This window comes from Elgaria multicarinata, chromosome 11 (assembly GCF_023053635.1).
Source record: "Elgaria multicarinata webbii isolate HBS135686 ecotype San Diego chromosome 11, rElgMul1.1.pri, whole genome shotgun sequence".
Lineage (NCBI taxonomy): Eukaryota > Metazoa > Chordata > Lepidosauria > Squamata > Anguidae > Elgaria > Elgaria multicarinata.
This window is the reverse complement of record NC_086181.1, coordinates 22,049,200-22,121,288: the sequence shown is the minus strand read 5'-3', so window position 1 is coordinate 22,121,288 and position 72,089 is coordinate 22,049,200. Positions and strand designations below refer to the sequence as shown.

The 72,089-nt window shown below is 41.1% G+C and overlaps 4 protein-coding genes and 1 pseudogene across 4 annotated transcripts; 4 read left to right on the top strand and 1 right to left on the bottom strand.

The window, feature by feature from the left end:
* Positions 1–8,902: 8,902 nt before the first annotated feature.
* Positions 8,903–9,902, bottom strand: LOC134405428 (olfactory receptor 14C36-like; annotated as a pseudogene).
* Positions 9,903–29,392: 19,490 nt separating this feature from the next.
* On the top strand, positions 29,393–30,343 carry LOC134405427 (olfactory receptor 14I1-like). The gene has a single exon (XM_063136672.1). It carries the CDS (start codon positions 29,393–29,395, stop codon positions 30,341–30,343), a length of 951 nt encoding a protein of 316 aa, XP_062992742.1.
* A 6,004-nt stretch (positions 30,344–36,347) lies between these two features.
* LOC134405426 (olfactory receptor 14I1-like) lies at positions 36,348–37,298 on the top strand. Its single transcript, XM_063136671.1, has one exon. It carries the CDS (start codon positions 36,348–36,350, stop codon positions 37,296–37,298), a length of 951 nt encoding a protein of 316 aa, XP_062992741.1.
* Positions 37,299–43,766: 6,468 nt separating this feature from the next.
* LOC134405425 (olfactory receptor 14I1-like) lies at positions 43,767–44,798 on the top strand. Its single transcript, XM_063136670.1, has one exon. It carries the CDS (start codon positions 43,767–43,769, stop codon positions 44,796–44,798), a length of 1,032 nt encoding a protein of 343 aa, XP_062992740.1.
* Positions 44,799–68,034: 23,236 nt separating this feature from the next.
* On the top strand, positions 68,035–68,628 carry LOC134405424 (olfactory receptor 14L1-like). Its single transcript, XM_063136669.1, has one exon. It carries the CDS (start codon positions 68,035–68,037, stop codon positions 68,626–68,628), a length of 594 nt encoding a protein of 197 aa, XP_062992739.1.
* The last annotated feature ends 3,461 nt before the right edge of the window (positions 68,629–72,089 follow it).

Sequence of the window (72,089 nt, the reverse complement as noted above, 5' to 3'; positions counted from 1 at the left end):
TATTTTTTTAAGGATGCATTTAAAATACCTTTGATGTAGACAACTGCAAAACAACAACAACAAGAACCCAACAAAACAAACAAACCCATAGATACAATCCTATACACTCTTGCAGTGCCATTCTAGACCTGTCTTTCCATAAATAGGTCAAATTATATTTAAAGGAACCTATTCACAGTCAAAGTAAGTGTGCAATATTTCAGGGTAAGTCCAATGAACACAGAGGGACTGATGTCTGTGTAAAGTGGTATAGCATTGCTCTCTGGGATGTAAGTCCCATTGAATTCACTTCCATTTTTAAAAGAGGAAAGGAAATAGAAGTTTGGGCTTCAGATATGTCTACTGGATATCCTGTTTATTGTATTTAGTAGTAAAACACATAGACACATAGAATAAACATTATGACATCTCAACTTCTAGAGAAAAGAAAAATCCTGAGAGATATGATATTATTTGACAACTGATTATAATAGGATTACTATTATAGCCTTTGTAGCTTTTCTCTGTAATACTTAAGAATCTGGATTCATTCAAGTGAAATTTGATCGCATTGTTGACTACAATTTGTTTTCATATCGATTAATATCATGCAATTATTTAATGGCCAAACAGTCCTGTGAAAGTGACATGTAAACAATGAATAATCTAGTTTAGGTTTGATCACAATGGCACGCTAAATCACATTTTCATCATGCCAATTTCCCAATCAGAAGCAGCTGGAAATAAAGCTGTATCAAGGTGCAAGAAATATTGATAACCTAGCCAATTTCACAATAACCTCATTATTATTATTATTATTATTATTATTATTATTATTATTATTGGGGAAAGATCTTCTTTGTTAAAAACTGCTCTGCTACTAAATGCATGAAAACAATATTCTCATCCCAGTTGGTCTCCTACAACTTATTCAACAGTCTCTAAAGTGTCTTCCATGTCTGTTGAGTTGCTCAGAGGCAACATTCTTATCTTTGAGGAACTGTATATCAAATTTCATCCATATTCAAATATCAGTATCTTGATATTCAAGTTTACAGTTCATAAATAAGTTTCACTCCCTGGGATAAGTTGTTAGGAAAGAAACTATCTACACACAATAGACTGCATGTCAAAGTGCTTGTGAAATTGCAGGAGGTTCAAAAGCAGTTTGTGATATAGCATGACAGCCAGATGTGTGAGGGAGAAGAATAAGGAAAAAACACAGGAATGAGCTGCGATGAACTCCTTGCATGGGTCTAAGTAGATCCCTGACAAGAAGTATAGTAGTTTGAACTGCACAGATGACCACTCAAACTATAATGCAAGGGCCCTGTGAATTAGACCGTTTATTCTTGTTTTTACCAATTTAAAAATTGACACAACTTTCAATTAAGAGAGTGAACAATCAATCAGTGTCAATACAGCCCTCCTCCCCATAGGCTTATTTCTGAGAACATGCAACAAGAGCAAATGTATCTCAGATCTATAGAGATTTAATTCCATCTAACTACTTCTGTCAGACTTTAAATGTTTATTTTGTGCTGTCCCTTCAATAGAATTATACAATGAATTAATTAATTTGTGGATACAGTTCTTCTGATTAACAAATCTGTTTTCTCATTCCTACCTTTTTTAAAAGAAGATCTGAAATATGTCACTTGATCAGAATTTAACAAAATGTTTGCATCTAATTGGTTATCTCTTTCTTCACTCTGTGTTTCCAGGTTAAGCAGAAGGTCTGTATTTGTTGCAATGCCATTTCAACTGCTAATATTCCATTTGCTTATCTTTCACTACAACTTTGCAGTGTCACTGAAAAGTAAAACAATTATCAAAACCTCACTTGGCAGAGAACAAGGTACTCACGGCTCTTGCTGTCGTCAGATGAGCTGTTCCTGGCAATAAGGAGGTGGTGATGCATGGAAGAGATTCTCTTGTTGGTCTTCTTTTTGATATTTCAGATCTTTCTCTCCAGAGACTTTGCATGTCAGTCCTAACAGGGGAAATCCAGAGAGAGAAATTAAAATATATCACTGTAACTTAAGCCTTAGACTAAATTATTTTGGTGATTCAATTTGATCCATTAAGCTTAACTAGCAAATAACTAGCATTGGAACTTCTTGCACATGTAGAATTGGTCACCTACATCTTTTGTTAACTGGCCAAAATTGTAACTTCTATTTCTTTATTTGATTGCAGCCTTCTCTAGGCAAAAAACTCCACAGAGGGTACACAGGGAGCTCTGAAGAGGAGTTTTATTCATGTTCATTTGAATGCAAATTCTGTGCAACTGACATTAATCTAAAATGGGTTGGGCCCATTCAGATGGCACAGAGTGCTCTGTGGTTAGCTTAACTATGTTGCTCTGTTGTTAGCACTAACTACAAGCCATTTGCTCACACATGACATCATTAACCTTGTTCTGTTCCCAGTTTCCTTAACCACACACAAGCAAGATATTCCACTATGGAAACAGTATGAAAGTGGTATATTAAAGGCAGGAGCCACACCACTGCTTTATAGTAGTACTGAAGTACACTGACAACTGTTGGGGTCCATGTCACATCTACACAAAGCAGGATATTCCACTATGGAAGTGGTATGAAAGTGGTATATGGTATGTGTCACGGGCCCCAACAATTGTCAGTGCACTTCAATACCGCTACAAAACAGTAGCGGGACTCCTGCCTTTAATATATCAGTTTCATACTGCTTTCAGAGTGGAATATCTTGCTTGGTGTAGATGTGCCCATAGTTAGTTGAGCACCTGAGTTCTCTGAATACTCCACCCTGTATTCCACCAGCCCTTGTGCTAAGAGAGCTGGCAGCTGTGTGATTTAGGTGATTTAGAACACTCTATACTGCTAGCTCTATGATTTCAGGCCCATCACTACAGGTCTGTGTCAGACGAAACCTTAAGCCAAAGTTAGTGCTACTATGGCCATAGCTAGACCTAAGGTTTATCCCTGGATCATCCAGGGGTCAAACCTGTTCACCTAGGTGACACACAGGGGATCCAGTGCTCAGGCAGGGGCGAACCCTGGATGATCCCAGGATAAACCTTAGGTCTAGCTGTGGCCTAACCCTGCTGCATAACAGGTTTGGGGAAGCTGACCACAATGTGGTTAGTGAAGGCACCTGGTTAAGGAGAATGCATGTCAGACAACACTGTTAACCCTGCTGCTTATCCAAAAATCCTTAACCAGCCCAATTCAATGTGCTGGTTTTGGCCTCTAAAGCCTTACACAGCTTGGGGCCACAATACATGATGGAATGCCTCTCCCAACATGAACCTACCTGTACACTATGCCCTACATCTAAGGTCCTACTCCAAGTGCCAACTCTGAGGGAAGCTCGGAGAATGGTAACAAGGGAGAGTGCCTTCTCAGTGTTGGCCCCCAATTATGGAATTATCTCCCCAATGAGGCTCGCCTGGCACCAGCATTGTTATTTTTTTCGGCACCAGCTTTAGACCTTTTTCTTCTCCCAGGTATTTAGCTGCATTTAACAACATGTGCTGACTTTATTTGTTTTTAACGGACCCCAGAATAGCTGTTTTTATAAGGATACTGTGTTTTTATGCTTTTAAACCTTGTATATTTAACGTTTACTGGTTTAAACTTTTGTAAACCAGCCAGAGAGTTTTGGCTATGGGGCAGTATATAAATGCAATAAATAAATAAATATAATGGTGTTGTCTGAATGGGGCCATGATTAAACATTGACAATGGAGAATGTGTGCAAAGAAGGCAACACAAAATGACACACCACACTTCAGAAAAAAAACCTTAGGGTATTTATTGATTACAAACTTAAAGTCGACAGGTTGATCTGGGGAAAAATGTACCTGGAATAGCAATTGCAAGTCAAATAGAAGAATAATTAACCATTAATCTTTCAATGAAAACAGATATTTTGGGAGAATTAACTGAGTTCTCCTGGACAGTTACTCTGGAGGCCAAAGTAGCCCATGGGCCTAGGAATGGTCTGTTGGGGAGAGAAGTTGCAAGGAGGGAGTACGGAGAATGGGATTCCTGAACTCTTTTGTGAAGGTGAAAGAAAGAGTTGCAGCTGAGTGTTGAGAGAGAAGATAAAGGGGGCAAGAAGGGGATTTAGGCTGAGGTGTAGTGACACAAATTGGACTGCAGTTCAGCAGAACGCTCAGAAAGGAAAAAGGCTCCAGAAAATATTTAAAATATAAGAAGAAGGTTTTCAGTGTCAGCTCCTGAGGAAGGATTATTTCAAATCCGAAATGTCGAGCATTCCAGAAACAGATAAGAATGATTAAAGATTTTAATAATTTTTATCGGCACCATTATTATTATTATTATTATTATTATTATTATTATTATTATTATTTATTTATTTATTTATATAGCACCATCAATGTACATGGTGCTGTACAGCGTAAAACAGTAAATAGCAAGACCCTGCCGCATAGGCTTACATTCTACTAAAATCATAGTAAAGCAATAAGGAGGGGAAGGGAATGCAAACAGGCACTGGGTAGGGTAAACAGGCACAGGGTAGGGTAAAACTAACAGTATAAAGTCCGAGCAACATCAAGTTTTAAAAGCTTTAGGAAAAAGAAAAGTTTTTAGTTGAGCTTTAAAAGCTGCGATTGAGCTTGTAGATCTCAAATGTTCTGGAAGAGCGTTCCAGGTGTAAGGGGCAGCAGAAGAGAAGGGACGAAGCTGAGCAAGGGAAGTAGAGACCCTTGGGCAGGCGAGAAACATGGCATCAGAGGAGCGAAGAGCACGAGCGGGGCAATAGTGTGAGATGAGAGAGGAGAGATAGGAAGGAGCTAGACCGTGAAAAGCTTTGAAGGTCAACAGGAGAAGTTTATATTGGATTCTGAAGTGGATTGGAAGCCAATGAAGAGATTTCAGAAGTGGAGTGACATGGTCAGAGCGGCGAGCCAAGAAGATGATCTTAGCGGCAGAGTGGTGGACAGAGACCAACGGACTGATGTGAGAAGAAGGAAGGCCAGTGAGAAGAAGGTTGCAGTAGTCCAACCGAGAAATAACCAGTGCATGAACAAGCGTCTTGGCAGAAGAGCTAGTCTCTCAATCTGCGCCTGCACAGTGGTGCCTTCTTACCCTGTAAACTACGCACTCTTATCTGAATGGGAAGTTAACTTCAAAAGACTCAAGGAGGGGAGATTTGCACTTCAAAAGACACAGACATTAGGGAAGGCACAGTGTGTGCTGATTCTTGATTAGATAAGACACCTTCTGAAATTGCTCTTTGTGGGTGGCTGCTTGATTCCTAAAAAAATCACATTTTTAAAATTCCTTGTGAGAAATTCACTGTACATAAATGTATGAAAATTTACACATATGAGTAGTTCGATGACGTCTGTTACCTCAAGAACTTTCATGTTTCTATCTTAAAAATAAAAATAAAAGATATAGGTGTTTATTCCTCCCAATGCAAGGCTATGGGTAAAATCACAATTTAAAAATTCCTTGCGAAAAATCTGCTGAACATAAGTGTATGAAAAGTTTCACTTATGAGTAGGTCGATGACATCTATATGGACACGTAGTTTCATGTTTCTCTCTTGAAAAATAAAAAAGTTATAGGCATTTATTTAGCCCAATGCAAGGCTATACAGAAAATCATCAGAATGATTCGGAGGTCTGAATCTCACTTCGGATATGGGTCCAATGGAAGGTCAGGGGGGCGGATCAGTCTGAGGCAGATTGGGTCCAGCCGTAATTACAACAATGTAGACTAATGCTATAATGATGAGAAGAGTTGTTTTGTTAGTAATCCACATTTATGATTGATCACTCTCTGAAGTTGGCAGCAATGCCAGTCCAGTTAGTCTCTAACTGAACTTGTGCCCAGAGGGTGGTCAACTAGATTTCGCTCAAGGGTCTTCTGTGCAGGAAGCTTTCGCAGCGTAGTCCACTTTTATGTAGGATATGCCTGTAAGGTGCTAAAATATTCTAGTAAAGATTGTGTCATTGTAATCAAACCCTGAGTCTGAAATACTTTAGCGCCCTGGCATCCCTGAAAGAACATGGAAGCTCACAGCTGGAGCTTGGATAGGGGAAACTTGGCCTCTCAAAGAAGCTATCAAGTGATGCATCTTCACAGCCAGTCTGAGTGTATTTTCACACTTTAATAAAAATCCTAAAAATCAGGGGTATAACCAATGTGCTTCAAACTTGGCATGCCTAAAGCCCTACTTAAGTGCTATTATGTTGCCAAATTTCATGTCTTTACCTTTAAAAATAATGGAGACGAATGCATTTTCATAAATTCCCATAAGTAGTCCTTGAAAAAAATGTCCAAATTTCTGAATCTATTCAGACCTCCCCCGATCTGCCTCAGAGAGGTCTGAATCACCCCAATCAGCTTTGGATTCAGGATTTGGATCCGGAGCAGTGCACAGCCCTACTTTTTATTGATACAGGAGGATACATCCTTTAAACAAATTAGTACCAAAGTTGTGGAGTAACTTCCAGAAAAGGATATCAATAATGGAAGAAAATAGCTTCTTTCTGCATTCCTTATACATATTACAATGCAAAGTGAAATGTTCAACTTAGGCCACAGCTAGACCTAAGGTTTATCCTGGGATCATCCAGGGTTCGCCCCTGTCTAAGCACTGGATCCCCTGTGTGTCACCTATACAAATAGGTTTGATCACTGGACGATCGAGGGATAAACCTTAGGTCTAGCTATGGCCACACTCTATTTTTTCAGCACCACAGGATCTTACTAAATCATCCTCTTATAATGCTGATGGCAACCCATTAAAGAGAGAAAGTGTAAATGCTCTTCTGGAGTTGGAAAGGTTGCCATATGCAGATATGAAGCTGCAGTTAATGTGTAGTTATCAAAGTTATTATAGAGTAATGGAGAACAAGGTTTGTTAGGAGTAGTTCTTAAATGCTGTAAATCTAGGTCGATTACAAGAAATTGGGCCTTCTGAAGCCCATAGTTGACCAGAGTTTCCACAGAGAAGCCTAGCCTAAGTAACTTCTTCTCCATCTTTCTCATCAAATTAGTGACATAGGAATCTGAGAGCAGTAAGAAGTGATAACTACCAGGAACTGCTAGGAAGTGTAACTGCAGCCACCATTCAAAGGCATCAACCCAAGCCTTATATTTGACTGAACAAATACCCACTTCCAGATAAATAGCTGCATTCCCTAGACAGGAAGAAAGGCCATTATCTCCCTAAAAAGTACAGACTGGACTCTTTCAATTTGGGCATTAAATCCCAATATCCAAATAGGAATACTGTAAGTGAGTTGGGCCAGAGTTTTAGCTTTGAATATTTGAATTGCAGAAGGGATAAACTTACTTACTTTCTTTATTGCGATCTATAGATCCATAAAAAGAAAACAAACAAACAACAAACAACCAAACACAAGAATCAGACATGAAATCATACAATTAGAGCTATTATCAACTTTAGTCTAATACACAAAGAGCTCTAATCTTGGCCGCCACTGTAAGAAATTTAGCAACAGCCAAAGTTACACTTGAAGACTTATCTTCCAACAGAAACTTAACATAAAATTTGCCTGAGGTTCTGGACAGTTTGCTCAACAATGGGGTAATCATAAGATGGCGGGCCTGATTATAAAAGCTACAGGACAGAAGGATATGCTCCATCGTCTCCACTTCCGTATTCCTACAGGGGCACCGTCGTTCCTGATAAGGGATACCAGCATATCTGCCCTGAAGTAATTCAATAGAGTAAACATTGCATCTGGCCTTGGAGAAGGCAATACAATATTTAGCGACCGACAAGTTCTTTAGATAGTCAGCCAGCTGAAGAGGCCCAACGTAATGAACGTGCAATGCACTGGGAGAGCAAGAGACATGAGAGCGAGCACGTAAGTCGCAGAAGGCTATATCCCACAGTCTTTGTTTGATAGCTTTAAAAGCAAAATTCAAGCCCAGATTAAGGAGGAGGGAAGAGGAGAGACCTATTGAAGCTGCCTTCCTGGCAAGAAGCTTGGACCAGCAGAAGGGATAAACTGTCCACGTTGCATAAAAAAACAATCTTAGGATCAGCAACACATAATGAATCATTTGCCTGCCTTTGTTTTTCAGACCAAAGTCCAGCGCTCTGCATTTTTATGCCTAGATATTTCATATGGACAACTTGTTTAATAATATTACCATTTAAAGCAAATTTATATTTTTTCCCGACCTTTAGAAAACACAAAAACATTAGACTTGCTATAATTAATAATCAAGATATTCTCAGAGCAATAGGTCCCAAATGCAAGCAGTAAAAGTACTATTACTAGTAGTAATCAGCTTAAGCCAATTCTAGAGAGTGATGAGAATATATCAGCAGCAGCATGCAAAAGTAAATGTATCTTATTATTGGACAATTCGAGAGAATGGGAATTGACACTGCAGAGATAAGAAGCCGGATGATTTACAAATAAATTCAAAAAGAAAAAAAATGCAGATATAATTGAAGACAGGCAGAGGACAGGCACTGCATTTTCTGAAGAGCACAAACAAGTCTGCAATGCATAGACTGCATGTTGGCTGAAACACACTGGGACATGTTGGCCAATGCTCAATTCCCTCCTTATGGAGAGAATAAATTCAAAATAGGGCTTTTTTGGTTTATCAGATATCAAAGGAAACATTATGTTACCATCTTTTGAACTTATACTTTCTTACCACTTACAAAAAGGGGGGAGGAAAATTAAAAACAACGAACTACTACTACTACTACAACCAGTCCCTGCATCAGACATCAGCTTTAGAGTGTGGCCTCTACTTTGCTTAAAGCAAGGTGTAATATTGGTAAGTGGGGATGCATTAAAACTTATGAATAGATTTATAGCCAGGCTATGCATTCAGCAAAGAAACATGTGCTGAAGAAAACACATTCATTTGTGATGGCAGACCTCAACCACTCACTATATCCAGATCAACTATTTTCTCTTCACTGAAAGCTTAAAATCTTTGAGAAAGGTGCATGAAATCATGCTGTTAAATCCAAACCACTTCTTTGACAATTTTGACATAGCCCCACAGATTTCTTTGTTTCTCAGGCTATAAATGATGGGATTCATTAGGGGTGGCAAAATTGTATACAAGACAGCAGCAAAGAGATCCACAGGGGGTGAAGACCATGCTTTTGGTCTGAAGTAAGAAAACACAGCAGTTGTAAAAAAACAAAGACAAGACAGTCAAGTGAGGAGTGCAGGTGGAGAAGACTTTACGTCTACTTTGAGATGACTGAAACTGGAGTACAGTTGAGAAAATGAACCCATAAGAAACCAATATAAACAGAAGGCAAAACAAGCCTACAGTCAATGTGGCAGCAATGAAAAGTGACTGACTGACCACTGGATCTGTGCAAGAAATCATCCATAATTGGGGGATGTCACAAAAAAATTGTTTAATATTAGACTCACAAAATTGTAACCTGAATGTGCTTACAGTGTGCAGTGTTGCATTGATTAAACTGCTAATCCAAGAAGCAGCTGCCAATTGGAAGCAGGCCTTCCAGTTCATGATCATGCTATATTGTAAAGGATGGCAGATTGCCATGTAGCGGTCATATGCCATGACAGTGAGAAAAAACAGCTCACCTCCCACAAAGGTGATAACCAAGAAAACTTGGGAACCACATTCAGTGAAGGAAATCAGTCTGTAATTTGTTGATGAAGAGGCTATGGATTTGGGGACAGTGGTGGAGATGTAGCAAGTATCTGACAATGAGAGGTTGGCAAGGAAGAAATACATGGGACTATGAAGCTGGTGATCGTGGGCTACAATTAGGATGATGAGAAGGTTTCCCATCACGGCTGCCAAGTATATGGAGAGAAACACCCAAAAATGTAGAATCTGAAGCTCCCGGATGTCAGAAAATCCCAGCAGAATGAATTCTTTCACTGCTGATTCTGTTACTGAAGATTGGTTTTCCATTACTTTCCTGGCAGGCGGTGAAGGGATTCTGCGTAAGGGAAAACAGATGACGTTGCATGAAATAAAGTATAATGTAATAAGTAATAGAAGAAGAAGAAAAATGCCTTCCCAGTCAAATTTTAAGATGTATCGCTGTTATTTTAATAATGTATTAGTTTTATATGTTTTTAATCAGTTTTATGTATTTTGTAAAATAATAATAATTCTACATTGTTATCGCCTCGATCTACAATTTGTTTTCAAATTGATTAATATCTTCCAATTATTTAATGACCAAACAGTCCTGTGAAAGTGACATGCAAACAATGAACAATCTAGATTAGGTTTGATCACAATGACATGATAGAGCACATTTTCATCATGCCAATTTCCCAATCAGAAGCAACTGGAAATAAAGCTGCATCAAAGTGCCAGAAGTATTGATAACCTAGCCAATTTCACAATAACCCCATGTATTTTTTTTGCGGGGATGGGGAAAGATCCTCCTTGTGAAAAACTACTCTGCTACTAAAAGCACAAATAAAAGGAAGTACTTATTCACACAGCACATAGTTAAAGTATGGAACTCACTACCACAAGACGTAGTGATGGCCACCAATCTGGATGGCTTCAAAAGGGGGTTGGATAAATTCCTGGAGGCAAAGGCTACCAATGGCTTCTATCCCTGATGGTTGTGTGTTATCTCCAATATTCAAGGAAGTAAGCCTGTGTGCACCAGTTGCTGGGGAACATGGGTGAAAGGGTGCTGTTGCACCATGTCCTGCTTGTTCATCCCTGGCCACTGGTTGGTTGGCCCCTGCGTGAGCAGAGTGCTGGACTGGATGGACCCCTGGTCTGATCCAGCAGGGCACTTCTTATGTTCTTATGTATGAAAACAATATTCTCATTCCATGTCAAAGTGCTTGTGAAATTGCAGGGAGTTTCAAAAGCAGTTTGTGATATTGCACGACAGTCAGATGTGTGAGGGAGAAGAAGAAAACCCCAAAGAGCTGCAATGAACATGAGCTGCATGGGTCTAAACGGATCCCTGACAAGAAGTATAGTAGTTTGCCTGGTAATCGGAAATGCACAGGCGACCACCAAACTATAATGCAAGAGCCCTGTGAATCAGACCATTTATCCTTGTCTTTACCAATTTAAAAATTGGCACAACTTTCAATTAAGAGAGTTAACAATCAATCACTGCCAATATGGTCCTCCTCCCCGTAGACTTATTTCTGAGAACGTGCAACAAGAGCAAATGTATCTCAGATCTATAGAGATTTAATTCCTTCTAACTACTTCTGTCAGATTTTAAATGTATATTTTGAGCTGCCCCTTCAATAGAATTATACAATGAATTAATTATTTTGGGGATGCAGTTCTTTTGATTAGCAAATCTGTTTTCTCATTCCTACCATTTCTAAAAGAAAATCCAAAATATGTCACTTGATGAGAATTTAACAAAATATATGCTCCTAATCTGGATATCTCTTTCTTCACTCTGTGTTTCCAGGTTAAGCAGGAGGTCTGTATTTCATTTCACCTGCTAATATTCCATTTGCTTATCTGTCACTACAACTTTACTGTGTCACTGAAAAAATAAACATTTATCAAAACCTCACTTGGCAGGAACAAGGTTGCAACAGTACTCACGTCTCTTGCTGTCATCAGATGAGCTGTTCCTGGCAATAAGGAGGTGGTGATGCATGGAAGAGATTCTCCTGTTGGTCTTCTTTTTGATATTTCAGATCTTTCTCTCCAGAGACTTTGCATGTCATTCCTAACAAGGGAAATCCAGAGAGAGAAATTAAAATACATCACTGTAACTTAAGTCTTTGACTAAATTATTTTGGTGATTCAATTTGATCTGTTAAGGTTAACTAGCAAATAACTAGCATTGCAATTTCTTGCACATGTAGAATTGGTCACCTATATCTTTTGATAACTGGCCAAAATTGTAACTTCTATTTCTTTATTTGATTGCAGCCTTCTCTAGGCAAAAAACTCTGCAGAGGGTACACAGGGAGCTCTGCAGAGGAGTTTTATTCATGTTCATTTAAATGCAAATTCTATGCAAGTCACATTAATCTAAAACGGATTGGGCCCATTCAGATGGCACTGAATACTCTGTGGTTAGCTTAACAATGTTGCTCTGTTGTTAGCACTAACTACAAGTCATTTGCTCACACATGACGCCATTAAACCTGTTCTGTTCCCAGTTTTCTTAACCAAACACAAGAAGATATTCCACTATGATAGCAGTATGAAAGCGATATATAAAAGGCGGGAGCCACACTACTGCTTTGTAGTGGTACTGAAGTGCACTGACAACTGTTGGGGCCCATTGACACATCTACACCAAGCAGGATATTCCACTATGAAAGTGGTATATGGTATGTGTCTCGGGCCCAAACAGTTGTCAATACCACTATAAAGCAGCAGTGTGGCTCCTGGCTTTTATGTACAGCTTTCATACCACTTTCATAGTGGAATATCCTGCTTGGTGTACATGAGCCCATAGTTAGTTGAGCACCTGAGTCCTCTGAATACTCCACCCTGTATCCCATCAGCCTTTGTGCTAAGAGAGCCAACCGCTGTGTGTTTTAGTTGATTTGGGCCACTCTATACTCTTATCTCTATGATTTCAGCCCCATCACTAGAGGTCTGTGTCACCTTAAGCCAAAGTTAGTGCTACTAACCCTGCTGTGAAGCTGACCACAATGTGGTTAGTAAAGGCACCTGGTTAAGGAGAATGCATGTCAGATAACACTGTTAACACTGCTGCTTATCCAAAACCCCATAACCAGCATGGTTAATGGTGTCTTCTGAATGGGGCCTTAATTAAACATTGGTGATGGAGAATGTGTGGAAAAGTAGGCAACACAAAATGAAACACTACACTTCAAAAAACAAAACAGAGTATTTATTGATTACAAATTTAAAGTGGACAGGTTGATTTGGGGAAAATGTACCTGGAATTACAATTGCAAGTCAAATAGAAGAATAATTAACCTTTAATATTTCAATGAAAACAGATATTTTTGGGGAAATTAATTGAGTTTTCATGAACAGTCACTCTGGAGGCCAAAGTAGCCCATTGGCCTAGGAATGGTCTGTTGGAGAGAGAGGTTGCAAGGTGGGGTTACGGAGATTGGGATTCCCAAACTCTTGGTGAAGGTGAAAGAAAGAGTTGGAGCTGAGTGTAGGGAGAGAGAAGATAAAGGGGGCAGGAAGGGGATTTAGGCTGAGGTGCAGTGCCACAAACTATCAATGACACAGGCAAAAGATTTCCTGGAGCTTCTTGTTCCTTCACACTAAATTAAAGAATTTGTGTGTGCTTTATTCCTTCTTATGACTCCATTTAGCTGTGGAACTCTATAGTAGCGTTGCTATGCACCCTGTTTTCCCTGGATTTTTCTGGGTTTCTGCCTCCTCATGAGAAGTCCAGGAGGTGATGTTTTATTATTCTTTAGAAAAATATCCAGGGAAATCCTGACATACCAGCTGCACCAGAAATCTTCCTGGATGACAGTCTAACATCTAGCAAGACATCTGACCACTCTGCCGAGAAGTCTCACAAGACTGAAGCTGTCGCTCAGTTGCTGACTTCCCTGGCTCTCTTGGAAGACATTGAGCAATGCATCTTCCTAGCACTCTGACCTGCTGCTTCCTGAACTGGCTTCCCTGCCTCTCTCAGAAGTTCCCCATCTGACAAAACTTCTGGGAGAGGTGGGGATGCTGCCACTTGATGAGTGACTTCCTCCCCTCTCCCAGATGTCCCTCATCTTGCAAGACTACCAGGAGCAGTGGGGAAACTGGCACTCACTGACTGGCTTCCTGGCCTCTCCCAGAAGCCATCAAGTGATGCATCTTCATAGCACTCTGGACCACTGCCTTCTGAGCTGGCTCAGGAGACAGAGGGACACAGTGCTAGTCAGATGTGTCACTTGGTGGCTTTCCCACCTCTCCCAGTAGTCCCCATCCCGCAAGACTCCATGAGGGATGGGGAAGTCGGCACTCACTGGCTGGCTTCCCTGCCTCTCTTGGAAGTCACTGAGTGATGTGTCTTCATAGCATTCCAACCTTCTGCCTCTGGAGCTGGCAGACATGCCACTCGGTGGCTTTCCCACCTCTCCCAGAAGTTCCCCATCTTACAAGACTTCCAGTATAAAATGAATGATGTGAGACGTCAGAAACCTCATTCCAGAAATCCCACAAGATGTGAGACTGAAAGAATCAAAGTGTCTTGTCTTGTATGCGGAAGCTGCCTTACCCAGCTTCCTATACTCAACCCAGCCTCCTTCTCTCCCACTCTGAAGCACCAAGTCCGGACAGGCAAAATCACCTGTCTAGCAAAAATGCAGGATGGACAGAACACAGAGGCAAAGATCACCTCCATGGTCTTGCTGCCCTGCATTAGGTTGCTCAGCAGCCTCCAACTTCAGACTGCCAAACATACGATTCCACCCTAATATGAATTAATTCCTGCATGTGTGTTTTTCCACCCCAATCAAACCTCTTAACACCACAATATATTACTAGCACATGCATGCTATGGAAGATTAAGATTTATATTGTATGTTTTTATCTGTACGCTGCTCTGAGATCTTAGTGATATAGGGCGGGATATAAATATTTTAAATAAATAAATAAATTATTGACATGGTGCGCCATAGTGTCATGCTGCCAAATCAAGCACTGGATCACAGGCAATTCTATGCTATCTCATAAAGGATATTCTTCTGGAGTGGTAAGTATATGATTTGGGGCAAGCCAATTTTAGGTGTAGATCCCCAGTTCTTTATCCATGTATCAATATATTAGCTATTATCGGTATGGGGGCAGTACACTTGACAGAGTCCAGCACCAAAATGAAATGTCCAGTTGAATGTCAAGCTGAGGCATTTTGTAGAAGCTACTCCCTTGGAGGTCTGTGTGTATTATTTGTGGTGGCCCAAAGCTTATTGTGTGTGTGCATCCCAGGTTCCTTAATCATTTCTACAAACACTGGCTACTATTGGCATTGAGGTTCCATGATTGACAGTGGCCTCAGCTAGACCTATGGGTCTTGCACAACAGAGGGGCGACGATCTTGCGATCTTATGATCGCGAGATCATCACCCTGGTTTATACACGGCACGCAACATCCCCGGGAGGAGGATGTCATGGCTGCCATTTTGTTTTTTGTTTTTAAAAAGGCGGAGCGCACGAGCGCTTGTGCACAAAAGATAAGTCTATTTTAAAAAAATATTAATTTCCCTGCTCCCCCCACCCCACCCCCAATGGACACAGATCTCCTGAGGAGCTCCACAACCCATGCCCGGTTACTCGCAAGGAGCAAGGATGAAAATGGGAGGCCCAGTCACACCTCCTGGAGCCTCAGGATGATCCTGAGGACGCAGGAAAAACCAGGAAAAAAGGGTAGGCTGATATCCTGGGGCAAGGGAGGGGTCATCCCTCCCTGCCCCCAGGATCCCCTGTGCATCATGTGTACACCCAGGGATGATCCTGGGGCAATCCCTGGGATATCAGCAGGTCTAGCTATGGCCAGTGTCTTGCACTTGCTATTTGTCACTTCCAGTTTGGTTGTAGAATGCCCCCTTCTCTTTCTTAGAGCTTGAGAATATCATTTGTCAACAACATAGGGATTTGGCTATCCCATAAGATGGTGCCCTACTGTGCACTGAGTGGTTGGCCCTATCTACCCTATATTAAGCAACACTCTCTAGTAACTCTGCTCTGGATCCCTTTCAATCTGGATTCCGTCCTTTGCATTCCACTGAAACAGCCCTTACCAAGATCACCAATGATCTTCTCACTGCCAAGTCTAAGGGCCATTATTCCGTCCTTATTCTCCTTGATCTAACTGCAGCCTTTGACACGGTTGATCACGATCTTCTCTTAGATTCCCTCCATGACCTTGGACTCTGTGGCTCTGTCTATAACTGGTTCGCCTCCTATCTAGAGGGTCGCTCTTTCAGCGTGTCGGCTAACGGCAGCTCGTCCTCCTCCTTTCTCCTTTCAGTAGGGGTTCCGCAAGGCTCGGTGCTTGGCCCGCTGCTGTTTTCTCTATACATGCTGCCCTTGGGTAAACTTATTCAATCTCATGGCCTCCAATATCACCTGTATGCCGATGACACACAACTATACCTCTCATCTCCGGAACTTTCTCCTGATGTCCACGATCGTATCTCAGCATGTCTTTCAGATATCTCAGCCTGGCTGCTTCATCGCCGTTTGAAACTCAATATGGCAAAAACTGAACTGCTTGTTTTTCCTCCTAAACCTTCTCCTCATCTCTCATTCTCTCTTACTGTCAACGATGTCACGCTTACTCCGGTCAAGGAAACTCGTAGCCTTGGCTTTATATTTGATTCCTCGCTCTCCTTTATTCCTCATATCGAGGCAGTAGCTAAATCTTGTCGTTTCTTCCTGTATAATATTGCCAGGATTCGACCATTTTTGTCTGTCTCTTCTGCCAAGACTCTCGTTCACACACTGGTTATCTCTCGGTTGGACTACTGCAACCTCCTCCTCTCTGGCCTCCCCTCATCTCACATCAGTCCGCTGGTCTCTGTCCACCACTCTGCTGCTAAGATCATCTTCCTGGCCCGCCGCTCTGACCATGTCACTCCGCTTCTGAAATCTCTTCATTGGCTCCCAATTCATTCCAGAATCCAATATAAACTTCTCCTGTTGACCTTCAAAGCTTTTCACGGTCTAGCTCCTGCCTATCTCTCCTCTCTCATCTCACACTATTGCCCCGCTCGTGCTCTTCGCTCCTCTGATGCCATGCTTCTTGCCTGCCCAAGGGTCTCTACTTCCCTTGCTCGGCTTCGTCCATTTTCCTCTGCTGCCCCTCATGCCTGGAATGCTCTTCCAGAACACCTGAGAACTACCAACTCAATCACAGCTTTTAAAACACAGCTAAAAACTTTTCTTTTCCCTATAGCTTTTAAACTTTGAGTTTGTTCTGACTCTATACTGTTAGCTTCACCCTTCCCGGTGCCTGTTTACACTTCCCTGTGCCTGTTTGCATTCTCCTTCCCTTCTTATTGTTTACTACAACTTTATTAGATTGTAAGCCTATGCGGCAGGGTCTTGCTATTTACTGTGTTATCTGTACAGCACCATGTACATCGATGGTGCTATATAAATAAATAATAATAATAATAATAATACTGAAAACAGGATGAAGAGGGGGGAACCCACTGTTTTGCATCAAGCTGGATGTTGCAACTTTTAGTATGTTGTTTCTTAAACTAATCTAATTGTTCTCTCTCTCTCTCTCTCTCTCACACACACACACACTTCTTTTGCACGTATCTTTAGGTTTGCATGTATTTCCCATGGTCTTTACTGGCGAGTGCATCAAGTTGTCCATTGAAAAAATGAATTAATTAAATCTTTAGAAATTACAATTCAAGCAAATCAAGTCTTTTAGTCTGATTTCTGATAATACCTTGTTGGAGTTTCATGTTTAGTAAAATAGGCACACAATTGGGCTCTTTAGGGACACTTTGACAGTTGCATCTTTGATAATCTGTCTTGTCCTTTGTTGACGTTCCTTTGTGGAGCCAACCTTCTTTATTTGCATGATGTTTCTTCCTGCTTTAGCTCTTGAATCATGTAAACACAGCTATATCAGTCTCTTGGGACTTCATAACTAACTTGGTCTGAGCTCAGGGAAAGAAATCTCTGGACCCGTTACAGAAGATACACAGATAAATCCTCTTCCTAAACCAGCATTTTACTATTTCATTGCAGTCTGAAATCAATGGAAGACACCTCTAGCAAAGTATGGCATATATGCATAGTTTGTGCAAGTTTCAGAAATATAGAGACAAAACAGTGGAAACCTGGAAGGATGACAGAATGGAATATTTTGTTGCAGGTTCTACTTGTTAATACATAAATACTGAAAGAATGCTGGAGGCATGGGAAGATTCTACAGGCCTTGGAAGTCATCCATAAAATAGTGTGTCTCCCCAAGTTCATGAATCTGATTTTTCATTTCCCTACTATCTAGTTAAAAAATGTACATAGTTTAATTTGCCACACAGAGATCTTCAAGAACCACCTCAAGCGGTTGTGCCACTCAGCAGACTGTTCCGTGTAACATTTTGCAGGTGTGTTTGACTTTTCTTCACGTAAAGCTGTTACACAAGTGTGTTATGTGAGGAAAACAGCTGCTTACATACAGAAGCTGATTTCTAAGCAGCATATAGTATCTTGCTGGTCTTCTCCTATTCCTTTTAATTATGTTTTTGATGTAGTACATGAATGATTATATTGGTCCCACCCCAAATATGATTATTTAGGAAAGCCCTCAGTCTGAGAACTTAAAATAATAATAATGAGATACATTAGATGCAGGTGACATGGTGCCTGTGCAACACTTTTCTTTGTACTCATCAAGGTGACCTCTCCATCATAGGTATATATTAATATATTTTCTTACTTGCAGGTGGGATTACTTTGAAACTTGTAAACTGATTAGTGTTTTTTGTTTGTTTGTTTGTTTGTTTCTGCCTCCATCTCTGCTTTGTACTCTGTTTAGGGAAATTATTTGTCTATTGTCACACTTCCCATGGGAGCCATTTTGTGGTGGTGGCCAGAACAGTTTTGCAAATGTCCAAGTATGCCCACAGCCCCAAACATTTGCCTACTACTGAGTTAGAGCATTGACTTGTAGTCAGAGCTGATATGACTAGAAGTGGCCTAAAATAATTAAAGGTGACCTACAAATAATTTTAGATAGATAGATAGATAGATAGATAGATAGATAGATAGATAGATAGATAGATATGTTTTTCCTTATCAGGCATCAGTTCAGCCCCACATTTCACCTGCCACAAAAATGACAAGAGAATGTATCTGAAGTATTCAAAAAAGAACATGTCCTTTTTATCTTGTTGTGCCCAGAAGAGTGGGTGGACTTAAGCAGGCTTGCTTGGAAAAACTACAATTGACGTAATAGATGAGATATATATTTCTGAGATATAAAATTCTTTAGTAAGAAAATGTATTTCTGTAAAGTTTTCCAAAACAAATTCAAACCCTATAGAAGATGGCCAAGTTTATGAAGTGGTTCATTCATGGCCCCAAATTTACATATAACTGTTACATGCATTAAACCCAGAGGCATGACATTAAATCCCTCCACTTTGCTTTTGAAGTCTCGTCTTTTGAGGTTTCAAGTTCACAGGGACACATTCTTTTCTCATCTCACCAGAACTGACACAGGTGGAGTACCAAAATCATAGATGCTTAGATATGTTTTAGATTAAGCCCTAAACAACTTAGGACCAGATAGCGAGGTAGCTCTTTCTCCTTTACCAACCTGCCTGGTCACTGAGGTCATTAGAGGGCAGGCTCTTCATGGTTCCACATGGCCTGACGGGAATTCACCAGGAGAAGAGCCTTTAGTGTGGTAGCCCCTTCCCTTTGAACTCCCTGCCGTTGCAGTTCAGGAAGGCACCAACACTATGCTGTTTGTGGTGCCTCCTGAAAACAGCTCTATTCCAAGAAGCATTCCTCAACTGACCAGCCACCATTTTTATTGGTATTCTGCTTTAAACTGAACAATTTAAATTAGCAGTTTTAATCTTGTTATCATTCTAATGATTTATTCTGATTTTCACAACTTCGGAATCTATTTTAGATATGGAGTGGTATATAAATATTATAAATAAATAAATAAATAAATAAATAAATACACATAGTATAATCTACTAAGGAGAATGCAGCCTAATGGCTCTGTATTGTGACATGCCAGGTGCTAGAGAACCCAATGTTTTTGCCATTGGTCAGACAGGGGTGGGTGGGAGGATGTTTACCAAATGCCTACAGGTCACCATATATGGCTATTGGAATATCTCACAAGCTTTGTTGGGTTGTCACATATCTGTATGATGAATGAACTGTCTCAATGACAGATTTCCCCCCTCTGTTTCTTTCTGTCCACAGACAACATACAATTGCCATGAGAGAAATGGCCAATCACAACCAGAGCATTGTGACTGAATTCCAACTCCTAGGAATCTCTGATGTTTTGGAACTGAAAATTTTATACTTTGTGGGCTTTTTTCTCATGTATATGGCAGCTCTGGTTGGGAATCTTCTTATAATAATTGTTGTTGCCCTCAACCACCAACTTCAAACTCCAATGTATTTCTTCCTGTCTAATTTGGCTGTCATTGATCTGGGTTTCATATCAGTCACCATTCTCAAAGCCATAGCTAACTCTATAATGAAAACCACAAGGATCTCCTATTCTGAATGTTTGGCACAAACTTTCTTCCTTTTACTTTTTGGGGGATCAGAATTCTTCCTCCTGACCTTGATGGCCTACGACCGCTATGTTGCCATCTGCAATCCACTGAACTATGTCAAAGAAATGAACTGGGAAGCTTGCATAAAAATGGCCACCAGTGCATGGATCTTCGGGCTTTTTGATGCAACCCTGAACACTGCTTGCACATTTGCCATCACTTTCTGCTCCAATAGCGTCCACCAATTCTTCTGTGAAATCCCACAGCTATTGAGACTTGCCTGTTCCAATTCCAATTCCCTTGTTGAAATTGGGGCTCTTATCTTTAGTGTAATGCTATGTATAGGCTGTTTTTGTTTCACAATTGTTTCTTACGTGCACATTTTTAGAGCTGTATTTACCATCCCCTCTATACAGGGAAGGAAAAAAGCCTTCACCACTTGCCTGCCCCATCTTGTTGTCCTCTCTTTATTCTATTTCACTGGGATCTATACCTATTTGGGGCCAATATTCAAGTCCCCATCAAGTTTGGATGTGCTACTTGCCATGCTGTATTCAGTGGTACCTCCTTTCATGAATCCTATTGTTTATACCATGAGGAACAAAGAAATCATAGATGCACTTTGGAGGCTTTCACATAAAAAAACAGAAATCTGAGTTCCATTTAGAAACTTGGTTTTAACCATGAATCAACTGTACTGACTAAATCCACTAGTTGCAACTAAAAAGTCACATGGCTTACAAAAGGAATTAATGATGATGATCTCAGAATCAAGACCTCTGTCTTTTGAAAATAGGCATTGTGGAGTAATATCTTGTATTACTGTGGTTATGTAATGTTTACTTTTTGTGACCTCTGTGAAGTTACAATCTATCTGAGGCCATTTATACATCATCCCAAAAATGTGGGCTGGTCATGGCCAAGTCCCTCTGCATCCAAATGATACACAGGGACTCCCAAGAGGAAGGAGGGACAAGAATGGGTTTTCTCAGGAATAAGTACTCCCTGGAAAATCTGATTCTTCCCATGGTCTCGGGAATGTCTGGAGACCATGGGAGGTGTGGCCACCCATCCCAGCATCATTCTTACCCCCCCCCCCGTGAGTAGTGGGGATTAGTAAAGGGAAGGTACCAGGCCAGGAGTAATTGGGGGTGGGAGGGGAGTGGGGTTGGGGCTTTAAAAAAAACACCTCATGTTTTGTTGAAGTGCACATGTGCTCAGCACCTTTAAAAAAAAATGGAGGGTGCAACACTCTCTTTCCTCCTGAGATGTCTCACCCGCATTTAGACTAAGGGGAGGATCTCATGATCAGGATATCACATGTTCCTCCCTTCTCCCCCCACCCCCCTACACAGGGCTGATGTAGAAACGGCCTAAGAAGAGCTAAGGCCTGGTTTTGTTACTGTCAAAGGTCTGTGTAGTAATTGCTTAGTGATGTTCTGAATGGAGAAAGAGAGAGAATCACGTTGAATATTGTTAGATAGGGCCTAGATCAGGTAAATTTGATTCTGACAGCTGGTGATTTTAGCTAAGTGGAAAATAGCAATTGGAAAATGACAGTTAAGGAGTTACAGCTGACAGTTGGGGATTAGTTGGGGGGTGATCAGTCAGAGAGAAGGTTGGTCGGTTGGCTATGTTTTAAAGGTATTAGGAGAAAACTGAAGTGAATGTGAATAGCTAAATCCTGGATGTTAATCTACTTTTTCCCTGTGGGATAACCATATATAGGTGGTAAAGATCCGGAGTAGGAACCAGGTGGCTGCGTTATGCCAGGAAGATGCCTTAATTTTATCAGAGGAGGTTACACAAGCAGGCAGTAAAAACCCAGGTAAACTGTCCAAGCAGCCAGAAATACAACAGGAGGAAGTTTGGTGTCAGAAGAAAACTGAAGCCAGGAGTTGGACATGGTTGTGAGTGTATTTTGGTGGATTGGATGTTTAAGGAATTTGACCCAAGGTAAAAGAAGTTATTAAGAGGCTTGTAGCAGCAACAGTGGCCAGATTAAAGCTTTATTTCATACAATGTATAGTGTATTGACACAAGATGACTCATTGTAAATAATTTCTGCATACATTGTTACACCCCCTGAAGAAGGACTAACAGAAAGCAGGAGGCCAAAAAACACTGGGTTCTTTTACAATAAAGTTGTCTACAGCATTCTGAGATACTTCTCCCTTTTTCTTGTTCATCTTTTATACTTACCTGCCTTGCACCCTTGTGCCTTCCTGATTTGAAGTTCACACCTTTACTCTTGCATAAATGTTGCATTTATAGTCACTATTTACATAATGAGGTCAACATATACTTTCTGGCTCTTCCACTGTGAAGCACCATGGAGGGAGGATGGCTGCCAAGTGCTTGTTGGGCCCTGAAGGCAATTAGAGCATGGGTCTATGAACATACCACAGTGTCAGAGGCATCCATCCGGGGAGATATGGGGGGAATCAAAGACTAGGTTGCCACAACATCCCTACTGGGAGAAAGATATACCATTCATAAAAAAGGGGGAGTTATGCATAAGTTTCAAGAAAAGCAGACCAAATATCCATGTACTTATCCACTCACAAATGGTGTCTATATAACTTCTGTTCAAATGTTGATAGCATTGTTAAGTCCTCATTACATTGCATTATGGGAGGTGAGCATTTATCCTTACAAAATAGTAGTATAAGTCTTTTAGTTGTAATAAGGGCTCTAAAAATCCATTTGCACTGACCATTTGTTAACTTTCAATAAGCTGGGAGGTAATTTAGGAGGATGAGTACATAATTTCATACTAAAGATTGTTTCAGTACAAAGTTTATCCTTATTACAACTTCCTCTCAAAAGGGGGCAACTACTGGGCTTTGCAAAAATATATGAATTAAAGAAGCATTGGGTGCATTGCATCTCCAACAATTATGCAAGTTAGACAAACCCTTATTAAAAAAGCATGGTGGAGTCCAATAAAACCATTTTGTTTTGTGGTGGTGTTTTTTGTGAATAGTCCTATTCATGTGGGTGGGTGGGAGGGAGCTTTTGCAGGTGGGGAGGAGGAAGAAAGGATGCACAACATGCCTTGACAACATCCAGCATAGGTGGGGCAAGCCTATAAAGGCACACTTCCCATGCTCCCCAACCACTTTTGCTTTCCAGCTCCCACCTCCCACCCTAGAACTAGTATATTGGATTAGCCAATCACTCCGTTTGGAGGGGGGGCTGAGTAGGAATTTTACCTGTCACAGATCGACTCTGGTGTACAGATTTTTGCCTACTTCATACTGATATTTAAACTAGTTAAAGGTGGGTAAATAGGTTGTTTGGAATGGGCAGGGTTGTGTGGGAATCTTAGGACATCAGAAGAGGTTTGGTGAGCACTCGTTGGCATTTTATGGTGATTGGCATGTTCTGAGGCCTGATCCTCAATGGGCTGTGTGGCACATTACTCAGGATATATGTCTTGCCTTTGGGGACCTCTCTGTCTCACCTACTCAGATTTGTGCAGCTTCAAGCGGGGGTGACGTGGGGTGGTTCCCCCAAGCATGCAAGTGTAGCTCAAGAAAGGAGCTGGGTTTTACCTCACTCCTGGCTTGGCTGAGTAGCTCTCCCATAACACAGGCTAGTTGCCTGGAGAAAGGATTAATTAGATTCTTGCACTTTTACATGTAGATACAGGGAGGAGTGAATTACCCAATTAAATAAAGAGGTCCTAGTTATGTTGGTGCTGTTGATAAAATTCCTCTCCAGGCAAAGAGAGATTAGCAAAGTATACAGCGGATTCAGGTAGATTTCAGAGAAACGCAATACAGCCAGGAACACAAACGACAGGAACAAATATTTCTTCAGCAGCACTTTTACTGAGGCATAGATTTAGAGATCTTATTTACAGTAATATACATACATACTCACAGAACGTCACTTCATCACACAGGAGAGTGCAGATATGCTCACATATCAGACATTTATACACAGCACTATCTGCCTCTTTCAATTTACAACATGATTGGCAATCAATCACTCTTGACAGGTCGTTAACCAATTAACCAATAATCACTTTGACCTTTTAGAGCAACTGATGCAATTCCAGGCAATCCTTGCTTCAAGCTGGGCTAAACAGAAAATACGGATATTTAAAAATAAATACCCGGACAAGTTATCCCAAGCTCTGGTGTCTGTGTCATTATTTCTGAACTTCCTTCTGTGTCTGCAAAGTCATAGCCTAACATCAGATACAGATGCTAGGGCAACAAACCATTGATTAGGCAATATAGGATACTCCAATACTCTGTTCCATTCTGGTCTTAAAACATGTCTATCATATTTATTTACTAACACTAAATGTATATAATGTATCATAGGTCAACATGACTATTTAGCTGCTATAAGTGTTTCTAATAACAGTGAAGGCTCTGAAACTGTGAAAGAGGCCGGACCAAACCTAGATTCCAGCATGTGTTGTAAGTCCTTAATTTCTAGTAAAAAAGAAAAGAAAAGAAATGTGGTTACTGGGGTTTCAAAGCCCTACTCTTAATCCTTTGTAAGTGGAATTGTATTTAACTTCTAAGTGAAATGAGGAACACACTCTGCACCATCTCAGGAGCACTTTAATCTCTTCTTGCTTTATAGGTTTGAGGACCAAATCATATTATTGAAAACAGATTCCAGCTCTTAGGCCAAGGCCTTAGCTAGACCTAAGGATTATCCCAGGCAAATGGAGCGGTTGTCCCTGCCTGCTCCCAGGATCCCCTGTGTGTCATTTGGATGCACAGGGATGATCCCAGGAGAATCCCAGGATATAGGCATGGTCTATAGGCCTATATCCCCAGTGAGATATAGCCCCAGTGAGGCCTAGTACAAATTTGAGCCAATACTTTGATTCTGTATTCCCCTTAGTTGGATTCCCTAGCCATTTAAAGGCATTTTCTTTTCCTCAGGGCCACTATCAATATAGATTGAGCTCCTGGGACCATATCCTAAATTACTAACCAGAAAAGATGTATAAAGCTGCCCTTCTCCTGCTATTTTACCTTGGAACCTGCTGCCTCCACAGATTTGCATCTCAGTAGAACTAGATGAGTGGGTGACTCAGTAGACAACTGATCACTTTGTAGAAGAATATTGCACAAAAGCCATTATGGTTAAGTGGGAAGTCAGAGGGCGGGGGAAAATACAAAAAGTGAGAGATCTACCTCCATGGAATGTGAGACAGAGCTATAGATAATGAAATGCTGATTGATAAATGACATTAAAAATCTGAGATACTTATGTGTATAGGGAGATTTAAAGGAAAGATGCCCTGTCAGAGTGACAAAGAAAACTTTCAAACAGATTTACAGACAAACAGACAAAGAACTGGAAATAAAAGAGAATTTACTTCAAAGCTTGAAAAAAAAGAAGGTAAGTATTTTCTACTTATCTGTCATCTGGTTCTTTTTTCTAGTTAATTGTTTGAGTTTCTCCACATACAATTATTGAAACAAGATATTGCGAAATTAGCTTCCATAAAAGGAACGCTACAAATCCTGGTCGCAGTAAATCATTGTAAAATTGTAAACCTCTAATGTAAGCAACCAATAGGGATGGGTCTACTCACAGGAAAGTTCCCCATACAATACAGTAAGGTTCAGATGCTTCATTACGCAATAAAGCAACAGGACATGGGGCATCTTTGATGGTGGCAGGCACACCGTCCTCCCCCCCCTGGATTTGGGACTGAAAAACTCAGGAGAAGTGGTGTGCATAGAGGGTTAGCTGTAAGCAAGCACAAAATGTGATATTAGAGAAGATCAACAGTAATGACTGGTCATGTCTATTAAGTCATCAGCTTTAGCATCCAGTGTCCAAGCTTTGTGGAGCTAGTTTAAGACCATATCAACTCCGGTCTTAAACTAGAAGCTTTTTTATTATTATTATTAAATTTCCCCCATTTTCAAAAAGGAAATTTCTTCCTGAGGAATTGATTCTGACTTACTAGGTAATAGGGGTGTGCATGGACCCCCCACTCTGCTTCACTTTAAGATCCGCCATTTTCGGATCGGCCCGCTCCGCCCCGCCCCGCCCCCACTCCGCCTGTGCCCACTCCGCTCCGCTCGGAGCTCCGGATCCGGATCGGAGCTCCGGTCCCCCCCATAGGGGGGGTTACCGGGCCCTGCCGCCATTGCCGCCCATGGAGATGTCGCCGTCTTCAGTGCGGCCCAGACTTCCTGCTGGAACCACGGGCTCAATTGAAGATGGCGACGGACCGCGGACGGAGGCAGGTAAGGCCCCCCCTCCCCCTTGGTCCCTTACCGGGCTCTGCCGCCGTCGCCGCATGGGCGGCGATGGCGGCAGGGCCCGGTAACCCCCCCCGCCCTCCTCTCCCTTACCTGCCTCCGTCCGCGGTCTGTCGCCGTCTTCAATTGAGCCCGTGGTTCCACCAGGAAGTCTGGGCCGCAAGTGCGGCCCAGACTTCCTGCTGGAACCACAGGCTCAATTGGAGACACTGACGGACCGCGGACGGAGGCAGGTAAGGGAGAGAAGGGCGGGGGGCGTTACTGGGCCCTGCTGCTGTCACCGAATGGGTGACAGCGACAGCGGCAGGGCCCGGTAAACCCCACTTACCTTTCTGGCGGAGCTCCGGATCGAGGCGAAGGATCTGCCTTCACCTCGATCCTCTTCGCCACGCTCCGCTGGCCACCCAATCCTCTTCGCCTCCACCTTAAGGGCAGGCGAAGCCCCCCGCTCCGCTACTGCTTCTCCGGTCCGATTAGAAGCGGAGCACATCCCTACTAGGTAATATGTCCTGTTAAACAAAATCCAACTTCCATTTGAATAATATAGGTGGTGGCATCAGGAACTTGTCCAGACTTGTCAGTAGGGCTTAGTTCTGAGTAATTTACATACAATGCAGCAGTAATTCCAATCTTCTATCCTCATTTCCAGGGGTATAGGACTTACTCCTAAGTATGATTAACATCAAGACTTTAACTTCCATTCCAACTCAACTCCCTCCAGTCTTCTGTCTGATAGGTGCAAAGTCAGGAGGTGCCATTTGCCATTTCTCTGGCTCTCTAAACATCTTCTGATATTCTGTGTCAGGATGATGATGATGATGATGATGATGATGATGATGCCTGTATAATATAAGCCTTATTGCAAAGAGTTGGGGCACCTAATGAGGCAAACGTTTGGCAAGTAGAGCTCCATCCCTCTGCACATAGATGGAGGCATAAATAAGGATAGAGAAACATAGCTAATGTGGAATAGAACCAGACCAAGGGTTCCAGCACATCTACTTTTTTATCCAGTTTTCAACCAGGAGTTTCACCCACTGTTTCCTTAGCGAGTCTAGTGCTGAGACACTTTCATGTCTGTGCATTGTTGCGCTCTTTCAGCTCATTTTTCTTTTCACCTGGAGCACTGCTATGCCAGTGAAATCTCAAGCCCTGTCACTTGGGAAAGGTTTACAGGGGAAGAGGAGCAAGGGTTTGTTTTGCGCATTTCAACGGGTGGGCAGATGAACAATAATTTTAATTTCTTTTGTAAAGGTGGTCAGGTCCCCTCCTTTGCTCCAAGTTAACCAAAATGCTTCCATCTGCGTAAGTTTTAAAGATAAAGAGATCAACCTTTGCATGATGATAGATCTTAAGGAGGGCTTTAGCCATGCCAAGATTAAATCAGATTGGATCATCCCTTGATTTTAAGGAATTTTTAAAATGGAAATTAAACAAATGCTTACATCTGTATAAGTTTTAAAGATAAAGAGATCATAATCAGCACATTGATAGCTGTTAAGGAGGGCTTTCAGCATGCCAAATTTGAATCAGATTGGGTCATTCCTGATTTTTATGATTTTTTAAAAAAAACACCTTAAAGCATTTTCCTGGTAGTTCACTAATGCAAAGGATTGATCTTCCATTCCTTTGATCATGCGAAGCTGAGCATCTTCAAGTCCATAAACTACAGATCTGCTGGTTCTGTTACTCAAAAGTAAATCCCATTGATTTCAACTGCATTTACATCCCAGTCATAATAAAATCAAATGCAGGCTTACCTTTGAGTAAACCCCATGGAACAAAGAGAGACTTACTTCTGAGTAAACAGAAGTAAGACCTCAGAAGTAAGCATGGGGTTGCAGACCACTTCTTTCCAGTTTGTTGTTTTAGACTTTATAAAAAAAAGCTTCTGAGTGACCACGCTATTAAAAGTCAGTTCTATATGTGTTCACTCAGAAGTAAGTCTTTCTCTCTCTTGGCTACCATCAGCCATCTTAACAGCAAAGGCCATCAACAAAAGGGGGGTCTTCTTCCTACACTCCTGCTAAGAACATCAAACAAAGCCTCAAACCTGAAAAAAGTACATTGGTAGTTTTCACCAAATTTGATGCAGCTATATGGAGTTCCATCCGACAAGCATTTTATTGCATGCACTCACAGATTTTCAGAGGTCCCTCACATGACATTGTCTGCCTCACGCGTGCCTTCCACCCCTTCTGGCATTCTTTGTGCCACAAGAAAAACCAGAAAAACTCCAAACTATTTTTTAAACCGGAACTTGCTGCTCTCTCCTGCTGTGTGCGGGAGAAGCAGAGTGATTATAATGCCCAACTGAATGGGCCTTGTGCTCCTTGTTTACTTCCTGTTTCAAACAGGAAATGACTGAGCGATGATGGAGAAGCGATGGTACCCAGTGTTTTTCCCCAGGTGTGATGGAGCTCATGACATGCTGAGCCATGGCTTGGACAGAAAGAAATAGAAATAAGTAAATTTTGGGGATATTTTAATTTGCTATATCTTTAGCAATTTGTATCAGACAACTAGGAATGTTGCAAATTTGGAGAGGTAAACAGGTGTCATTGTTATTATAAACAGAAATGTTCTGAGCCTTATGAAGCGGTTTCTTGTGCCCACCAACTTGCCTTGACAAAAGGGGCACTCATATGTCCCTTTAATAAACTTCACTTGCTCAAACACTTCCAATTATAATCGCGTTTTCATGTCCCACAAGAAGAACTGGGCTTGAACAAGCAGCATCAAATATAGCAATTCTAAAATATTTGCTCCCTCCTTTTCCTTTCAGGTTAATTAGACTTACTTATTTCATATGTCATTACACTGGAATTTCATTTGTTGTAGCAGATTTAGGTAAAACAACTAGCTGTTTAGAGATTTAAAATGTACACAGGAGATCTATTTGAATACTTTTCTTTTCTAATCACCACCTTTTATGTTCCTTCTCTTCTCCAGCTGAAGCGCCATTCTGAATACGAAGAAGAAAATGTCCAACCAAAGTATTGTGACTGAGTTTCTTCTCCTGGAATTCTCTGAAATTTGGGAGCTGCAAATTTTATACTTTGCAACATTTTTCATCATTTATCTGACAGCACTGGCTGGAAATCTTCTGGTGATCATGGTTGTAGCATTCAACCACAGCCTTCACACTCCAATGTACTTTTTCCTAATGAATTTATCAACGGTTGACCTTGGTTACATCTCAGTCACTGTCCCCAAAGCCATAATTAATTCCTTATCCTCCACTTGGCAAATTTCTTATTCTGAATGTGTAGCTCAGGTCTTCTTCTTTATCTTTTTTGTTTCATCAGAATTCTTTCTCTTGACTCTTATGGCCTATGACCGATATGTGGCCATCTGCAACCCGCTGCAATATGAGAAATGTATGAACAAAACAGCCTGCATTCAAATGGTAGCCAGTGTGTGGATTGCAAGCCTTTTTAATGCTGCTTTGCACACCAGTTGCACATTTGCAATAACCTTCTGCTCCAATGTCATCAACCAGTTTTTCTGTGAAATCCCACAGCTTCTTCAGATCTCTTGCTCCAATTTATACATTCCTGAATATGGAACTATGATCTTTTCTACGCTGCTTGGTATAGGTTGTTTTGCATTCATAATAATTTCCTATTTGCAGATTTTTAAAGCAGTGCAGAAGATCCCGTCTATACAGGGAAGGAAAAAAGCCATCTCCACTTGCCTTCCCCACCTCCTTGTCCTTTTCTTGTTCTACTTCACTGGATGCATTGCTTACTTGGGACCAATCTTTACATCTTCAGGAGAGAGGGGTCTGGTACTTACTGTGATGTATACAATCATTCCCCCTTTCATGAATCCCATAATTTATAGTATAAGGAATAAAGAGATCCTGAGAGGTGTTTGGACACTTCTGGGTAAAAGTAAATTTTGCTATTTCACTTACAAACTTGGTGTTTAAGCTTTTCTTTTCTTTTTTTTAAACAAGCAAGAATACTTGACCAACTTTTCCCAAAACATTTTCAAAACAATTGCTATGTAATAAGTTTCCAGTCTGGATGGTTGCAATATATTGCATGGTGGGCAACCTCCAGGGGTTGGGGGGATATTGACCCCCTGGACCCCACCAGGAGCCACAGCCTTTCTCCCACCATAATGGTAGCAGGAAAAAAAGCCTGTTCTAAAAGGAAAAATCTAGACTGGAGGGGGTGAGGTGGCATCAAAATTTGGCAGCATAATTTCCCAATTTCCCGATGTATTGTCAGGACTGGGCCATTTGGCAGGAGAGAGGCAGGAAAAAAGAATTCCAGATAATTCACTTTATTGTAGTTCCCTGATGTACTGTCAGGACAGAGACATCTGAGTAGAACCAGAAGCTGTGGGATGAAGCCAGTAGTCAAGACTGAAGGACAAAGCAGGAGGCAGGACTGAGGTGCAAGCCAGAAGGCAGGATACGGACAAGCAAAGGATACAGAGTTAACTGAGAAAAACCTTATCTCTATTCATCCTTTCCAAAGAATGCCTGAGGTCTCAAAGTGAGGGTGGAACCGCACATGATAGCCCTGTCCCCAACATCCCTGTGCACACTGGTCTCTGCCCCTTCACTCTCCATGAGTAGAGCATTCCACAAAATCTATGTGGTATGTTCTACTCATGCTAAGTTTAACATGAATAGAAGACTACTCCTGATGTTCTTGCTCAATGCAAGGAAATCAGAGAATGAAGCAGTGGGGCCTGGTATACACGGGAACATTTGGGCAGGCCAATGTACACAGCCTCATCACCACTTTGAGCCCACATGAATATATATATATGCATATTAGGAAGTTAGAAAATGCAATTGTGTTTGGATCTCACTCCTTGTAGTTACACCTGTTTTGTTCCCTTTACTGCTTGGAAACTAATTAAAAATCTGAACCTGTGCTAATTCTACCAATCTGTAGAATCAGCTGCTTGTAAACTCAGGCTACATGATAAGCCAGACATTATGGCTGAGTTCGGATGACACAGCATTCAACTGGGGGGGGGGGGGGAGGTAATAGGAACAGAATGGGAAACAACCATTGATTAACGTGTCTTCCGAACCCTGCCTATGTGTTTCCTCGTTTTCTCAGACATCTCAAATGAAGGCACATGGGGTTAAATGTCACATCTTTACAAAACAACCAGTCTGTGACCTGATTTCCTACTTATCACATTCCTACATTCAGAAACCCCAATATGGGCTACTGATACTTAGGTGAGTCATTAGGAAAACATCAACTCCTGCTGCCTCCAAGATTAGGAGCATCCCATCCCATCGAGTTTTGTAATTGTCCATGCATGTTCAAAGGGGTACAGAAAAACCTAGCCTCATCACAGTAAGTGTTGGCTGCTATTACGACAGCCAGGCCCCAATGGCTTCCTGCTCATTTCACTTCTGGTAGTAATCTTTGAGAAGTTGGCTGGAGGAAGGATTTCTTCATCACACTGAAGCCTCAAGGTGCTCACCAGTATATCCCTCTTTTCCTTTCCAAGCTCCACTGTGCTACTAGTTGTTCAAACATCTCGTTAGGGCTTAGCCAATCAAATTACCTGGATCAAATCAGATTGCTGTGACCCCTTCCCCCGATGCCTGATTATGTACTGTACAAGAAAAAGGCCCCAGTCCCAAGGCCAATCCCCATAAATTCTTACTCAGTCCTAGCAGTGACTGGCCTGATCTGCACTCTCACAAACTAGGGAGGGAAAGTGGGAAACTACAGCTGAAGTGGAAAATGCTGCAAGGGAAGTGGGGCCAATTTATCCACATATGCCTCCACTCTCTCACAGAAGGTCTTCTTGGCTCACTTGCCAAATTCTCCTTCTACGTTATATTTCCTCTCAGGAGGGGGGGGGGGCAAGGCAAACCAGTCATTCCCACAATTCACAGGCAGGGGGCAAGCCATTCCTTGGATTGACAAGTAGATGCATTTTGCTACACTGTGCAGTCAGTTAACTGTAAGACTAAGAGCTCTATCACACCAGCATTTTATCACACTTTCATCCTGCCTTGTTTACCATTTTGTCCCACGACCCTCACATGTTTCTTCCCTGTCCTGCAGTCATCTCGCCAGTCCCCCTCCATTTTCCATGCTTTTCTTGGGTGGGGAAAATGAAGTACTTTTTCTCCATGCAAGATAAAACCACCCTCCCATTCCCATTTATTAACATAGGCCTTAGCTAGACCTAAGGTTTATCCTGGGATCATCCCGGGGTCATCCCTGTTCATATAAATGACACACAGGATATCCCGGGAGCAGGCAGGGATGACCCTGGGACAATCCGGGATAAACCTTAGGTTTAGCTAAGGCCATACGCATGCTATGTCACAGGATGTGCCTTCTTGGGGGTGTGTGCATTGAAAGGTGATCTTGCTGATGAAAGAGGTGGGTGGTTCTCCTCCAGTCTGTAGAACTGCTCAACTGGGAGGGGGTGTGAGAGAGAGAGGGTGCTTGAAGACCCACGCAGAAGGTATCCTCATCTCACCTCTAAAGGCCCAAACAGTGCCCACTCAATAAAATGCTAAATCACTAAAATGCTAGACAACAAAACCAGAGGGAGGAAAGGCGCCTACACTTATCACAATGTCCATGAACCACAAAAACAAATTAACTCTATGTGGGAGGAGAATGGGCAGTCACAATAGTGGTTGGAGAGCGAACAAGAGACTTCGCTGATACAATTGCAATACCAGGAAGGCACATGAAATGGACCAGCGCTAGACAGACTAATAAAATGGAGGTGGAAACCATGGAGCATACCTGAAAAAGTAGGTGTGACAGACCCATAAATTGCAACCTGATCTTCATGTAGTTGGTACCAACATAGGTTACATTTTAAGTAGTCATTACAAAATATATCAAGGGTGGGGAACCTGTGGCACTCCAGACATTGTTGGAGTACAGCTCTAGTCACTCCTGACCATTGGCCATGGTGGCTAGGACTGATGGGAGTTGGTCCAACAACATCTGGGCCAGGGGACAGTTTCCCCATCCCTCTAGTCAACTTCAGTTTCCTGCTAAGAGTTCCAGTTTTGTGTCATGTAAGAACTGTTAAAGTAAGAAAGAAATGAGGTAACATTAATTGACCAGAGGCTGCTGAGGGGGGGTTTAGTTTTAAAAAATCTCCAGCAGCAATAGAAATGGCTTTAATAACACAGCCATCCTGCCCTTCTTCAATAGGATTTTTCATCTAATTTCAGTCAGTGTGTGTACGTTGCTCATTTGTAGTCCTTAATTTCTAATTTAAAAAAGAGTTAATCAGGTTTCAAACTCTTACTCTGAGGCCCTGGTAAGCTGGGCTCTCTCAAGCTACTATGTCTAATGAGGAACATACTCTGCATCATCTCAGGAGATCTTTAATCTCTTCTAGCTTCATAGGTTCGAGGGCCAAATCATATTTCTGAAAACAGATTCCAGCTCTGAGGCCCAGTGAGGCCTAGCACAAATTGAGGGAATATTTTGATTCTGTTGAACTCTCTAGCCATTTAAATCCATCTTCTTTTCCTCAGGGTCACTGTTGATATACTTGATTGGTCTCCTGTGACCATATCTTAAGTTACCCAACCAGAAAAGATATGTATAAGTCCTTCTCATGCTATTTTACCTTGGAAGTTGCTGCCTTCACAGTTTTGCATCTCAGTAAAACTAGATGAGTAGATAACTCAGTAGTAACTGATCACTTTGGAGAAGAATATTGTACAAAAGCTAGTACACAGACAAGGTTACGTGGGAAGTCAGAGAGGGGTAAAATACAAAATGTGAGACCTTCATGGAATGTGAGAAAAAGCTACAGATAATGTAATACTCGTGCATCCATGATGTAAGAATCTGAGATATATATGTGTATAAGGAAACTGAAAGGGAAGATACCCTGTCAGACTGACAAAGCAAACTTTCAGACAGATATACAGACAAGCAGAAAAAGCACTGCGAATACAAGAGAAATTACTTCAAAGCTTAGGGAAAAAATAGAAGGTAAGTGTTTTCTACTTATCTGTCATCTGGTTCTTCTTTTTTCTGATTAATTGTTTGAGTTTCTCCACATACAATTATTGAAACAGGATATTGTGAAATTAGCTTCCATAAAATGAACACTATGTATCTTGGTCTTAGTAAAGCATTTTAAGATTCTGATTTAAGCATCAAATAGGGATGGGTAATATGACCTCTTAAACAACGTCCAATGTTTATTGTAGTAATTTGGGATGGGTGGTGGTTCCAGGAACTTATCCAGCCTTGTAAATAGGGGTGAGTTCTGAGTAACCTATATAGCATTATTGTTGTTTGCAGGAATTATTAAAATCTTCTATTCCTATTTCGAAAAGTATAGGACTTCCTTCTAATGTTGGCTTACATCAAGACGTTAACTTCCATTCCAACTCAACTCCCCCCAGTCTTCTGTCTGACAGGCACAAAGTCAGTAGGTGCAGTTTGGCATGTCTCTGGCTCTATAAATATCTTCTGATATTCTGTCTCAGAATGGTGATGATGATGATGATGATGATGATGATGATGATAGTATAATATAAACCTTGTTCCAAAGTAGTGTGGCACCTAATGAGGAAGAAGTTTGGCGAGCAGAGCTCTATCCCTCCCACTCATAAATAAGGATAGAGAAGCATATCTGATGTAGAATAGGACCCAGGATAAAAAAAAAACCAAGATGATCCTTCCATGTTTACACATCACTTCTAGTGCTCAGCATCCTGCTGAAATAGGGATTCAGAAGTGTTCGCTGGCTTCTACTCAGAACAAATGCAGTGTATTTGACTCAAAAGGCCTAGAGCATCTTGACTATCATCAGCCATCTTAACAGTAAAAGCCAACAAGGGGTTCTTCTTACTACACACCCTTTAATTGTCAGTTGGCAGCACCTATTAATATTAATTCTTTATTCACCAGAGTCTGTTTCATGCACTTTACCATTGACCCATACAAGTACTAGAACTGCCGCAACACTGATACACTATTCCAGCTGTAAGTCTAATTTACAGAATGATTCTGAAACACAGACACACACACAGAGGGAGGGAGAGAGGAGAGTGAGAGAGAGAGTGAGAGAGAGAGGGGGGGGACTGGGTACACATTTGTAAAGGAATAGATATGTCCCTTTATATTCAGAAAGGCTTACTTCTGAGTGAACCTGCACAGGAATCCAAAATAGCCTTTTCTGTACCCTCCCTAAACTCTCTTCATCAGTGATCGATATGTCAGGCAGATGCTTTAAAATAACTTCACCCTTACCTCATTGGACAGTTTGGCATTCATCTCAAAACACTGAGTATTGGCAGCATTCCAGCTTCAAAGTGGACCTGCAATAGGTTTCCATGAGGAAGAAAAAACATTAATACCTTTTGAACTGCTGATAAGAACTTCATCAAACAAATGAAAGCCACAAGCTTTCATCAAATACATCAGTAGTTTTCACCAAAATTTTATATGGTATCCTGACCTGCAGCTTGGAGAAAAAAGTTTAAAAGTGTCAATTTTCAACACTTTTTGATTTGCTATATGTATAGTAATTTATATCAGATCACTTAGTATTTTTTCACCTCTGTGGGATACGAAGTTTCACATTCACAAAAACAGGTGCCATTTTTATAAGCAGTAGAATTTTGAGGCTTACAAAAGTGAAATTGTGTCTGAACTAAAGCAGCACTCATGTGTGCATTTAAATAAACTTCACATGGGCATCACCCCAATTTTAATTGCCTTTTCATGTCCCAAAAGAAGAATTGGGCTTGAAGAAGCACCATCGAATTCAGCAGTTCTAAATCCTCTGCTCTCTTCCTTTTCTGTTCAGGGTAAGCAGATTTACATAGAACTAATATCTATTTAGAGTTTTAATTGTACAAAGGAGCTTTTTTTGAAATACTTTTTTTCCTGATCACTCTCTTTATATTTCTCCCTTTTTTCTCCAGCAAAGGAAGCACACTGAAGAAAATGTCCAACCAAAGTATTGTGACTGAGTTTATTCTCCTGGAATTCTCTGAAATTTGGGAGCTGCAAATTTTATACTTTGCAGCGTTTTTTATTATTTATCTCTCAGGACTGACTGGAAATCTTCTGGTGATCATGGTTGTAGCATTCAACCACAGCCTTCACACTCCAATGTACTTTTTCATAATGAATTTATCAATGGTTGACCTTGGTTACATCTCAGTCACTGTCCCCAAAGCCATAATTAATTCCTTATCGGCCACTTGGCAAATTTCTTACCCTGAATGTGTGGCTCAGGTCTTCTTCTTTGTCTTTTTTGTTTCATCAGAATTTTTTCTCTTGACTCTTATGGCCTATGACCGATATGTGGCCATCTGCAACCCGCTGCAATATGAGCAACATATGACCAAAACAGCTTGCATTCAAATGGTAGCCAGTGTGTGGATTGTAAGCCTTTTTTATTCTGTTTTGCACACCAGTTGCACATTTGCAATAACCTTCTGCTCCAATGTCATCAACCAGTTTTTCTGTGAAATCCCACAGCTTCTTCAGATCTCTTGCTCTAAGTCATATGTTCCTGAAGAAGGAGCTTTAATCTTTTGTATCTTGTTTGGTGTTGGTTGTTTTGCATTCATAATCATTTCCTATTTACAGATTTTTAAAGCAGTGCAGAAGATCCCGTCTATACAGGGAAGGAAAAAAGCCATATCTACTTGCTTTCCCCACCTCCTAGTCCTTTTCTTGTTCTACTTCACTGGACTCATTGCTTATTTGGCCCCTATATTTACATCTTCAGGAGATATAGGTCTTGTACTTACTGTGATGTACACAATCATCCCCCCTATCATGAATCCCATAATTTATAGTATAAGGAATAAAGAGATCCTGACAGCTGTTTGGAGGCTTTTGGGTAAAAGTAAATTTTTCACTTTCAATTACATACTTTGGGTTTAAGCTTTTTGATTAAAGAAACAAAGGAAGAATCAGAAATGGACCACTTTTCCCAAAGCATTCTCAATACAAACCATTGTGTAATAAATTCCCTGTCTGGAGAATTACAATATAACGCAGGAGTGGGCAACCTCCAGGGGTTAGGGGACATTGACCCCCTGGACCCCACCAGGAGCCACACCCCTTCCCCCACCATAGTGCCAGCAGAAAGAAAAGGCTGGTTTTAAAATGAAAAAAGGGGTGGCCACCAAAATTTGTTGGGTACATGCAGATAAAAGCAGCTAATTAACTTTATTGTAGTCAAGAGGTAGGATTGAGGTACAAGCGAGAAGTCAGGACCCAGGGGCAAGCAAAGGATACAGGAGTAACTGAGGAAAACCTTTTCTCTATTCATGCTTTCCAAAGAATGAATGATGTCTCAAAGTAGGGAGGGAACAGCACTGTGCACACTTGTGTCTTCACCTTCATTCTCTATGAGTAGAACTTTCCACAAAATCAAGCACCCTGTTTTATCAGGATCCGCACATACATGGTATTTTCTACTCATGCTAAATTTAACATGAATAGATGACTGCTTTTGATGCTCCTGCTCAATGCAAGGAAGTCAGTGAATGAAGGGGTAGGGGCTTCATGGGGCCCCATTATCACTATGAGCAATCATGGAGATATATATATATATATATATATATATATATATATATATATATGGAAGTTAGAATAGATAACTGTGTTTGCATCTCATGCCGTAGTTACACCACTTTTGTTCCCTTAACTGAGTGGTAACTCTTTAAACATCTGAACCTCAGGAAATTCTACCAATCTGTAGAATCAGCTGCTTGTAAGCTCAGGCTACATGGCAAATCAGACATTATCTATTTCCACATTTGCTCAGACATTAACAATCCCCCATGTGGGCTACTGGTACTTAGGTGAGTTGTTTGGAAAAAAAATGTCTCATGCTACCTCCAAGATTAAGAGCATCCTGTCCCATCTAGTTTGTAATTGTCCATGCATGTTTAAAGGGGTACAGAAAAAACTAGCTTCATCGCAGTAAATGCTGGCTGCTATTACGACAGCCGGGCCCCAATGGCTTCCTGCTCATTTCACTTCTGGTAGTAATGCTTGAGAAGTTGATTGGAGGAAGGCTTTCTTCATCACACCGAAGCCTCAAAGTGCTCACCAGTATATTCCTCTTTTCCAATCCAAGCTTCACTGTGCTACTAGTTGTTCATAACACCCCATTAGGGCTTAGCCAATCAAATTACCTGAATCAAACCAGATTGCTGTGACTCCCTTCCCCTGATGTCTGAGTATGCACTATACAAGAAAAAGGGCCCAGTCCCAAGGCCAATCCCCATAAATTCTTACTCAGCCTAGGTGTGTAGCCTGACCTACACTCTCACAAACTAGGGTGGGAAGGTGGGAAACTACAACTGAAGTGGAAGATGCTGCAAGGGAAGTGGGGCCAATTTATACACGTATGCCCCCACTCTCCCACAGAAGGTCTTCTCGGCTCACTTGCCAGTTCTCTTTCTATGTTATGTTTCCTCTCAGGAGGGGCCAAGGCAACCCAGTCATTCCCACAACCTACAGGCAGGGGGCAAGCCATTCCTTGGGATGACAAGTAGATGAATTTTGCTATATCTTGTAGTCAGTTGACTACAGTTGACTGTGAAACTAAATTGCAACCTAATCTTCATGTAGTTTGTACTAACGTAAGTTAAGTTTTAAGTAGCCATTACAAAATATATCAGGGGTGGGGAATTTGTGGCCCTCCAGATGTTGTTGGAGTACAACTCTCATAATCCTTGACCATTAGCCAGGGTGGCTTTAACTAATGGGAGTTGGTCCAACAACATCTGGTTCAGCATACAGTTTCCCCTTCCCTCTGGTGAACTTCAGTTTTCTGCTAATACAAGAGTTCCAGTTTTGTGTCAGGTAGGAACTGTTAGAGTAAGAAAGAAATGGGGTAACCTCAATTGACCACAGGCTGTGTGTGTGTGTATCTCTATTGGCCTTCTGGAGGGGAGCAAAATGGCCCCATTCAGACAACACGCTAAACCATACTGCTTAACCACAAAATGTTTAACAGAATGTATCCCTTCTTTTGGACTTCAGTTCAGCTGGCTAACTTTGTTTGTTTTATTGGTGCTTTTTTGATGTTCCTTTTTGCAGGAAGGTTTTCTCTCTCTCCGTGTGTAGGCATACACACCGCTTTGAGCATTGGAAAGACATTTAATAAATTATTTCAATAACAACAAATGAATTTCAGCTCATACCTCCATAAATCCCAGTGTTCTTTCCTCATTATATTGTGGATTCACCTATTTTCAGTATTTATTAAAAATTTGCATTGGGTTTTTATTTTTGAAAAAGCTCCAGCAGCAATAGAAATGGTTCTAATAACACAGCATTCTAGCCCTTCCACAAATTAACCAACCCAAAAGGATTCATCTTCTAATTTTGTGCAGTGTGTCACTATCTTATATTTATGTTGCCCATTTGCAGACCTTAATTTCTAAAAACAAAACAAAAAGTGTTACTGAGGTTTCAAACTCACACCCTGAAACCCTGGTAAGCGGGGCTCTCTCGAGCTACTATGGCCTTAGCTAGACCTAAGGTTTATCCCAGGATCATCCTGGGGTCATCCCTGTTCATGTAAATGACACACAGGATATCCCAGGACGAGGCAGGGATGACCCCGGGATAATCCCTGGAGAAACCTTAGGTCTAGCTAAGGCCTAAGTCTAATGAGGAACACACTCTGCACCATCTCAGAAGCTCTTTAACCTCTTCTAGCTTCATTGGTTTGAGGGCTAAATCATATTATGTAAAACAGATTCCAGCTCTGAAGCCCAGTGAGGCCTAACACAAATTTGAGCCAATAATTTGATTCTATTTCCCCATGGTTGAACTCTCTAGCCATCTAATGTCATTTTGTTTTCCTCAGGGCCACTGCTGATATGCTTGATTGGGCTCCTGTGACCATATCTTAATGACCCAACTAGAAAAGATATGTATAAATCGTTCTCATACTATTTTACCTTGGAACCTGCTGCATCCACATATCTGCATCTCAGTAGAACTAGATGAGTGGATAACTCAGTAGGCAATTGAGCACTTTAGCCGAGGAATAATGTACAAAAGCCCGTACACAGGCCTAGATAAGTGGGAAGTCAGAGAGAAAAATTACAATATGTGAGAGATCTACCTCCATGGAAGGTGAGACAAAGCTATAGATAATGTATTGCTCATGCTTCATTGACATGAGAATCTGAAATACAGATGTATAGAGAGACTGAAAGGGAAGATGCTCTGTTAGAGTGGCAGAGCAAACGTTCAGACGGATATACAGACAAGCAGACAAAGCGCTGGGGATAAAAGAGAAATTACCTCAAAGCTTGGAAAAAAATAGAAGGTAAGTATTTTCATCTGGTTCTTTTTTCTGGTTAATTGTTTGAGTTTCTCCATGTACAATTATTGAAACAAGATATTGTGAATGTAGCTTCCAGAAAATGAATACTGTGAATCTTAGGCCTTACCTAAGGTTTATCCCGGGATTGTCCTGGGGTCATCCCTATTCATGTAAATGACACATAGGATATCCCGGGAGTAGGAAGGGACGACCCCGGGACGATCCCAGGATATACCTTAGGTCTAGCTAAGGCCTTGGTCTCAATAAATCATTATACAATTGTAAACCTCTGATGTAAGCAACAAATAGGGGTGCATCTACTTATGTGAAAGTTCCCCTAGCAATACAGCAAGGTTCACATGCTTCATAAGCCAATAAAGCAACAGGATGTGGGGCATATTTGCATGTGACAGGCACACCGTCCTCCCTATCTGGATTTGGGACTGAAAGTCTGAAGAAAAGTGGGGTGCATAGAGGGCTAGCTGTCAGCAAGCACATTTTCTGTTATTGCAGAAGATCAACCCTAATGACTGGCCATGCCTGTTAAGTCTTCAGCCTTAGCTTCCAGTGTCCTGGCTTTGTGGAACTCGAAGTAATATTACAAAATGTGAGAGATCTACCTCCATGGAATGTGAGGCAAAGCTATAGATAATATATTACTCATGCATCTCAACTTTGGTTTTAAACTGGCAGCTTTTTTTTTTATGATTGAATTTCCTTAATTTTCAGATAGAAAGTTTCTTCCCAGGGTATTTGAATCTGCTTACGAGTCAACCTACATTAAACATGAAATTATAAATACTTAACTATTGACAATCGTCATTCAATTTCAAGATGCACACTTATTTGTTCAGGTGTACACCTAAAGAAACATGCGGGCAACCTGGTTTACTAGTTAGAACAACCAAAAGCATAATAATAGGGTAATACAGTGATCAAAAGTCACAATACAAGTTTTTGTAGTATGCAGCACTTCTTTGTGTTGAAATATAATAAAAAGGAGGGTATAGAGGTGTGTATTGGACCCACCCTTCCTGCGATGAAAAATAAAGAGTGTGGATTCCAAATGGAGGCTGCAGTTCTATTCTGACTTACTAGGTAATATGTCCTGTTAAACAACATCCAACTTTAATTTGAGTAATATGGCATGGGTAGGGGCTCCAGGAACTTGACCAGCCTTCTCAATAGGGCTTAGTTCTGAGTAACCTACATAGGATTACAGTTCATTGTGTCAGTCGTTAAAATATTCTTTCTGTCTGACAGATGCAAGGTCAGCAGGTGCCATTTGCCATGTCTCTGGCTTTATAAATATCTTCTGATATTCTGTCTCAGAATGATGATGATGATGATGATGCCAGTATAATATAAACATTGTTGCAAAGTGCTGTGGCATGTGCCAGCACCTATGAGGGAGAAGTTTGGCAAGCAGAGCTCCATCCCTCTCACCCATGGATGGAGGCATAAATAAGGATAGATAAACATAGCTAAGCTGGAATAGAACCCAGGCTACAAACCAAGATGATCCTTCCATGTTCACACATCACTTTTAGTGCTAAGTACCCTGCTGAAATAGGGATTTAGAAGTGTTTGCTGGCTTCCACTCAGATTAGACAGTGTTAATGGAATTAACCTAGACTATATATTTGAGACTAAAGGCTAGAGACTCTAGCCTACATGCCAGGGACACTAGTGGTGGTTGGAAGGGGCAGGGGCACACCATGTCACAGATCGCTAATTTGAATTCCTTGCCATCACATGGCCAGCTCTCAGCCCCCATGCTGATCTGGTCTTGGCACCACATCTCCAAGATCCCTGATGGGATTCCTCATGGTTTGGGAACCGGGAGCCCAATCCCACTCCCCCTCACCAATGGACCCAGCCCAATGCCTATCACACCTACTTATGTTGGGACAAATGTTATCAAATTAAGCATCCACAAAGAATTTACTTGTAGTTCAGATCTATTTATTTACAATGGAATTAATCTTGCAATTAATATTGCAACTGAATTAGTCTTTGCCAATTAGTGTGCAGGTAAAATTCGTTCCCAGCCCCATTCACTGGAGGCTACTTCTGCCATTGCAAGACGTCTTACTACTGGGAGTGGCTGGGTGCCGAAGTCAGCAACTGCAATCCTTAAGCCGCATGGGAGGTCTGCCTTTGGGAGCCTCAAGCTGAACTGGAGGCAGAAGAGAGGAGAAATCTCATTCTGCTGGTTCCACCTCTTTGGCTCTATCCCAGTGTGCTGATTGGCTCAGCAGTACCTCCCTGGGAAGGAGTTGTTACTGCTGGGGCTGTGCTGCTCCAGTGGCTGTTCCACCGCTCTTTACCAGCCCTTCTCGCTTCGCTACCAGCCTGCTTGCCCCCACAATACATCTCTCCCAGTTAAGGGCAAGAACTTGGCTACCTTTTGAACTGCTGCTAAGAACTTCACCATACAAGTGAAAGCCACAAACCTGAATGAAGTGCATCAGTACTTTTCACCAAAATTTTATATGATATGCTGAGCTACAGATTGGAGTAAAAAGTCAAAATTGTCAATTTTCAGCACTTTTTGATTTGCTGTAGTGTAGCAGTTTATATCAGACCACTTTGGAATCGTAGGTCACTGTAGATCTATGGTTGTCAAGTTTCACATTATTAGGTAAACAGGTGCTATTTTTATAAGTAGTAGAATTTTGAGCCGTACAAAGGTGAAATCATGTCCCCACCAATTTGCCTTAACTAAAATAGCACCAATGTGTCCCATTCATGAACTTTACATGTTCACCACCCCAATTTTAATTGACTTTTCATGTGGCCTTGATAAGCACCATCAGATTTAACAGTTCTAAATCCTCTGCTCACAGATTATCTGTTCAGGCTAAGTAAACCTACATATTTCATACATTGTTACACTGGAATTTCATTTGTTGTAGCAGATTTAGGTAGAACTAGTATCTGTTTAGAGGTTTAAAATGTACATAGGAGCTCTATTTGCATACTTCTTTCTGATCCCCCCTTGATATTTCTCCTTTTTCCCCAGCAGAGGCACCACAATGAACACTTTGAAGAAAATGTCCAACCAAAGTATTGTGACTGAGTTTCTTCTCCTGGAATTCTCTGATATTTGGGAGCTGCAAATTCTATACTTTGCAGCATTTTTCATCATTTATCTGACATCACTGACCGGAAATCTTCTGGTGACCATTGTTGTAGCATTCAACCATAGCCTTCACACTCCAATGTACTTTTTCCTAGTGAATTTATCAATGGTAGACCTTGGTTACATCTCAGTCACCATCCCTAAAGCCATAACTAATTCCTTATTGGCCACTTGGCAAATTTCTTATTCTGAATGTTTGGCTCAGGTCTTCTTCTTTATCTTTTTTGTTTCATCAGAAATCTATCTCTTGACTGTGATGGCCTATGACCGATACGTGGCCATCTGCAATCCACTTCAATATGAGCAGCTTATGAACAAAACAGCCTGCATTCGAATGGTAGCCAGTGTGTGGATTGTTAGCCTTTTTAATGCTGCTTTGCACACCACTTGCACATTTGCAATAACCTTCTGTTCCAATGTCATCAACCAGTTTTTCTGTGAAATCCCACAGCTTCTTCAGATCTCTTGCTCTAAGTCATATGATCTTGAAGACGGAGCTGTGCTCTTTTCTACTCTGTTTGCTGTAGCTTGTTTTGCATTCATTATTATTTCCTATTTGCAGATTTTTAAAGCAGTGCAGAGGATCCCATCTCTACAGGGAAGGAAAAAAGCCATCTCCACTTGCCTTCCCCACCTCCTTGTCCTTTTCTTGTTCTACTTCACTGGATGCACTGCTTTCTTAGGACCTATCTTTACATCTTCAGGAGAGAGGGGTCTGGTACTTACTGTGATGTATATAACCATTCCTCCCTCCATGAATCCCATAATTTATAGTATAAGGAATAAAGAGATCCTGACAGGTGTTTGGAGGCTTTTGGGCAAAAGTAAATTTTGCAATTTCATGTACAAACTTGGGGTTTCAGCTTTTTTTTTTAAGAAACGAAGAAACAAGCAAAAGCGACCAACTTTTCCCAAAGCATTTTCAATACAAATTACTGTGTAATAAATTCCCTGTCTGGAGAATTGCAATATAATGCTGGGGTGGGCAACCTCCAGGGGTTGGGGGCACATTGCCCCCCCACCATAGTGGCAGCAGAAGGAAAAGGCCTGTTGTAAAAGGAAAAAACAGAGGGGTAAACACCAACATTTGGCAGGACAAAGGCAGCAAAAAACAGCTAATTGGCTTTATTGTAATTCCCTGATGTATTGTCAGGACAGAGACATCTCAGAAGGGCCAGGAGCTGTGAGATGAAGCCAGTAGTCAAGACTGAAGAACAAACCAGGAGGCAAGACTGAGGTGCAAAACAGAAGTCACAACCCTTGGAGAATGAAAGGATATAGGACTAAGAAAAACCTTGTCCCTATTCATGCTTTCCAAAGAATGCATGAGGTGTCAAAGTGAGAACGGATCAGCACATGATAGCCCTGTCCCCAACATCCCAGGGCACACTGGTTTCTGCCCCTTTATTCTCCATGAGTAGAACATTCCACAAAATCAAGGCCCCACTTTTATCAGGGTCCACACATATGTGGTATGTTCTACTCATACTAAGTTTAATATGAATGGAAGACTACTTCTGAAGTTTCTGCTCAATGCCTGATATACATGGGGACATTTGGGCAGGCCAATGTACACAGTCCCATCACCACTTTGAGCCCTCATGGATACACACACACACACACACACACACACACACACACACACACACATTAGGCAGTTAGAAATTATAATTGTGTCTATTAAGTCTTCAACCTTATCTTCCAATGTCCTGGCTTTGTGGAGCTTGAAGCAATATTACAAAATGTGAGAGATCTACCTCCATGGAATATGAGACAACGCTATAGATAACGTATTGCTCATGCATCTCAACTTTGGTCTTAAACTGGCAGATTATTATTATTATTATTATTATTATTGTTGTTGTTGTTGTTGTTGTTGAATTTCCCTAGTTTTCAGATAGAAACTCTCTTCCCAAGGTATTTAAATCTGCTTATGAGTCAACCTACATTACACATGAGATTATAAATTCTTGACTAATGACAATCATAATTTAATTTCTAGTTGCACACTTAGTTGTTTAGGTAAACACCTAAAGAAATGTACAGGCAACAAGGTTTGCTAATTAGAACAACCAAAAGCATAATAGGGGAGTAATGCAGTGATCCAAAGTCACAAACCTATGTTTCGAGGTATCCAGCACTTCTTTGTACTGAATTATAAGAAGAAGGGAGGGTGTACGACTGTTTATCAGAACTCTCTCCTGTGATAAAAAATAGTGTGGATTCGAAATGGAGGCTGCAGTTCTATTATGACTTACTAGGTAATATGTCCTATTAAAATTCAATGTTTATTTGAGTAATATGGGATGGGTGGTGCTCCAGGAACTTGTCAAGCCTCATCAATAGGGCTTAGTTGGAGTAACCTACATAGGATTATAGTTCATTGCATGAGTAGTTAAAATTGTCTATCCCTGTCTCCAAAAGTATAGGACTTCCTTCTAATTAAACTTACATCAAGACTTTAACTTCCATACCCACTGAAATACCTCCAGTCTTCTGTCTGACTGGCACAAAGTCATCAGGTGTCATTTGCCATGTCTCTGGCTCTATAAACATCTTCTAATATTCTGTCTCAGAATGATGCTGAGGATGCTGAGGATGACAACGACACCAGTATTATATAAACCTTATTGCAAAGTGATGGGGCACGTAATGAGGCAAACGTTTGTCAAGCAGAGTTCCATCCCTCCCACCCATAGATGGAGGCATAAATAAGGACAAAGAAGCATAGCTAAAGTAGAATAGAACCCAGACTAAAAAATCAAGATGATACTTCCATGTTTACAAATCACTTTTGGTGCTCAGCATCCTGCTGAAATAGGGATTCAGAAGTGTTCACTGTCTTCCACTTAGAATAGATACAGTGTCAATGGAACTAACTTAGAGTATACATTTGAGTCTAAAGGCCTAGAGCCTTTAGACTAGTTGGATTCTAAAGGCCTAGAGCCACCTCCATACCTAACTGTTCCCTGCCCTGAGTTGAGTTCTACAGTTCTAAAATTGGTTTACACTAGATATGGTTGAGCCATCAGTGGTTCGACTTGGATTAGCTCGGAAATAAGACAAGTCATTTTTGCTCCTGAAATTGGAAAGTGGTTTTGCTATTTTCTGAGGTGATTCATATTCAAACAGGTTCCCAAGGTGGTTTGAAGTGGTTAGTGATCCCAGGGATCTTGGGACCTCACTTCACAGCAGGGCCAAGGGAACATTTGATAGAGTACTTGGTTTTAATGCTCAATCTTCTCTGGTTGTGTTGACATTCACAATTGCTTCTACATGATTATTTAAAACACTGGTGGTAATACATCTTTGTACAACAACAACAACAGTTTATTGCAGTCAATAGACCATTCCAGCAAATAAAAATTTTACATACAAGCAAACTGAACATACCATTAACTACTAAAAAGTCAGGTGATCATAGACGATCTAAAAGAAATGGCCAAGTTCAAAAACTTGGCCACTTGCTCAGTGATGGATTTGTCAATATTACAAAGTAAAAGAGACGTTAAGAATTCAGTTGGGTGACCAGGATAAGATTGTAAAATAGGGTTCAGAAGATCGTTTCTAGCCCCTAGATAAAATCTACAAAACAGTAAAACATCTGTTTTACCAACATCTGGTAGTAATAATGGCAGCTCATACCCTTGTATGTTAATCACTTGACAATTGCAGCATTAAGTGGTCACTTATACATATGAATAAACCATCAGAGACTAAACATCACTGGATACAATGGCTGGAGACAATTGTTATTTTTCATGAGAGGTCATCTATCTCTAAGAGTCCCCACCCCTGCAACTGAACCCACCCTCGCTACCCCTGCCCACCACCCAGACTTACCTGTAAATCACGTCCTCCTCCCAGAGACCCAAGCTGTGTTTTATAGTTAAGAACATGGTGGCTCTCTTATTTACTATAGCTATGGCCACAAACTATGGCCCTTTAAGGCCACTGTAATTTGTGGCCATAGATCGAGTAAATAAGAGAGCCCCCTTGACCTTAACTATAAAATGTGGCTTGGCTCTCTGGGAGGAGGACACAATTTGCAGGTAAGTCCTGGCAGTGTGAGCTCTGGATTGGGGAGAGGAGGCTGCAAATGGTGGGGTGAGGGGGCTGTGAGCGGGGAATGGGGAGTCAGGAATCCCATGGAACCTGCAAGGCCAAGTCGCTTTGGGGGACCGAATCCCGCTTCAGTGCCTTGGCAAGGCTAGCACACACACACACACACACACACACACACACACACACACACACACACCCAAAGTGCCCCAAGTCAAATCAGGGCCATTTCAGAGGCTCTAAATTGGCCTCTGAGGTGAGTTTGGGTGTGTGTGCACAGCTCTAGTATCCAATGGTGGCACTCCACTAAATCAAATGTCATTTGCATAACTCCTCTGAAATGATTGGTTGCACTGGCAGAATTTGCACAAGCTAAGCACCTTGTGCTAGCAGAGCAAAGTGGAACTTTAGTTGGATTCCCCCCTTGTGCATAGTTGTGAAACAAGTTTCCACTTGTGCAACATCACCTGCACCAGTGGAATGACATCATTGTATACTGCCCAATGACTCCATTCAACAAGAACAGGATGAAAGGAATATTTATCTCTATTAGGGATGTGCTCCGCTCCGATTAGGAGCGTAGAAGCAGTAGCGGATTGGCCTGCTCCGCCTTACCCAGAGGCGGAGTAGGAGCGGACCGTGGACCCCCTAGAAGCAAGGCGAAGAGAAGCGACCATTTTTCGGAGCTCCGAGTTCAGGCGGAGCGCTCCGGTCGCCATCTTGAAAACATTTCGCCATAGGATTGCATTGTGGCAAATAATCGCGCATAACTACGTTGTTTTTGAAGCTATCGCTCTGGAAATTCTTGTGCTCAGAGAGTCGTGGATGGGGGTCATTTTGAGACCACTCTCACCTCTCTGCGTTGTCCGTGTCGCGTGCTATATTTTTGTGAAAATCGGGTCAACCGCGCGGCTCAAACTGCGTTTTGGCTTTTCGCCCATAGGATTGCATTGAGGGAAAGAATCGGGGATAACTGGGGGGGGGTTTAAGCTATCGTTCTGAAAATTCTTGTGCACAGAGAGTCGTGGATGGGGGTCATTTTGAGACTACTCTCAACTTTCTGCGTGCTGTGGTTCACGTGCAATGTTTTTGTGAAAATCGGGTCAACCGCGCGGCTCAAACTGCGTTTTCGGCTTTTCGCCCATAGGATTGCATTGAGGGAAAGAATCGGGGATAACTGGGGGGGGTTTAAGCTATCGTTCTGAAAATTCTTGTGTACAGAGAGTCGTGGATGGGGGTCATTTTGAGACCACTCTCAACTTTCTGCATCGTACGGGTCGCGGGCTAGACGTTTTTAAAAAATCGGCGGGAAAAATACCTTTTTCAAAGGGCTGAGGGGCAGAGTCAGCTCCCGGTCATGATGATCCCAAAGTTGGAGGAGGGCATAGGCAAAATAGGTAACTTGGGATTCTGGGAAACTTCTCTTTCTTCATCTGAACGGGCTTTTCCCCGTGTTTTTTAACACAGTAGCCCCACCAAATGCACAAACACAACCTGAAATCATATACTAAGCCAAGAATAAGAGATAGAAACACAGCACTGCTCCCCACCCTAACCTTGGGGAACAACTGAATCGATGTGGTGCAAGGGGATGAGCTCCCCTAGGGCATCTCATCGTGGACGTGCCCCCACTCTCTCCTGCACTGGAAGGCCATAGAGCCTTCCAAAGAGAGTAAAACGGTGGAGCAATGCCTATCATGAGTTGAAGTGAATGGTCACTTTTCAGTGGTGGAGCAATGCCTGTTCTGAGTCGAAGTGAGCGTTTTACTTCTTCTCAGAGCTGTGGCTGTCAGTGTCTTGAACTGGCAGCTACTTCCCCCTCCCCCGGGCACGTCCCCCTATTGCTGGTAAAAGACAGATATAGCCTTTTAAAAAAAGTTCTTCTTGTTGTTTATTGAGCAACACTGCTGCTTTTAATTCCACCCCTCCTTTGTTTATTGATTGATTTATTCCATTTTATATGCATTACTGGCTTATCCTTGGCTCACTTCCTTATGCCCCCAGAAATGCCAGCTGCATGCCTGCCTGCCTTCCCTCCCTCCTCCCCTGCCCACCTCGCAGGGATGGTGTGTGTGGGGTGCCCGATTTTCAAAAATTCGCCAAAAATCAGGGGATGATGGGATTGCTTTGAAACTTGGCATGCGTGTGTATATCCCCATGAGGTGTCATGGTGCCAAACATGAGGTTTCTAACTTGAACAGAAAAAAAGTTGTATAATTTTTTAGCTTTCAATGCAAGCCTATGGGGGGGGGGGAAACGGAGCTCCGGATCCGGATCCGGAGCTCCGGGCGGAGCGGAGCGGAAGTGGGCGGAGCGGGGGCGGGGCGGAGTGGCCCGATCCGGAAAATGGCGGATCTGCAAGTGAAGCGGAGCGGGGGGTCCGTGCACACCCCTAATCTCTATTATACAGAGATATATGAAATAATTGTAAAACCAAAGTACCCTATACCTAAGAATGCATAAAGGGTTATAGTTTAATCTTCACAGACTCATGAATTTTAGCTGGAGATAAAGTTTATCAACAAAGGTCCAGGTAAGGACTCCCCAACCTCTTTGGACCTGTGGAAACCCTTGGGAATTTGAGAAACTGCTGTGGGCACCACCAACAAGTGGTTGCCATGGGGGATGTGACTAATCCCAAAATGGCTGCCATTGGGGCCTGGTTAGTAAAAAGAGGTGGATGGGAGAAATATTGAGGCTTGAAGCCGGGGGAAAGATGGAAATAGAAAGGCAAATGGGTAGAGGGGAGAGAAAGAGTAAGGTTACATGCCAGGAAGGGGCAGGGAACAGTTAGGTATGGAGGTGGCTCTAGGCCTTTAGAATCCAACTAGTCTAAAGGCTCTAGGCCTTTAGACTCAAATGTATACTCTAAGTTAGTTCCATTGACACTGTATCTATTCTAAGTGGAAGACAGTGAACACTTCTGAATCCCTATTTCAGCAGGATGCTGAGCACCAAAAGTGATTTCTAAACATGGAAGTATCATCTTGATTTTTTAGTCTGGGTTCTATTCTACTTTAGCTATGCTTCTCTGTCCTTATTTATGCCTCCATCTATGGGTGGGAGGGATGGAACTCTGCTTGACAAACGTTTGCCTCATTACGTGCCCCATCACTTTGCAATAAGGTTTATATAATACTGGTGTCGTTGTCATCCTCAGCATCCTCAGCATCATTCTGAGACAGAATATTAGAAGATGTTTATAGAGCCAGAGACATGGCAAATGACACCTGATGACTTTGTGCCAGTCAGACAGAAAACTGGAGGGATTTCAGTGGGTATGGAAGTTAAAGTCTTGATGTAAGTTTAATTAGAAGGAAGTCCTATACTTTTGGAGACAGGGATAGACAATTTTAACTACTCATGCAATGAACTATAATCCTATGTAGGTTACTCCAACTAAGCCCTATTGATGAGGCTTGACAAGTTCCTGGAGCACCACCCATCCCATATTACTCAAATAAACATTGAATTTTAATAGGACATATTACCTAGTAAGTCATAATAGAACTGCAGCCTCCATATCGAATCCACACTATTCTTTATCACAGGAGAGAGTTCTGATAAACAGTCGTACACCCTCCCTTCTTCTTATAATTCAGTACAAAGAAGTGCTGGATACCTCGAAACATAGGTTCGTGACTTTGGATCACTGCATTACTCCCCTATTATGCTTTTGGTTGTTCTAATTAGCAAACCTTGTTGCCTGTACATTTCTTTAGGTGTTTACCTAAACAACTAAGTGTGCAACTAGAAATTAAATTATGATTGTCATTAGTCAAGAATTTATAATCTCATGTGTAATGTAGGTTGACTCATAAGCAGATTTAAATACCTTGGGAAGAGAGTTTCTATCTGAAAACTAGGGAAATTCAACAACAACAACAACAACAATAATAATAATAATAATAATAATAATAATAATAATCATCATCATCATCATCATCTGCCAGTTTAAGACCAAAGTTGAGATGCATGAGCAATATGTTATCTATAGCGTTGTCTCATATTCCATGGAGGTAGATCTCTCACATTTTGTAATATTGCTTCAAGCTCCACAAAGCCAGGACATTGGAAGATAAGGTTGAAGACTTAATAGACACAATTATATTTTCTAACTGCCTAATATGTGTGTGTGTGTGTGTGTGTGTGTGTGTGTATCCATGAGGGCTCAAAGTGGTGATGGGACTGTGTACATTGGCCTGCCCAAATGTCCCCATGTATATCAGGCATTGAGCAGAAACTTCAGAAGTAGTCTTCCATTCATATTAAACGTAGCATGAGTAGAACATACCACATATGTGTGGACCCTGATAAAAGTGGGGCCTTGATTTTGTGGAATGTTCTACTCATGGAGAATAAAGGGGCAGAAACCAGTGTGCCCTGGGATGTTGGGGACAGGGCTATCATGTGCTGATCCGTTCTCACTTTGACACCTCATGCATTCTTTGGAAAGCATGAATAGGGACAAGGTTTTTCTTAGTCCTATATCCTTTCATTCTCCAAGGGTTGTGACTTCTGTTTTGCACCTCTGTCTTGCCTCCTGGTTTGTTCTTCAGTCTTGACTACTGGCTTCATCTCACAGCTCCTGGCCCTTCTGAGATGTCTCTGTCCTGACAATACATCAGGAATTACAATAAAGCCAATTAGCTGTTTTTTGCTGCCTTTGTCCTGCCAAATGTTGGTATTTACCCCTCTGTTTTTTCCTTTTACAACAGGCCTTTTCCTTCTGCTGCCACTATGGTGGGGGGGAATGTGCCCCCAACCCCTGGAGGTTGCCCACCCCAGCATTATATTGCAATTCTCCAGACAGGGAATTTATTACACAGTAATTTGTATTGAAAATGCTTTGGGAAAAGTTGGTCGCTTTTGCTTGTTTCTTCGTTTCTTAAAAAAAAAAACCCTGAAACCCTAAAATTTGTACATGAAATTGAAAAATTTACTTTTGCCCAAAAGCCTCCAAACACCTGTCAAGATCTCTTTATTCCTTATACTATAAATTATGGGATTCATGGAGGGAGGAATGGCTGTATACATCACAGTAAGTACCAGACCCCTCTCTCCTGAAGATGTAAAGATAGGTCCTAAGAAAGCAGTGCATCCAGTGAAGTAGAACAAGAAAAGGACAAGGAGGTGGGGAAGGCAAGTGGAGATGGCTTTTTTCCTTCCCTGTAGAGATGGGATCCTCTGCACTGCTTTAAAAATGTGCAAATAGGAAATAATTATGAATGCAAAACAAGCTACACCGAACAGTGTAGAAAAGAGCACAGCTCCGTCTTCAAGATCATATGACTTAGAGCAAGAGATCTGAAGAAGCTGTGGGATTTCACAGAAAAACTGGTTGATGACATTGGAGCAGAAGGTTATTGCAAATGTGCAAGTGGTGTGCAAAGCAGCATTCAAAAGGCTTGCAATCCACACACTGGCTACCATTTGAATGCAGGCTGTTTTGTTCATACGTTGCTCATATTGAAGTGGATTGCAGATGGCCACGTATCGGTCATAGGCCATCACAGTCAAGAGATAGATTTCTGATGAAACAAAAAAGGTAAAGAAGAAGACCTGAGCCAAACATTCAGAATAAGAAATTTGCCAAGTGGCCAATAAGGAATTAGTTATGGCTTTAGGGGCGGTGACTGAGATGTAACCAAGGTCAACCATTGATAAATTCACTAGGAAAAAGTACATTGGAGTGTGAAGGCTATGGTTGAATGCTACAACAATGGTCACCAGAAGATTTCCGGTCAGTGATGTCAGATAAATGATGAAAAATGCTGCAAAGTATAGAATTTGCAGCTCCCGAATATCAGAGAATTCCAGGAGAAGAAACTCAGTCATGATACTTTGGTTAGACATTTTCTTCATAGTGTTCATTGTGGTGCCTCTGCTGGGAAAAGAGGAGAAATATCAAGGGGGGATCAGAAAGAAGTATGCAAATAGAGCTCCTATGTACATTTTAAACCTCTAAACAGATACTAGTTCTACCTAAATCTGCTACAACAAACGAAATTCCAGTTTAACAATGTATGAAGTATGTAGGTTTACTTAGCCTGAACAGAAAATCTGTGAGCAGAGGATTTAGAACTGTTAAATTTGATAGTGCTTAAATTTGATGGTGCTTATTCAAGCCCACATGAAAAGTCAATTAAAATTGGGGTGGTGAACATGTAAAGTTTATGAATGGGACACATTGGTGCTATTTTAGTGAAGGCAAATTGGTGGGGACATGATTTCACCTTTGTTCGGCTCAAAATTCTACTACTTATAAAAATAGCACCTGTTTACCTAATAATGTGAAACTTGACAACCATAGATCTACAGGACCTACAATTCCAAAGTGGTCTGATATAAATTGCTACACTACAGCAAATCCAAAAGTGCTGAAAATTGACAATTTTATTGACTTTTCACTCCAATCTGTAGCTCAGCATATCATACAAAATTTTGGTGAAAAGTACTGATGCACTTCATTCAGGTTTGTGGCTTTCACTTGTATGGTGAAGTTCTTAGCAGCAGTTCAAAAGGTAGCCAAGTTCTTGCCCTTAACTGGGAGAGATGTATTGTGGGGGCAAGCAGGCTGGTAGTGAAGCGAGAAGGGCTGGTAAAGAGCAGTGGAACAGCCACTGCAGCAGTACAGCCCCAGCAGTAACAACTCCTTCCCAGGAAGGTACTACTGAGCCAATCAGCACACTGGTGGGAAAGAGCCAAAGAGGTGGAACCAGCAGAATGAGATTTCTCCTCTCTTCTGCCTCCAGTTCAGCTTGAGGCTCCCAAAGGCAGACCTCCCATGTGGCTTAAGGATTGCAGTTGCTGACTTCGGCACCCAGCCACTCCCAGGAGTAAGATGTCTTGCACTGGCAGAAGTAGCCTCCAGTGAATGGGGCTGGGAAGGAATTTTACCTGCACACTAATTGGCAAAGATTAATTCAGTTGCAATATTAATTGCAAGATTAATTCCATTGTAAATAAATAGATCTGAACTACAAGTAAATTCTTTGTGGATGCTTAATTTGATAACATTTGTCCCAACATAAGTAGGTGTGATAGGCATTGGGCTGGGTCCATTGGTGAGGGGGAGTGGGATTGGGCTCCCGGTTCCCACATGATGAGGAATCCCATCAGGGATCTTGGAGATGTGGTGCCAAGACCAGATCAGCATGGGGGCTGAGAGCTGGCCATGTGATGGCAAGGAATTCGCATTAGCGATCTGTGACATGGTGTGCCCCCAGCCCTTCCAACCACCACTAGTGTTCCTGGCATGTAGGCTAGAGTCTCTAGCCTTTAGTCTCAAATATATAGTCTAGGTTAATTCCATTAACACTGTCTAATCTGAGTGGAAGCTAGCAAACACTTCTAAATCCCTATTTCAGCAGGGTGCTTAGCACTAAAAGTGATGTGTGAACATGGAAGTATCATCTTGTTTTTTTAGCCTGGATTCTATTCCAGCTTAGCTATGTTTATCTATCCTTATTTATGCCTCCATCCATGAGTGGGAGGGATGGAGCTCTGCTTGCCAAACTTCTCCCTCATAGGTGCTGGCACATGCCACAGCACTTTGCAACAATGTTTATATTATACTGGCATCATCATCATCATCATCATTCTGAGACAGAATATCAGAAGATATTTATAAAGCCAGAGACATGGCAAATGGCACCTGCTGACCTTGCATCTGTCAGACAGAAAGAATATTTTAACGACTGACACAATGAACTGTAATCCTATGTAGGTTACTCAGAACTAAGCCCTATTGAGAAGGCTGGTCAAGTTCCTGGAGCCACTACCCATCCCATATTACTCAAATTAAAGTTGGATGTTGTTTAACAGGACATATTACCTAGTAAGTCAGAATAGAACTGCAGCCTCCATTTGGAATCCACACTCTTTATTTTTCATCGCAGGAGGGGTGGGTCCAATACACAGCTCTATACCCTCCTTTTTTATTATATTTCAACACGAAGAAGTGCTGCATACTACAAAAACTTGGATTGTGACTTTTGATCACTGTATTACCCTATTTTTATGCTTTTGGTTGTTCTAACTAGTAAACCAGGTTGCCCGCATGTTTCTTTAGGTGTACACCTGAACAAATAAGTGTGCATCTTGAAATTGAATGACGATTGTCAATAGTTAAGTATTTATAATTTCATGTTTAATGTAGGTTGACTCGTAAGCAGATTCAAATACCCTGGGAAGAAACTTTCTATCTGAAAACTAGGGAAATTCAATCATCAAAAAAAAAAAAAAAAAGCAGCCAGTTTAAAACCAAAGTTGAGATGCATGTGCAATACATTATCTATAGCTTTGCCTCACATTCCATGGAGGTAGATCTCTCACATTTTGTAATATTACTTCGAGTTCCACAAAGCCAGGACACTGGAAGCTAAGGGTGAAGACTTAACAGGCATGGCCAGTCATTAGGGTTGATCTTCTGCAATAACAGAAATTGTTTCAATAATTGTACATGGAGAAACTCAAACAATTAACGAGAAAAAAGAACCAGATGAAAATACTTACCTTCTATTTTTTTCCAAGCTGTGAGGTAATTTCTCTTTTATCCCCAGTGCTTTGTCTGCTTGTCTGTATATCTGTCTGAATGTTTGCTCTGCCACTCTAACAGAGCATCTTTCCTTTCAGTCTCTCTATACATCTGTATCTCAGATTCTCATGTCATTGAAGCATGAGCAATACATTATCTATAGCTTTGTCTCACCTTCCATGGAGGTAGATCTCTCACATACTGTAATTTTTTTCTCTGACTTCCCATTTATCCAGGCCTGTGTACTGGCTTTTGTACATTATTCCTCTGCTAAAGTGCTCAATTGCCTACTGAGTTATCCACTCATCTAGTTCTACTGAGATGCAAATTTGTGGAGGCAGCAGGTTCCAAGGTAAAATAGTATGAGAAGGATTTATACATGTCTTTTCTAGTTGGGTCATTAAGATATGGTCACTGGAGCCCAATCAAGTATATCAGCAGTGGCTCTGAGGAAAACAAAATGACATTAGATGGCTAGAGAGTTCAACCATGGGGAAACAGAATCAAAATGTTGGCTTAAATTTGTGTTAGACCTCACTGGGCTTCAGAGCTGGAATCTGTTTTACATAATACGATTTAGCCCTCAAACCAATGAAGCAAGAAGAGGTTAAAGTGCTTCTGAGATGGTGCAGAGTGTGTTCCTCATTAGACTTAGGCCTTAGCTAGACCTAAAGTTTTTCCCGGGATTATCCCGGGGTCATCCCTGCCTCGTCCCGAGATATCCTGTGTGTTATTTACATGAACAGGGGTTACCCCAGGATGATCCTGGGATAAACTTTAGGTCTACATAAGGCCATAGTAGCTAGAGAGAGCCCCGCTTACCAGGGTCTCAGGGTGTGAGTTTGAAACCTCAGTAACTCTTTTTGTTTTGTTTTTAGAAATTAAGGTCTGCAAATGGGCAACATAAGTATAAGATAGTGACACACTGAACAAAATTAGAAGATGAATCCTATTGGGTTGGTTAATTTGTGGAAGGGCTGGAATGCTGTGTTATTAGAACCATTTCTATTGCTGCTGGAGCTTTTTCAAAAACCCCATGCAAATTTTTAATAAATACTGAAAATAGGTGAATCCATAATATAATGAGGAAAGAACACTGGGATTAATGGAGGTATAAGCTGAAATCCATTTGTTTGTTATTGAAATAATTTATTAAATGTCTTTCCAATAAAACAAAGTTAGCCCAAATGCATTCTGTTAAACATTTTGTGGTTAAGCATTATGGTTTAGCGTGTTGCCTGAATGAGGCCATTTTGCTCCCCTCCAGAAGGCCAATAGAGATACACACACACACAGCCTGTGGTCAATTGAGGTTACCCCATTTCTTTCTTACTGTAACAGTTCCTACCTGACACAAAACTGGAACTCTTGTATTAGCAGAAAACTGAAGTTCACCAGAGGGAAGGGGAAACTGTATGCTGAACCAGATGTTGGACCAACTCCCATTAGTCCAAGCCACCATGGCTAATGGTCAAGGATTATGAGAGTTGTACTCCCAACAACATCTGGAGGGCCACAAGTACCCCACCCCTGATATATTTTGTAATGGCTACTTAAAACTTAACCTATGTTAGTACAAACTACATGAAGATTAGGTTGCAATTTAGTCTCACAGTCAACTGACTACAAGATGTAGCAAAATTCATCTACTTGTCATCCCAAGGAATGGCATGCCCCCTGCCTATAGGTTGTGGGAATGACTGGGTTGCCTTGGCCCCTCCTGAGAGGAAACATAACATAGAAGGAGAATTTGGCAAGTGAGCCGAGAAGACCTTCTGTGGGAGAGTGGAGGCATACGTGTATAAATTGGACCCAGTTCCCTTGCAGCATTTTCCACTTCAGCTGTAGTTTCCCACCTTCCCACCTTAGTTTGTGAGAGTGTAGGTCAGGCTACACAGCTAGGCTGAGTAAGAATTTATGGGGATTGGCCTTGAGACTGGGCCCTCTTTCTTGTACAGTGCATACTCAGACATCGGGGGAAGGGAGTCACAGCAATCTGGTTTGATTCAGGTAATTTGATTAGCTAAGCCCTGCTGTGGTGCTATGAACAACTAGTAGCACAGTGAAGCTTGGATTGGAAAAGAGGAATATACTGGTGAGCACTTTGAGGCTTCAGTGTGATGAAGAAAACCTTCCTCCAATCAACTTCTCAAGTATTACTACCAGAAGTGAAATGAGCAGGAAGCCATTGGGGCCTGGCTGTTGTAATAGCAGCCAATATTTACTGTGATGAAGCTAGTTTTTTCTGTACCCCTTTGAACAAGCGTGGACAATTATAAACTAGATGGGATAGGTTGCTCTTAATCTTGGAGGCAACATGAGACTTTTTTTCAAACAACTCACCTAAGTTCCAGTAGCCCACATGGGAGGTTGTGAATATAGAAGAAGACTGAGCAAATGAGGAAACAGGTAATGACTGATTTGCCATGTAGCCTGAGCTTACAAGCAGCTGATTCTACAGATTGGTAGAATTTCCACAGGTTCTGATGTTTAAAGAGTTACCACTCAGTTAAGGGAACAAAAGTGGTGTAACTACGAAGTGAGCTGCAAACACAGTTATATATTTCAACTTCCATATATATTAGGTTCACCATATGAAAAGGATGTCAGGGCTCCTGTATCTTTAACAGTTGCATAGAAAAGGAAATTTCAGCAGGTGTCATTTGTATATATGGGGAACCTGGTGAAATTCCCTCTTCATCACAACAGTTAAAGCTGCAGTGGCCCTGCCCTTGTTTAAACCGGGTCACTCTAGTATAGTCTTGCAGCTTTAACTGTGGTGATGAAGAGGGAATTTCACCAGGTTCTCCATATATTTCCCCCAGCTTCTAGCCTCAATATTTCTCCCATCCACCTCTTTTTACTAACCAGGCCCCAATGGCAGCCATTTTGGGATTAGTCACATCCCCCATGGCAACCACTTGTTGGTGGTGCCCACAGCAGTTTCTCAAATTCCCAAGGGTTTCCACAGGTCCAAAGAGGTTGGGGAGTCCTTACCTGGACCTTTGTTGATAAACTTTATCTCCAGCTAAAATTCATGAGTCTGTGAAGATTAAGCTATAACCTTTTATGCATTCTTAGGTATAGGGTACTTTGGTTTTACAATTATTTCATATATCTCTGTATAATAGAGATAAATATTCCTTTCATCCTGTTCTTGTTGAATGGAATCATTGGGCAGTGTACAATGATGTCATTCCACTGGTGCGGGTGATGTTGCACAAGCGGAAACTTGTTTCACAACTATGCACAAGGGGAGAATCCAACTAAAGTTCCACTTTGCTCTGCTAGCACAAGGTGCTTAGCTTGTGCAAATTCTGCCAGTGCAACCAATCATTTCAGAGGAGTTATGCAAATGACATTTGATTTAGTGGAGTGCCACCATTGGATACTAGAGCTGTGCACACACACCCAAACTCACCTCAGAGGCCAATTTAGAGCCTCTGAAATGGCCCTGATTTGACTTGGGGCACTTTGGGTGTGTGTGTGTGTGCTAGCCTTGCCAAGGCACTGAAGCGGGATTCGGTCCCCCAAAGCGACTTGGCCTTGCAGGTTCCTGGGAGTTGGCCATGCAGACAGCACCCAGGGAAGCTGAGTGTAAGGCCACCTAAGAATCCATGGGATTCCTGACTCCCCATTCCCCGCTCACAGCCCCCTCACCCCACCATTTGCAGCCTCCTCTCCCCAATCCAGAGCTCACACTGCCAGGACTTACCTGCAAATTGTGTCCTCCTCCCAGAGAGCCAAGCCACATTTTATAGTTAAGGTCAAGGGGGCTCTCTTATTTACTCGATCTATGGCCACAAATTACAGTGGCCTTAAAGGGCCATAGTTTGTGGCCATAGCTATAGTAAATAAGGGAGCCACCACGATCTTAACTATAAAACACAGCTTGGGTCTCTGGGAGGAGGACATGATTTACAGGTAAGTCTGGGTGGTGGGCAGGGGTAGCGAGGGTGGGTTCAGTTGCAGGGGTGGGGACTCTTAGAGATAGATGACCTCTCATGAAAAATAACAATTGTCTCCAGCCATTGTATCCAGTGATGTTTAGTTTCTGATGGTTTATTCATATGTATAAGTGACCACTTAATGCTGCAATTGTCAAGTGATTAACATACTATTATTATTATTATTATTATTATTATTATTATTATTATTATTTATTTATATAGCACCATCAATGTACATGGTGCTGTACAGAGTAAAACAGTAAATAGCAAGACCCTGCCGCATAGGCTTACAATCTAATAAAATCATAGTAAAACAATAAGGAGGGGAAGAGAATGCAAACAGGTACAGGGTAGGGTAAGCAGGCACAGGGTAGGGAAAAACTAACAGTAGAAAGTAACAGTAGGGTATGAGGGTATGAGGGTACAAACAGTAGGGTATGAGTAGGGTATGAGGGTACAAACAGTAGGGTATGAGGGTACAAGGGTATGAGCTGCCATTATTACCACCAGTGTTTTAAATAATCATGTAGAAGCAATTGTGAATGTCAACACAACCAGAGAAGATTGAGCATTAAAACCAAGTACTATATCAAATGTTCCCTTGGCCCTGCTGTGAAGTGAGGTCCCAAGATCCCTGGGATCACTAACCACTTCAAACCACCTTGGGACCCTGTTTGAATACGAATCACCTCAGAAACTAGCAAAACCACTTTCCAATTTCAGGAGCAAAAATGTCTTTGTCTTATTTCTGAGCTAATTCAAGTCAAACCACCGATAGCTCAGCCATATCTAGTGTAAACCAGTTTTAGAACTGTAGAACTCAACTCAGCCAAAGAACAAGTAATGTTAAGAACAATTATCATTTGAGTATAATATTTCTTTGGTCTCAATTATGAAATAATTGTTTGCCATCATGGGCCTATTCTGTTAAATGGGGCTGGACTCATGGGAGTGGAACTTGTGACAGCATTCTTAAAAGGGCTATGGGAGGAGCAACAGATTATTGGATACATCACTAAGGAAAGAAAGAAAAATCAGATGAGAAAGCCATTTGTACTGTCAGTTGGAGGTAAAATGGAGCAAAATTTAAACAATTCGGTCTTGCCGATCACCAGTTAACTTATGCTATTCCTTTCTATTTCTCCCTTTCTGAGGATTTCACTCTGTGCCTCTACATTTTCCTCCCTTCTTTCTCTGAATGATTAGTTATTTGCTAACACCCCTGCATTAGTTATGTTTAATGGTATGGTATTAGCTCTTTAACATTTCCGAAGTCTTACCAAAGGATATAAGATAAATATTATCAAATAGATTGTATTTGTGGCTTTAGCTCAAATGTCTTCGCTTCTATGGGCTTGAGTTGTTGTGGTTGTTGTTTTTAAATAAAGCTATTATTTGTACAGTAAGCTTTCCCTGTTCAATAGTTATATATGTAAGCACACACGTATAACTTGAAATGGGTAAATCAGGCTATTTATGGGTCCATATGTATGCCCAAAACTCTGTCCCATGTCATTTCAGCATTAATGTGCATTTTAAAGAACATATGCACAAAAATTCACATTTAAATACATATTTAAATAGTATTTTTAGACCTCTAAAGTTGCTGCACAGAGGGTCAGGGGACTCATCTGTGTTAAGTATATGAAAAGAAATACTTGCTTAGTCATTAAAATTGTGTGTGTATGGCTATCTCAGGGTTAAACAGAGAAAGACTATCTGTGGGCAATTACCTTGAGATAGAGGCTGTTCTGGGAACCTTGCCAAGATTCTAAGTTAGCCTCATCACAGCTGTATGTAATGTAGATAAGAATTGTGTAGATCTGTATATAGTTTCTCACTTTGTAAAATGGAACTGATCACTGCTTACTGATCACTGCTCTATGATCACTGCTCTCTGTGCATGCCTCAGTGTGCTGATCTGAACTGATCTGAATTGAACTGCACAGAAGCCTGAAGGAAATAAACCAGCTCTGCTGTGTAAGACCTGTGTGATGTGTGTTTGTTTCTGAGCACAAACAGAGTTCCAGAGAGAGAAAAGTTCTGGCACAATAACCCAACAAAGGTTATGGGCCCAGTCTAGCCTAGACCAGCCTACGCCAGCCTAATCCAGGCAGAAGAACCAGAACTTGATGGGAATGGTGCAGTATCAGAACCAGAACCAGGAGTCTGCTAAAACAGAAAACTGTTGATGAAGGAAGACATCAAGCTAAAGCCAGTGCTGCAAAGTGAGGAAAAATCTCAGTCGGCTGACTCTGAGGAGGACTCTGAGCAGGAGGACGGTGAGATACCAATTCCTAAAGCAGAGGGAATGGCAGGAGCTAATATGTCTGGTTTGCATCAATTGTTGGAAAAGCTGAATGACTCTAACTATGCATTATGGTCTTACAAAATGCAAATGTATCTGATTCAGGCTGAACTGTGGTATGTAGTCACAGAGGATCCACCAGATAGAGCAGATCCACAGAATGCTAAATGGTTTAAGGACGATGCAAAAGCAATGGCAGTTATTGCATTAGCTGTGGAAGACTCTCAAATTTCCTTCATTCAGTTTTTGAATACATCAAAAGAGTGCTGGAATGCGCTACAAGCTGTATATCAAAGAGAAACAGCGGGCAGTAAAGTAATTCTAACCCGGAAACTGTATGGAATGAAGCTGAAACCAGGGGAGTCTATGTCAAACCATTTGAAAAGCATGAGAGAAATCTTCAATCAACTCAGGGCACGAGGGATGGAGTTTACAACTATACACCAAGTCTATGTGATTTTGTCAAGTCTTGATTCATCGTATGACGCGGTTGTCACCATGATGGAAAGTCAAGAAGAGAAAAATTTAACCCTCGAGTATGTAGCTGGAAAACTACTGGAAACCTATGAAAGAAGACAAGCTTCAAAACAACAGAGCCTTAAACTTCCTGTGGCTGAATTTCAACAAAGCCATAAATCTTCTGACGTGGTGGCTGCATTAAAGGCAAGGAAATGCTTTAACTGTGGTTCCACAGGACACTTAAGGCGGGATTGCAACAACAAGAAGAAAAAGCAGTCAACAGCAAAGTGGAGAGAAGAAAACAACATGAATGAAGCTGAATCAACAAAGAAGTGTCTTCTAGCAAGAGTCAAAAAGACAATGAATCCTTGGTTTTTGGACTCTGGGGCTTCAATAAGTATGGCAAAAGACAAACTTTCATTTGTAACCTTGGAAACTTCTACTTCAGAGCAAAAGTGTGTTACCCTTGCAAATGGAACAAAAATCCAGATTTGTGGTGTGGGTAATGTATATTTTGATTGTCTGGGAGTTGAACTACAAAGTGTTTTATATGTACCAGAATTGGAAACAAACCTTCTAAGTGTGTTTCAGTTAACAGAAATGGGGTATGAGGTTTGTTTTACTGAAGAAAATTGTACTATAAAACAGGGAAACAAGGTGTGTGTGCAGGGAATAATGAAAGAATCTTTGTATGTGATTAATACTTGTACAGAAAATGAAGTTGTAGCCAGCAAAGTCACAACAAAAACAATAGCCAATTGCAAACCACACCAAGAGTGCATCCATTTAACTCATAAAAGGTTTGGTCATGCTAACTATAAAACAATTTCTAAGATTCCAGAATTGTGTGAAGGGGTGAAAATCAAACCATGTTCTAACTATGTAGAATGTAATGTATGCAGTGAAACCAAGTGTCATAAGTCAAACATTCCAAAACATAGTGAGAGAACAACAAAAAGAATTTTTGAATTAATACATGCAGATCTTGCAGGTCCTTTTGAGACAAGTCAAGGAGGAAACAGATTTTTCTTGTCTATTGTTGATGATTACAGTAGATTTGGATTTGTGTATGTGTTAAAACAGAAGAGTGAAACTTTTGGAAAGTTTAAAGCCTTTGTTAAGTGGAGTAAAAATAGATTTAAAGAACCTATAGCTAATCTAAGAACGGACCGGGGAGGTGAATTTCTTAGCAACCAATTAAAAAAATTCCTCAGTGATGAAGGTATACAACATGACCTTACTGCCCCATATTCACCATTTCAAAATGGAGTTGCAGAAAGGAAAAACAGAACCTTGCAGAACATGTTAAGAGCTCTATTGAAAGAGTCAGGATTGTCTAATCTGTTCTGGGCAGAAGCTTTGTCCACCTCAAATTATTTGTTAAACAGGCTTTACCACTCTGTACATGAAAAAACCCCATATGAAATGTTTTACAAAAGAAAACCTAGAGTGTCACATATAAGGGTTTTTGGAAGTAAATGTTTTGCTCATATTCAGAAAGAAAACAGACCAGGAAAGCTAGCTCAAAGAGGTTTGGAATGTAAACTGTTGGGATATGATACACAAACAAAAGGCTATCGTTTGTGGTCTCCATATCACAAAAGTGTAATTGTGAGCAGAGATGTAGTTTTTCATGAACAAATGCAGGAAACAAAACAGTATGTAAGTTTGCCTGTAGAACAGAAAGCTGTAGAAACAGAAGAAATTCCTGAACAATCTCAGCAAGAGAGGGAGGGGGAAGAAACTGTAAAGGAGGAAACTATGCCTGTAACTATGCCAAAGCGACCAGAAAGGGAACGCAAAGCTCCAATTCGTTATTCAGATGAATACCAAAGCAAACAGGTTTCTCATAGAGCTTTACTAATAGCCTATGAACCTACTTCATTTGAGGAAATTCAGGAGATGGAACCTACAGAAGCTCAGGGCTGGCATGAAGCAATGTCAGAGGAAATCAGAGCAATGGAAAAAAATGAAACGTGGGAGCTAGTACCTTTACCTGAAGGTCGTAAAGCCATTACCTGTAAATGGGTATTCAAAGTAAAACAAAATGAGAAAGGACAGGTGGAACGTTACAGAGCAAGATTGGTAGCAAGAGGATTTGCTCAAAAATATCTAATAGATTTTGAAGAAGTTTATGCACCTACAACAAAATACTCAAGTGTAAAACTTTTGTTAAAAATTGCAGCAGAAAAACAATTGAATGTATTTCATTTTGACATCAAAACAGCTTTCTTATATGGAGATTTAACAGAGGAAATTTACATGACTCAACCAAAAGGTTTTGTTAAAAATCCAGGGTTAGTTTGTAAATTGAAAAAATCCATATATGGTTTGAGGCAAGCAGCAAGGTGTTGGAATAAGAAACTGGACAATGTATTGATCAAAATGGGTTTTAAACAAAGCAAAGCTGATCATTGTTTGTACACAAAACAGGATGGTTCAAATGTAGTGTATTTGCTGATTTATGTAGATGATTTGTTACTGGTTTTTAATGAAGAAGAACAGAAAAACACATTTGTAAACCAGCTGCAAAGACATTTTGAGTTAAAAGACCTTGGTTCAGTGAAAAGTTATTTGGGAATGCAAATTTCAAAAGATTCTAACACAGGGTCATTTCTGATTGAACAAAGTGGCAAAATTAAAAAATTGCTGGAAGAACACAGCATGGAGAATTGTAAAATTGTTGCCACTCCTATGGTCACTGATTTTCAAAATCAGACAGACAGTACTGAAATGGAAGACATACAGAAATATCAGAGTGTGATTGGAAGTTTACTTTATCTAGCAAACCTAAGTAGACCAGATATTACATTTGCTGTAAATCTTTTAAGCAGAAAAATGACAAAACCTTCTGTAACTGATTGGACAGCTGTAAAACGTGTATTGAGATATTTAAAAGGTACAATCAATTACAAATTGGAAATATCTACACACAAAGATGGAAATTTTTGTGTTTATGCAGATGCTGACTGGGCTAACACAATTGATAGAAAGTCTACCAGTGGAGCAGCATTCTTTTACAATCAATCCTTGATTGATTGGTATACAAGAAAACAAAATTGTGTAGCAACCTCTAGTGCAGAAGCAGAATATATCAGCTTATCTCTGGCTTGTAATGAGATTGAATGGTATAAACAATTATTTGCTGATCTAAGGTTGGAAATTGAGACACCAGTAACCATATTTGAGGATAATCAGGCATGTATTAGTATGGCTACATCTGAAAAGTGTAAACCAAGAACTAAACATGTGGATGTTCGTTATTCTCATGTGAAAGATATAATTCAGAAGGGCTGGATTAAGCTTGAATATTGTCCATCTGAAATGATGTTGGCTGATTTATTCACAAAACCAGTATCAATGGTAAAACACAAAGAGATGCTTTTAAAGCTGGGTCTCAGATTGTAACACAATTTAAACAACATGCGCAAGAGGAGGACTGTTAAGTATATGAAAAGAAATACTTGCTTAGTCATTAAAATTGTGTGTGTATGGCTATCTCAGGGTTAAACAGAGAAAGACTATCTGTGGGCAATTACCTTGAGATAGAGGCTGTTCTGGGAACCTTGCCAAGATTCTAAGTTAGCCTCATCACAGCTGTATGTAATGTAGATAAGAATTGTGTAGATCTGTATATAGTTTCTCACTTTGTAAAATGGAACTGATCACTGCTTACTGATCACTGCTCTATGATCACTGCTCTCTGTGCATGCCTCAGTGTGCTGATCTGAACTGATCTGAATTGAACTGCACAGAAGCCTGAAGGAAATAAACCAGCTCTGCTGTGTAAGACCTGTGTGATGTGTGTTTGTTTCTGAGCACAAACAGAGTTCCAGAGAGAGAAAAGTTCTGGCACAATAACCCAACAATCTGAAGGTGGTGAGATAAGTTTCAGGGAAGGAAGAGGGATCCTTGAAAATCTGAGAGAGACACCTTCCTTGAGCAGAGATGTTCCATCAATGGAAGGAAGATCTTGGATCCACCCCACTGATAGAAAGATCCATGCTATGATTTTAAATCTTTCTTTCTATATGGAAAGGTTGTTAAAGCTTCCACCTCTGAAATGCAGTATCAGCCCCACTCAGAAGACACCTTAAACCATGGATTTAACCATGATGGTTAAGCCAGAAAGCTGGAATGTGTTCAGAAGACACCTTAAACAATGGCTTTAACCATGGTGCCTGAGGCAAAAAGCCTTATCCACCATAGTTAAAGTAGGTGTCTTCTGAACACATTCCAGTTTTCTGGCTTAACCATCATGGTTAAATCCATCCAATTCTCTGGGAATTCCTTTCTCCTCTCTTGCCAAGAACACTTGGTATGGGGTGGGGATGTCCCACAACACTTTATTGTGGGCCTCCACATCAAGCAATTTAGATTGACCTTTGTAGCCAGCCACAGAATATTGTACATGATTGACCAGAGTGGTGAGTAGGTAAAACTGTGTCCCGTCCTAATCATCTAACCACTGTCCTTCTCCTCCTTCCAACAGTGTCTGCAAATGCATTGAAGTGGAATGTCCAACATAACCAGAGTCACTGAATTTCTTCTCTTGGGGTTTTCTGAAATGCGAGAGCTTCAGATTTTACACGGTGTGGTTTTTCTGGCCATTTATTTAGCAGCCCTAGTGGGGAACTTTCTCATCATTAAAACCATTGTTTTGGAATGCCACCTCCACAAACCCATGTATTTCTTTCTGGTGAATTTATCCCTTGCAGACATTGGATTTGTGTCTGTCACTATTCCCAGATCTATGTACAATTCACTTGTCAACAAGCATCTGATTTCTTATTCCGAATGTGCCAGCCAAGTATTTTTCCTAATCTTCTTCATGGCAGCAGACTTTGCTCTCCTCACGGTCATGGCATATGATCGGTATGTTGCCATCTGTGATCCATTGTTTTATGAGACCACAATGACCAAGGAGGCTTGTATCCAAATGGCAGCCTTTTCATGGATGGTTGCCCTTTTCTATGCAATGTTGCACACAGTTGGCACGTTTGCAATGTCTTTCTGTTCCAAATTCATTGATCAGTTTTTCTGTGAAATCCCACAACTACTTAAGATCTCGTGTTCTGACCGATATTTCCTTGAAATTGGTGTCCACATCATTGGAGCATGTTTATCCTTTGGGAGCTTCCTTTTCATTATCTTATCTTATATTCAAATCTTCCGAGCGGTGATGAGAATCCCATCTACTCAGGGAAGGAAGAAAACATTCTCCACTTGTACTCCCCATTTCCTTGCTGTCTCCTTGTTCCTTTTTACTAGTTCTTTTGCCTATCTGAAGCCAATCTCAAACTCGCCTATCAATCTGAACTTGGCAGCTGCTGCAGTCTATTCTGTTATTCCCCCACTGATGAATCCAGTCATCTATAGCATGAGGAACAAACAAATCAAAGCAGCAATAAGGAAATGCATGTGTGTTCATAGGTCTGCCTTTCATCATGGCTAAAAGTCGGTTTCTAGCTGACATCTGGGTTAAAATATAATAGATATTCTGAGCTGGGTAGGGCTTTGTGCTAAAAGAAATCAAAATTCTGTGCCAGGAAAAAGCTGGATTTGTATAACTGGCATGTGTTTTGCAAATATCCACACTTTATTTAATTTTGTGTAATTTGTATAGCTTTTCCAGTCATGTGAACGGACAAGATGCTTTGCAGTGCACTGAAGACCTGATCACTAGAAATGTTATCTAAAAACTTCATAAGATATGACTTCTCAAGATATGACATGGAGTCATGGAGATGGACAAAGAGCTGTACAAAGAATTGATGTCCTTACCAGTGGAAGTATTATACAGTACTCCCATGATTTCATCAGATATGGCCCATACAATTTTAAGCATATTTTTTCTCAATGAATGGATTCCCTTTTAAATACGAAACTCTGCATTTCCAATTTTCTACCTATTCTCTAGAGTTCTCTACATTTGTGTCATTCACAGTAAACCTACACTTATTGTTCTCTTGTCTTCCAGTTTATTTGAATGGTGGCAGAAATTACAGATTTTGGAATGCCGAATGGATTATGTTTATGGGACCTCACAATAATAACTGGAAAAGTGAAAGGAAGAAAAATTATCTCCCAATGTTTGCATTTTAAAAAAAACCCTGGGAAGATATATATATATATATATATATATATATATATATATATATACACACACACATATAGTAGCATTAAAGAAAAATCAAAAGCCAACAATTTCCTATGTTTAAAAGTTAGTGTTGCACAATTGCTCACACACACAGATGTGCAATTTTGGGATTACAAAATAAAAATAAAAATAGAATAAATGAAAATAAAAATGGATTGATTACAGTGTAGTATATGCAAAATAGATCCATTGAATGCAGTGTCACATAGCCTTTGATTTCAATGGGTCTACTCTTAAGTATGACAAAATCTGAACCCAGTCTAGATTTCCTATTTGGAAAACATATCCACTAAAGTGGGACCTGAAATCTGGAAAGAATCTAGCAAAGTCAGGTTCCATATGCACCTCCAATTTACAACTCTGCCATAAAATAAGAAAAATGCTTGAAGAACAACCCCCTCCACACACACACACACACCTTCAAACCAACACCGGAGAAACTGTTTCTGAGAATATTACGCCATTTTATTTAATCTTCTACTTCTCATTATTTATATTTGCTGACAGTTTTGCCACTTTAGTTTCTGTGAAGGCTCACAGGGAGGTCTATGGAACTAAAATAAATAAATAACTCTAACATGGGAGACCCTGTCTAAACAACATATTCATATGTCTATGCCAGTGTCAAAATAATGCCTATGGGCCCCATTCACAACCTCCACATGTTCAGCATAAATTTGGAACAGAGCCAACACACGTTGTACACAGCTAGACTATGTTCATGTGAACTGTGCCATGTAAAAGTATTGTTTTTAATCCATATGGACTGTGAAGGACTGATAACAGGACTCATAAGCATCAGGATGGGACCAATGGGCATTTTATTTATTTATTTATTGCTGAGTACAGTAAAATCTGTCAGCAGTTAAGCAATCATCACTATGATTATCTTGTCTGAAATGGGCTACCACTGACAGCCCTTAGGATACTGTGCAAGAACTAGCACAAAGAATAGATCTGGTCCAGTCACTGCATTTCCCCAAATCTTGGCCACTTTCCTGAGCACTATCCTGGAACAAGGTAGTTGGGGTATGCAATGCATAGGACCTGTGTTTTTTCCAGCAGTGGATAACCTGGAACTGAAGGCTTATGCAGCTCACTCTTCAGAGCCCTGTCCAGACCTAGATGTAACAGTTTACCCAATCTACCAGACTGCTCCTGAAGGGACCCTAGATTTACAAGGATTTTGTTTCAGTTCACCAAGCATCAGAACTGGATGCATTTGCAATCTCAAATGCAAGCAGAAATGGGAGTAAATTTGGGGGGAATGTTTGCAACAAAGCATTTGATTGTGTTTGGAAAATGCATTAAAATATGCATACTTTAAAATATGCACATTTTTCAAGATCCACACTTACATGCTTTAGTCAATTTAGGGGGGTACATACTTTCCCCTTTTGAATAAAAAGAAAACAGGACACAAATGAAAATGGAGCAGGATGAACTAAGTTTCAAAGTGTAGTTTGGAGAAACTTGGTAAGTTCAGGCATCCCTGCTTCTTCCATCCCTACATTCACCTACTCTTAAGAAGTCCTTGTCAAGATTCTTTGGGCCCTCAAGCATGCAATTTGCCAACAGGAGGAGGCTTTCACCTGCATATTTTGGCACCAATGCTTTTTTGATGGTTGGTTGGATGCATGATCTCCTTCTTTGAGTCCAGGAGTGAGCTAAGGTAATCAAGAGACCCTTTCACGGGTGCCTCAAGTAGGGATGTCACAGGTGTCAAGCTGTGGCTTGCAATTCGATGAGAAATTGCCAGCTCAACCTCCTGGATGTTGGCCCATGATCCCCCCCTGCTTGCCTGACTCCACATGCGCCGAGTCAGGCCAGTGGGCGGTTCCCCGCTTATTTACTGAGCCACCATTTTGCATAAAAATGCCTTGTTTGTAAACATCTATTTGCATGAATGGCAGCCATAAAGGGGGCATTTACACACTATTACATGTCCAAATGGTTCATTTTCACCTGTAATATTGTGCACACAGCCACTCTATGGCTACCATTTGCATAAATAGATGTTTACAAACAAGGCCAAGCCACCATTTTTATTCAAAATGGCAGGTTAGTGAGGAAGCAGGTGGCAGCACATCACTCACCTGCAGACCGCTGAGTTGACTCATGCAGTACAGTGAAGGGAGGGCAGTCAGGAGGGTCTGCTGAGTGCCGCATGATCCAGACCATGGTAAGTTCATCCATCTCTAGTTTCAAAGAACTCTGTTGCCAAAGATCCTAGTGTCAAATTTTCAGAACTGTGTGGCAGGTATCCATGGGACAGGTGGGAGACAAGATCACAGCCCCTAGCCTTTGATTCAGTCTTCTGCTTCCACAAGTCAGTGAACTATAAATTCAGAACTTCAGCCTTCCAATTTTAGATAATTACCCATATCATCATCATCATCATCATCATCATCATCATCAAATAACTATACATTTCTATAAGAAGAACATGACATATGTTTGTGGTTTTTGTTTTTGTTTTTGGGTTTTTTTTTATGCTGACTGGAATTACCAAAAAAAAAAAAAAAATGGTTTCCAGAGAAAGAAGGCAACTTCAGTGCCTTATTTCGGAATGCAGGTAAAGGGCTGAGCAGTGAAAAATCCAATTTTACTACAGAATGGGGAATGGGTATTTTAGTGGGAATGAGTATAATCTAATATAAAAGATTAATAAATGTTCCCAGCCTCTCTTCTCATGTTTGGTGCATCTACCTAGTTTTTGTTGTTGTTGTTGTTGTTGTTGTTTTTAAAAAAACCTA

What these genes read in the sequence shown, in the direction of transcription:
- LOC134405424 (XM_063136669.1), top strand. Translation starts at nt 68,035, where the DNA reads ATGGCATATGATCGGTATGTTGCCATCTGTGATCCATTGTTTTATGAG.
- LOC134405426 (XM_063136671.1), top strand. Translation starts at nt 36,348, where the DNA reads ATGTCCAACCAAAGTATTGTGACTGAGTTTATTCTCCTGGAATTCTCT.
- LOC134405425 (XM_063136670.1), top strand. Translation starts at nt 43,767, where the DNA reads ATGTCCAACCAAAGTATTGTGACTGAGTTTCTTCTCCTGGAATTCTCT.
- LOC134405427 (XM_063136672.1), top strand. Translation starts at nt 29,393, where the DNA reads ATGTCCAACCAAAGTATTGTGACTGAGTTTCTTCTCCTGGAATTCTCT.